The 72,089-nt window shown below is 40.0% G+C and overlaps 1 protein-coding gene across 1 annotated transcript; it reads left to right on the top strand.

The window, feature by feature from the left end:
- The first annotated feature begins 25,493 nt into the window (after positions 1 to 25,493).
- On the top strand, positions 25,494 to 60,115 carry coch (coagulation factor C homolog, cochlin (Limulus polyphemus)). Its single transcript, XM_063068298.1, has 12 exons — positions 25,494 to 25,589; positions 26,075 to 26,141; positions 26,778 to 26,819; positions 27,166 to 27,322; positions 44,996 to 45,129; positions 48,065 to 48,124; positions 50,061 to 50,123; positions 50,206 to 50,353; positions 50,489 to 50,592; positions 54,540 to 54,766; positions 55,330 to 55,843; positions 59,257 to 60,115. The coding sequence occupies exons 2-12, from the start codon at positions 26,108 to 26,110 to the stop codon at positions 59,430 to 59,432; spliced, it is 1,659 nt and encodes a 552-aa protein (XP_062924368.1). The 5' UTR covers positions 25,494 to 25,589; positions 26,075 to 26,107; the 3' UTR covers positions 59,433 to 60,115.
- Positions 60,116 to 72,089: the final 11,974 nt, after the last annotated feature.

Genomic DNA, 72,089 nt, shown 5'->3' with positions numbered 1-72,089 from the left:
TAGGGCAGTTGGTTGATACGGCCTGGTAAATATTTGAGTGTTGTCTGGTTTTCTCCTTCTTGTTCAGTTGGAAGAATTGTGACCTTAAGAAAACAGAAATCCAATACAACCCCAGGCTCGTACTGGATGAAGAACTAATGATTAAATTATTGCTGTGTTACTCATGCTCAGAATGTACTGTCATCAATTTTAACTGTTTCTTAAATGGCACTGAGTCACTTCAGATTCTAGGTCACCTTTTCACTTCTGGTTTCCCATTTCAGCTTATTGTAAATTAATAAATGTCTACAATCTATCTCTCACCCAGGGTGAAGGATTATCTTAATCATAAGACATAGGAGCAGTATTAGGCCATTTGGCCCATCAAGTCTGTTCTGCCATTTCATCATATCTGATCCATTTCCCTCTCAGTCCCAACCTCCTGCCTTCTCCTTGTATCCCTTCATGCCCTGACCAATCAAGAATCTATCAAACTCTGCCTTAAATATACCTAGTGACTTGGCCTTCACAGCTGCCTGTGGCAATGAATTCCACAGATTCACCACTCTCTGGCTAAAGAAATTCCTCCTTATCTCTGTTCTAAATGGACGTCCCTCTATTCTGAGGCTGTGTCCTCTGGTCTTAGACTCCCCACCATAGGGAACATCCTCTCCACATCCACTCTGTCGGACTTTCAACATTCAATAAATTTCAATGATCTCCCTCTCATTCTTCTGAATTCCAGTAAGAACAGGCCCAGAGCAATCAAACACTCCTCATATCATAAGCCTTTCAATCTCAGAATCATCTTTGTGAATCTCCTTTGAACACTCTCCAATGTCAGCACATCTTTTCTTAGATAAGGCCCAAAACTGCTCAAAATACTCTGAGAGGCCTCACCAGTGCCTTATAAACACTACATCCTTGTTCTCATATTCTAGTGCTTTCAAAATAAGTGCTAACATCCATTTGCCTTCCTCACTACTGACTTAACTTGAAAATTAACCTTAAGGGAATCCTGCACAAGGATTCCCAAGTCTGTTTCAACCTCATGTGTACACAACAGCCACTGATTCTCCTTTGTCTATCCTGCTTGTTATTTCTTAAAAGAATTCCAACAGATTTGTCAGGCAAGACATAGTTTCCTTGAGGAAACCATGCTGACTTCCACCTTTTTTATCATGTGCTTCCAAATATGCAAAACCACATCCTTAACAATTGACTTCAACATCTTCCCAACCACTGAGGTCAGTCTAACTGGCCCATAATTTCCTTCTGCCTCTCTCCCTTCTTGAAGAGAGAAATGACATTTGCAATTTTCCAGTCTTCAAGAACCATTCCAGAATCTAGTGGTTCTTGAAAGATCATTAATAATGCCTCCACAATCTCTTCAGCTGCCTCTTTCAGATCCCTGGGGTGTAGACCATCTGGTCCAGGGGACATATCTACCTTCAGACCATTCAGTTTACCTAAGAACCTTCTCCCTAGTAATGGCAACTTCACTCACTTCCGTCCCCTGCCACTCTTGAACTTCTGACTTACTGCTACTACCTTCCACAGTGAAGACTGATGCAAAATACTTATTCAGTTCATTGGCCGTTTCCTTGTCCCCCATTACTACCTCTCCTTTACACTTTATATATCTGAAGAAACTTTTGATATCCTCTTCAATAATATAGACAAGCTCGCCTTTGTATTCCATCTTTTCCTTCCTTATGACTTTTCAGTTGCCTTCCAAGTACGTGAAACCACATCCTTAACAATTGACTTCAACATCTTCCCAACCACTGAGGTCAGGCTAACTGGCCCATAATTTCCTTCTGAAAGCTTTCCAATCCTCTAACTTCCCACTAATTTTTGCTCTAGTATATGCTCTCTCTTTGGCTTTTATGTTGGTTTTGACTTCTCTTATCAGCCACGGTTGCTTCATCCTGCCTTTAGAATATTACTACTACTTTGGGATGTATATACCTTGTGCCTTCCGAATTGCTCCCAGAAACTCCAGACATTGCTGCTTTGCCATCATCCCTGCTAGTGTTCCCTTTCAATTAATTTTGGCCTCTGTAATTCCCTTTACTCCCACTGTAATACTGATATATCTGACTTCAGCCTCTCCTCAAATTTCAGGGTGAATTCCATCATATTGGCCCCTAAGGGTTCCCTTACTTCAAGCTCTTTAATCAATTCTGGTTCATTGCACAACACCTAATCCAGAACAGTTGATCATCTAGTGGCCTCAACCATGAGCTTCTCTAAAAAACCATCTTGTTAGTGTTCTACAAATTCCACGTCTTGGGATCCATCACCAACCTGATTTTCCCAATCTACCTGCATATTGAAATCCCCCATGACTATCATAACATCGCCATTTTGACATGCATTTTCTATCTGCTGTTGTAATTTGTAAAATACATATTTGCTACTGTTCAAAGGTCTGTATACAACTCCCATCTGCGTCTTTAATAGAATATTGTATCCCATTCTGCAATTTATTAATTTCCTAATGAAAGCATTAGGAAAGTGAATACATTTATGTAGTACCTTCCAGAAACTCAGTATACTCCTCTGCACAGACACTTTGCCGTGCATTATTATTTTCAGAATCTGGGCATTATAAGCACAGAATTTATTGCCAGTCCTTAATTGTCTGTGACTTAGAGCTGCCTTCTTATACTGTTACAATCCTTCCAGTTAAGTGCTATTGGGGAGGGAGTTCTAGCATTGAGACCAAGTTATGATGAAGGGATGGTAAGGTATTTCATGTCAACATGTCATTTAGTATGGAGCAGGAACATGATTTTCCCATTTGCCTGAGGCACCTGTACTTCTAGGTGGCAAAGACAGCAGGCTTGGAAAATGCTATTTGACTGACTTAGGTTAACAAACTCTGTGCATTTTGTAGATGGTATATGCTGCAGCCTCTGTTTGAAAGTGATGGAGGGATTAAATGTTTAGGGTCCTGGATGGTACCAAGTTTCTGAGTGTTGTTCGATTCTGCAGTCATCTGGGTTAGAAAGACCTTGGTTGAACAAGAGGTGAGTCACTCACCACTGAGTACTCAACCTCTGATCTGCCCTTGTGGCCATTGTGTCCAGTGAATTGAACTGAATTCAATTGACTTTATTTCTTACATCCTACCTATACATGAGGAGTAAAAATCTTTACATTGCATCTCTGTCCGAATGTGCAATGTGCAAATTAGTCATTAATAATAGTATGTACGGTAAGATATACAATAGGACAGTCAGTATAACATAGAAATACAATTGTATCAGCGTGAATTAATTAGTCTGATGGCCTAGTGGAAGAAGCTGTCCTGGAACCTGTTGGTCCTGGTTTTAATGCTGCAGTACCGTTTCCCAGATGATAGCAGCTGGAACAGTTTGTGGTTGGGGTGACTCAGGTCCCCAATGATCCTTCGGGCCCTTTTTACGCATCTGTCATTGTAAACTTCCTGAATAGTGTGAAGTTCACATCTACAGATGCGCTGGGCTGTCCGCACCACTCTCTGTGGAGTCCTGCGATTGAGGGAAGTACAGTTCCCATACCAGGCAGTGATGCAGCCAGTCAGGATGCTCTCAATTATGTCCCTGTAGGAAGTGCTTTGGTTTTGGAGACTCATGCCAAACCTCTTCAGCCTCTGGGGTGAAAGAGGTGCTGTTGTGCATTTTTCACCACACAGCCAGTATGTACAGACCAAGTGAGGTCCTCAGTGATGTGTATACTGAGGAACTTAAAGCTGTTCACCCTGTCAACCGCAGATCCATTGATGTCAATAGGGGTTAGCCTGTCTCCATTCCTCCTGAAGTCCACAGCCAGCTCCTATGTTTTTTTGACTTTGAGGGGGAGGTTGTTTTCTTGACACCACTGTGTCAGGGTGATGACTTCTTCTCTGTAGGCTGCCTCGTTATTAGTTGAGCTAAGGCCAATCAGTGTAGTATCATCAGCAAATTTAATTAGCAGATTGGAGCTGTGGGTATTGACAGAGTCATAGAGGTACAAAGTGTAAAGGAGGGGCCTTAGGACACAGCCCTGGGGGCTCCTGTGTTGAGGGTCAGAGGGGCAGAGGTGAGGGAGCTCACTCTTACAACCTGCTGGTGATCTGACAGGAAGTCCAGGATCCAGCTGCACAAGGCAGGGTGAAGACTGAGGTCTCTGAGCTTCTTGTCAAGCCTGGAGGGATTTAAGGTGTTGAATGCTGAACTGTAGTCCAAGAACAGTATTCTCACATAAACATCCATCTTCTCCATATGCGTAAGGACAGTGTGTAGAGCTGTGGCAATTGCATCATCTGTCGATCGGTTGTGTCGGCAGGTGAATTGTAGGGGGTCCAGTGTGGGTGGTAGCAAGCTGCAGATGTGGTCCTTGACCAGCCTCCCTAAGCATTTGCTTATTATTGAGGTCAGTGTGACAGGATGCCAGTCATTCAGACATGTTACCTTGGTCTTTTTAAGTACAGGGACTATGGTGGATGTTTTGAAGCAGGAGGGCACTCTAAGCTGGGAGAAGGAGAGATTAAAAATATCTGTAAACACACCTGCCATCTCCTTCTACCTTGGGCTATGAACTTATCAATCACCCCTGCTGGACACTTTCAGGAGGTCCAAGATCTGTATGCTCCATGACCGCTGGACAAAGTGTGCAAATGTAGGGGGGGGGACTATGTTGAAAAATAAATGTGCTAAGTTTTCTGAAATTGACTCCTCCTACCTTAGGCCACGAACTTATCAATCACCCCTTGTAAGTTTTTGTATTGCCCAGATGATGCAAGGCCGCGTGAAGAGCCAATGAGATTGCACCTGCAGTAGACCTATTGTGGTGATAGGAAAATTGCAGTGGATCCAGGTTCTTGCTGAGACAGTAGTTAATTCTAGCTATAGCCAACCTCTCAAAGCACTTCATCACCATAGATCACCCTGCTCTTCTTGGATACTGGTATGATTGTTCCCCTTTGAAGTAGATGGGAGAACTTCCGAATGTAGCAAAAAGAGTTGGAAATTGTCTTCGAACACACTGGCCATTTGGTTGGCACAGGTTTTCAGAGCCTGACCAGGTGCTCTATCGGGGCCTGTCTCTTGAAAGAGGGTTCACCATCTTGAAAGACAATCTGATGTCTGCCTCCAAGATGGAGATTACAGGGCTACTAGATGCTGCAAGGATTCTCATAACTGTAGCTTTATTCTCCCTTTCAAATTGTGTATAAAAGGTGTTGATGATAGGTTTCCCTTGTAGGAAGGAATGGCCTGCAAACCCTGCTAGCATTGACATACATCCAATTCTGCATCCAAACTTGTTTGGATTTGTTCCCTTGTTCTTGAGATGCCCTGCATAAGTTGTACCTGATCTTCTTGCCCAGTCCTGGGTCACCAGACTTGAATGTCACAGATAACAGGAGTTCTCCACCATCAACTCTGCTCTCAAACGCATCTCCCCCATTTCACGCACATCCGCTCTCACTCCATCCTCCCGCCACCCCACTAGGAATAGGGTTCCCCTGGTCCTCACCTACCACCCCACCAGCCTCCGGGTCCAACATATTATTCTCCGTAACTTCCGCCACCTCCAACAGAATCCCACCACTAAGCACATCTTTCCCTCCCCCCCCCCTCTGCTTTCCACAGGATCGCTCCCTACGCGACTCCCTCGTCCATTCGTCCCCCCCATCCCTCCCCACTGATCTCCCTCCTGGCACTTATCCTTGTAAGCGGAACAAGTGCTACACATGCCCTTACACTTCCTCCCTCACCACCATTCAGGGCCCCAGACAGTCCTTCCAGGTGAGGCAACACTTCACCTGTGAGTCGGCTGGGGTGATATACTGCGTCCGGTGCTCCCGATGTGGCCTTTTATATATTGGTGAGACCAGATGCAGACTGGGAGACCGCTTTGCTGAACACCTACGCTCTGTCCACCAGAGGAAACAGGATCTCCCAGTGGCCACACATTTTAATTCCACATCCCATTCCCATTCTGACATGTCTATCCACGGCCCCCTCTACTGTAAAGATGAAGCCACACTCAGGTTGGAGGAACAACACTTTATATTCCGTCTGGGTAGCCTCCAACCTGATGGCATGAACATTGACTTCTCTAACTTCCGCTTATGGCCCACCTCCCCCTCGTACCCCATCCGTTATTTATTTTTATACCCACATTCTTTCTCTCTCTCTCCTTTCTCTCCCTCTGTCCGTCTGATTATACCCCTTGCCCATCCTCTGGTTCCACCCCCCCCCATCTTTCTCCCCGGGCCTCCTGTCCCATGATCCTCTCATATCCCTTTTGCCTATCACCTATCCAGCTCTTGGCTCCATCCCTCCCCCTCCTGTCTTCTCCTATCATTTTGGATCTCCCCCTCCCCCTCCCCCTCCAACTTTCAAATCCCTTACTCACACTTCCTTCAGTTAGTCCTGACGAAGGGTCTCGGCCTGAAACGTCGACTGTACCTCTTCCTAGAGATGCTGTCTGGCCTGCTGCGTTCACCAGCAACTTTGATGTGTGTTGCTTGAATGTCACAGACCTAGCTCTCAGCAGACTACGAATCTCCTGATTCATCCATGCTTTTGATTAGGGTATGTCCAGTAAGTTCTCATAGGCACACACTCATCCACACAGGTTTTAATGAAGACAGATCCCTGAATACTGTCCAGTCCACCGACCCAAAGCAGTCCCGTAAATGTTCCCGTGCCTCCCTTATCCATACTTCCTTGGTCCTCACATTTACCTTAAAGTAAATGTTGAGTTGCTCTCAACTGATCTCTTGAATTCAGCTCTTTGGTCTACTTTTGAATGTTTCTAACAAAATTCATACCAAGAATTGGTGAGAACGTCATTGGTGAATAAATGCTGCTTGTATCTTCCATCACTTTGCTGCTGTTTCAGAATGGACTGGGCACTAATTAGATGGACTGAGTTGCCTTACACTTGATAACCAGGATATATCTGGATAGTTTTCCAAATTTTCAAGCAGAAGCCAGTGTTATGACTGCACTGGAACATCTTGGCAAGATGTGCTGAAAGCTCTGAAGCACAGGTCTTAAGTTACTGTGATTTTAATTTGAAGAAAACCTTGAGTTAGCAAGGTTCTGCCATTGCCAAGACATTCAAGTCATTCAGCAGCCTGACAGTGGTGTATATGAAATGCAAACAATAATATTTTTGTTCATAGGAAACATTGAATGCCCAATATCAATCCCATTCTTCACCTCAATATCAAGTGATATTGAGAAATGACATTTGATCCCCATTCATTCCATCATTATGTTGATGTAATACTTTGATTTTATGTTCTATCCACCGGGGGAACAAAGGAAGAGAATTTAAACAAAACAAGCAAGAAACAGCAGTAGGTTAGGCTCATCCAGACACTCAATCCTCAGCTGCATTTTATTATACTCATTGATAATGGGAGTTACTTTGCATCAGAATTCAAGGAGCTGTCATTGTAAATCCTGGTAGAATGCAGACGAGCAAATGTAGTGTCTTTGTTGAAGATAGAAAATAAGGGCAATCCAGGTAATTATAGGCCAGTGAGCCTCACGATAGTGATAGAGACGCTATTAGAGAGGATACTGAGGGATGGAATTTATGTATGTTTGGAAAGATGTGGCCTGCTTAGAGAGAGTCAGCATGGATTTGTCCAGGGCAGGTCATGCCTTAAAATCTTAACTGAATTTTTTGAGGAGGTGCCTTAGAATGGCCCGTTCTGCAGTTTGGAACAGGACGAAAAGACTTTTATTGTAAATAGGAAGGATAAACCTGAAGGTATTTCTGTAGATTACCTTAAACTGGCCCACCAGGACTTGGATGGTTCCATGACCATATCCCCTGCATCATGACATGACCATGGGAATGTTAGCACACCCGTGGACAAGCCAGAGGCCCCCGTTGTCACTCCAACCCTCGGACAAGCCAGAGGTACCCGCTGTCACTCCAACCCTCGGATGAGCCATAGGCGCCTGCTGTAACTCCAACCAAGGCACAGAGTACCCAAGCTGGGTGGTTCGTATGAGCTCCAGACACTCTCACCGCTGGTTTTGGTGAATTCTGGAGAGGCCTGTGTAGGATAATGTAATGGGTGACACATGGCACATATTGTTCGTAATAAAAACTGTTCTACATATTTCAAAAACACCATCATTGAGTTGTGTTCACTGTAAGGGACAGTATCTGATGTAACGATGTCAGAGCACAGCAATGTTCTCTCTAAGGTGTGTGTGCACGTACACACACACACACACACCTTTTGCTATGAGTGCACAAAGGAGTTCAAACTGCGCACAAAATGTTCTCAGCCTCGTTGGCATGTTAAGTATATTTCATGATCATGCACAGTCACATTTCCTTTTCTGGTTTCTGAAGTGGACAGTGTTGACAACTTGTCACGATGCAAAAGTTTCTGGAGTATTTGAAAGTGGGAAGAAATGGAGTGATATTTGGAAACTTGACTTTTTAAAGCGTCATTTAGCAAACTTATCACATATGGAATGTGTGCAAAAGCTCCAGCAAGAAAATCCTTTATTACCTGCTACAGGCCTGCTATGTATGTTTTGTGCAAGTGCAGATGAACAAGAGCGAAAATGATCAAACCCAGAAGAGATTAAAGTTCTTATTAACAGTGTTTTGCTAACTGTTAAAATGAATACATCTATATATACAACTCAGTGTGCACTTTGTTGTCACGAGGCAAAAAATTGCACAGCTCATGATTTTTGCACACACTGGTCATTACAAGTTAGAGGCAACATTGCTGTAAGGTGGCTGCTTTTGTTTTATTTGTATTGGAAGTAAAGGGCTGTGACTTTTGTTAAGCACATAGAATGAATCTCACATGTTTTATTCACTAAATCCTACACAAGCGCATGGCACTGGAGATCCTGTTCTTCAGCCCCTTCCCTAACTCCCTGTACTCACTCTGAAGGACCTCTTCCCTTTTTCATTGGTGCCAATGTGTACCATGACTTCTGACTGCTCACCCTGACCCTTGAGAATATTCTGCAGCCACTGTGAGATATCCCGGACCCTAGCACCTGGGAGATAACACATCATTCTGGTGTCTCTTTTCTCAGTCACAGAATCTCCTGTCTGTCTCCGTAACTGTTGAGTCACCTATCACTATTGCTCTGCCTGACTTTACACTTGTCGCTGTGGGATATGGCCACAAGGTTTATCCTGCACTGAGTTATCTACCCCCCTCCCTTACTTCTCCTGGTGGTCACCCATCTACTCTCTGAGCCTGCACTCTGTATGTGACCTGTGTCTGTCTAGGTACCATATCTGATGTGGACTTTGACCATGGTTTTCCATATAGATCTATCCTTCGTTTTTTGGATGACTTCCATTTCCTCGATGTGTAGCCACCTGGCTATGCTTTTGATGTACATAAGCCGAAGTCTTCCTCTAGGCTTACTCCCCTCAATCTTTCCAGAGTTTTACTAGTTCATCTTTCCGCATGATGTGTCCTAGGAATCTGAGTTGTCTTTCTCTTATTGTTGGTATGAGTGATTGAAATGCTTGGGCTCTTCTGAGAACTTCTTCATTTGATGTGTGTGTGGTCCATGATATTTTTAACATTCTCCTGTAGAACCATAATTCAGCTGCTTCTAGTCTCTCTTCTATTGCTGGAGAAATGGTCTAGCATTCACTTCCATAAGTCAGGATAGAATAAATGTAGCACTGCAGTATGCTGTTTTACTGACCACCTCAGTAAAAGTTTCATCTATGAAGTTTTCAGCCTCCTGGGTGGTTCTGAGTGCATCCAGATCCAGCTCTAGTTCCTTGACCTTGTCAGTCAGATGACATTGGATTCTCTTCCTGCAGATGTAGTCATCAGGGAGGTGTTAGATACCCTGATATCCCACATCTCACAGGAAGAATGTTCCACCACATTGACTATTCTGCCAATTCTGGACTAAGGATTTACAGAACAATTTTTTAAAACGCTTACCTGTTCTTACCTGTGCCTTCTCTCTGAAACCTTTGTGTTTCACATGTTTAGGGTAACATAATTGAGAGAAATTCACAACCACTGTCGTTGAGTTGGGGGTTTCAATTTAAGAGGCTGGTCTGGCGTGATGACGTTGTTATGTAAAGGTTTTTAGCGTGATTTTATTGTGTATGCTTTGGACTTCCATAAAATGTGTAATGGGTTTCATTATTTAGTCAAGAAGAAAAAGAATGTAAAGCTTAGAAAGCTAGGAACAAACAGAGCCCTTGAAGATTATAAACAAGCCAGAAAAAAAACTTAAGAAAGGAAATAGGAAAGCCAGAATCAGCCATGAGAAATCCTTGGCAAGTAGGATTGAAGAGAATCCAAAGGCATTCTATACATACATCAAGAACAAGAAGATAACTAAGGAAAGGGTAGGACAACTCAAGGATAAAGGAGAGAAAATTTGCTTGGTTGAGGAGAATGTTGGTGAGGTCTTTAACAAGTACTTTATATCATTATTTACTGAGGATAGGAAGATCTGTGCTGAGAGTATTAATATGCTAAGGTATTTGAAAGTAAAGGATGAGGTAGTGTTGGATCTCTTAAAGAACATTAAGGTGGATAGATCCCCAAGATCTGATAGGATATACCCCATGTTGTTGAGAGACAAGTGAAGAAATTCCTGGGGCCTTGACAAATACCTTTGTACCTAGCCACAGGCAAGGTCCTGGAGGACTGTCAGGTAGCTAATCTTCTTCCATTGTACAAGAACAGATTCAGGGATAACCCTGGAAACTATATACTTGTGAGCCTCAGTGGTAGAACTCTTAGGGATAGGATTTATGAACATTTGGAAAACCATGGCCTACTTAGGGAGAGCCAGCATGGCTTTGTGCAGGGCAAGTCGTGTCCTATTAACTTGGTTGAGCTTTTGACAAGGTGATAAGGATGATTGATGAGGGTAGAACTGTGGATGTTGTCTACATAGATCTTAGTAAGGTGTTTAACAAGGTCCCTCATGGGAGCTACATCCTGAAAATTAAGATGCAAGAGATCCATGGTGAACTGGCCAGTCTGGATACAGAACTGGCTTGCCCATAGAAGACAGAGTAGTTTTCAATGGGACTTACTCCATCTGGAGTTCAGTGATAAGTGGTGTTCCACAAGAATTTGTACTGGGAGCTCTGCTGCTTGTGATGTATATAAATAACCTGGATGAAAATGTAGATGGGTGTATGATGTTTGCGGATGATACAAAGATAGGTGCTGTTGTGGATAGCGTAAATGACTGGCACAGAATACAGTGGGAGATAGATCTGTTGCATGTATGGGTGGAGAAACGGCAGAGTTTAATCCGGCCAAATGTGAAGAGTTGCACCTTGGTAGATCAAACGTAAGACCTTAACAGTGTTGATGAGCAGAGGGACCTTGGGGTCCAAGTCCATAGTTCTCTGAAAGTGGCTACACAGGTTGATGTGGTGGTTAAGAAGGCTATGGAGTGCTTGCTTTTATTTGTCAAGGTATCGAGTTAAAAAGTCGGGAAATCATGGTGCAGTTTTTAAAAACTGGTTAGGCTGTGTCTTTGGTATTGCGTACAGTTCTGGTCACCCCATTATAGGTAGGATACCAAGGCTTTGGAGAGGGTGCAGAAGAGGTTTACCAGGACCCTACCTGGATTAGAGGACATGTGCTATCATGGGAGTTTAGACAAAATTGGCTTGTTTCTCTGGAGTGACAGAGGCTGAGGGGAGATTTGATATACAGAGTGGACACAGTATCTCTTTCCCAGGGGTGAAATGTCTAATACTAGAGAGCATGCACTTAAGATGAGAGGTAACTTTAAAGGTTTTCTGAGAGGCAAGTTTTTTTGCACAGAGAGTGGTGGGTGTCTGGAATGCACTGGCTGGAGTGGTAGGAGAGACAGTGACTTTTAACAAGCATTTAGATAGCCACATGAATGTGAGGAAAATAGAGGGATATTGAGATGAAAGACTAGTTTATCTGGCCATTTGATTATTTATTTATTTATTTGGTTTGACACAACATTGTGGGCTGTAGAGTTCTATGTTATAAAAGATGGAAAAATGTTCTCAACTTCTCCAATAGATCATAAGAGCTGTGTGGACCTGATGTATCTATATTATTGGTGCCAACTTGCCCTCAAATCCAGCTATGAATTGTATCAGTGAATTAGTATAAGGTACTCCTAGCAGCTTCTTTTCCAATATTTTTATTGATTTTTATATAGAAGAGTACAGAGTTCAAGAGAATATATATTATAAAACAAAAGAAAAAAAATAATAATACCAGATACAGTATATTGAATCACATTAACGAACTCCTTACTCTATATTCATATAGATTAGATTAATTTGTATATTAGAATTGTTACGAGAATACACATAAAATTAAGATGTTTGCTGGCCTGGGCTAGCATCAGTGGCATCAGCAGTTGGTCTGCCACCTGCCCTCAGGGGAAGGAGAGATAAGGAACAATGGAGCAGCGTCTGGAGATGTGTAATGAAGGGATGTGGGAGAGAGAGCTGTCTGGAGCGGCTCCCCCCTTTGTACCCTGAACTGTTTGAAGTGATGGACAGGCGATACCCCAGCAGGGGGATAAAAAGGGACAGGTTCGCGAAGACAGACACACACGCCACCCGAGGTAACAAGACCCTGGAAGCGGTGCGCCTCTCACGAGTGGGTGAGAAGTGCCAGACAACGACAAGGGTGGAAAGGTACGATCAGCGGGAACCCGGTGTGTGTCCGCCCTTGCCTGGGTGCCGGGTTCACTGCAGAGGATCGACCGCATCTGGAGGAGGGGTCACAGTCGGTGACCTCAGGTGACATCACCAAGGACCCGCCCAAAAGCTGTTTGTGAGCCATCTCGCTGGTCTGTGAGCCATCTTGCTGGTCTGTGAGTGAAGCCGTTCTGAATGATCAGTTGTTCCTATTCTATGTCTCTCTTCCCCCACCTTGTCCATCGCCATGGCAACGATTACTGCGAACTGAACTACTAACTGGACTGAACTTTGAGTCATTTTGAAATTGGTCATTTACCCCTAGACAACGATAGAGCTTGATTGATGCTGTTATCTTAATGCTGTGCACATGTGTGTTTATCATCACTGAACTGTTGCATTTATTATCCTTTCGATTACTGTGTTGCTTGTTTCTTTAATAAAACTTTCTTAGTTCTAGTACTCCAGACTCCAACTGAGTGATCCATTTCTGCTGGTTTGGCAACCCAGTTACGGGGTACGTAACAGAATATAAACAATTTTATTTTTTAAAAAAATCTACACCCACTACCAAAGTTGAAGCTGTTTGGGGAAATTTTGAGGAAAAAAAAGGGAAAAAAACACTTATCAGATAATAAAATATACTATTAACCAACTTCTGTACTTTAACAAGAAGTCAAAGATCATGAAAATAATTTAAAAACGGCCCCACAAATTTTGAAAATTGCGGTTAGATTCAGAAATTGAACAATGAATCTTTTCTAAATTTAGGCATGCCATAACATCCCATAACCACTGAGCATCGTTAGGTGGAACAGCATCTTTCCATTTAAACAAAAGTGCCCTCTTAGCCATAAGAGAGATAAAAGCCAGAATATGCAGATCAGATGTCTTCAAGGTGGTATCTTTCCTTCCAACAATACCAAATAGGGCAGTCAAAGGATTACTCTTTAAAGAGTACAGAAAAAATTTGGAATACTTCCTTCCAATATTTTCCAAGACTTGGACATGTCCAAAACATATTAATAAGTGAAGCTTCTCCATTGTTACACCTATCACAGTAGGGAGATATCTCTTTAAAAACGAGATAATTTATTCTTGGTCATATAAGCCCTATGAACCACTTTAAATTGTAGGAGGGAATGATGAACACATAACAATGAAGTATTAACCAATTTAAAAATCTCATTCCAAGTTTCTTCAGAAATTGAGGTCTGTAAATCTTGTTCCCAAAGATTTTTAATTTTGTCTAAAGAATCATTTCTCATTCCCAACAACATATCATAAATATTGGATATTGAACCATTATAGAATGGATTCATAGTAAGAATTACATCTAATATGTTCTTATCAGGACTATTAGGAAATGTATATAATTGAGATCGCAGAAAATCTCCAATTTGTAAGTACTGAAAAAAATGGGTTTTTGCTAAACTATATTTAGTTGACAATTGTTCAAACGAAGAAAGACTTCTTCCCACAAACAGATCCCAAAAACATGTAATGCCCATTCTTTCCTGTTGTTTAAAAACTACATCAGTTTCAGGGCTTAAAAAAATAATTTTAAAAAATGGAACTGGAAAGGGAGAATCTCAATAAATCAAAGTGTTCTCTACATTGTAACCAAATCCTCAAAGTATGTTTGACTACCACATTTTCAGTTATCTTACTTAAGGATAAAAGAAGTGAAGATCCCAAAAGGGAGATAATAGAAAACTTATTAACCGAGTTAGCTTCTAAAGAAACCCACCGGGGACAGTCCTCGTGATTAATGTAGTATAACCAAAACATGAGATTCCATATATTAGTTGCCCAGCAATAAAACCTAAAATTGGTAAAGCTAAACCTCCATTTTTTTTAACTTTCTGGAAATGGACTTTATTCAGTCGCGGACGATTATTTTTCCATATCTAGGAGGATAAAATAGAGTCCAGAGAGTCAAAAAAGGATTTAGGAATAAAAATGGGTAACACCTGAAAGAGATATATAAATTTAGGTAAAACATTCATTTTAATAAAATTAATTTGGCCAATTCTATTTTGAACTGAGGACACTGTGTCTGGATGCCAGAAGTAGAGTGCGCGGCTGGAGACATCAGACCTTGCATGTTTCTGTATTAAAGCCAGTCCTCCCCTGTTGGTCCCAGTGAATTCAGCAAGTGCAGCACATTAGCCATGCATGCCAAACTTGACCTTGGCAAAAGGAATAAAGCATCTCTCCCTCACTGTGAGCATTATTTAAAGTGGCCATTAGGAGGCTGCCAGGATCAAAGGAACTGCACTGTATGAACTAAAACTTCTGAGTGCAAGGTGGTAGATGAACTTACTGCGGCACAAAAAGGAGAGTGCATTATGTCACTTGCATAAAACATAGTGGACAGAAGAGTGTGAGGGTCTTTGTTCTTAGGTATAAGGGCCTAAATGGCTGCCTTCTGTTTCTATGTTTTGATGTAAGTCTTGCATGTTCTGACCAGTGTTACATAATACTCAAAAATCCTAAAAATTCAGAAGTTATTGCTGCTAAAATTAAAAACCTTCAAAATCTGAATTTCATAATAAATGCCCTGTGTATGATGGAAATTATCAGTATGGATACATATTGGTTTTTATTGATCATTATGCTCGACACTGACCTGTTACAGATCGCATGTACGGCACTTGTGAAATCGACTGGATTCAGACCACCTTCTCCCTTGCCTACAAATCGTATGTTATTGGCATATTCCTCTGCTGCTTCTTCCTGCCCGTTTCAATCATGATTTTTTCATACGTGTCCATAATAAAAATGGTCAGGCACAGTCACAAGTGTGCCAGAGGAGGTGACGTCAGCATGCGGCAACGCCAAGTGGAACGCGAAATAACACGAGTAAGAACTGATGTTGCGAAAGTAAGGGAATTATGATGACTATGTAACTGCTGATGAAGTCGAGTGGAGGAGAGCTTGATTAAAATTGCCTGGAAATGAACAGAATAGAGAATATCAGGATAGAATCTGACTGTGAGGTAAAGATCTAATAACAAGTAAAATTAGAACATCGCAGTACCAGCCTCTAGTGAAATTAAAAATAGTAGATATTAATACTCAGGTGTGATCAGAATAACATAATTATTGGTAGATTATAGTCACAGTTATCAATTTTCTGGCCAATTTATGAAAGCGAAATCTTACCTGATTTTGTTACTTCTCCCAGCCAGCGAGATTAATGTTAGTAGTAAATATGTCTCTTGATTGTACCATAAGACCATAAGACATAGGAGCAGAATTAGGCCATTCAGCCCATCGAGTCTGCTCCACCATTCCATCCTGTCTGATCCTGGATCCCACTCAACCCCATACATCTGCATTCCCGCCATCTCCTTTGATGCCCTAACCAATCAGGAAACGATCAACTTCCACCTTAACGGATGGCCTCCACCACAGTCTGTGGCAGAGCATTCTACTGATTTACTACTCTCTGGCTTTTAAAAAAAATCATCCTTACCTCTGTTCTAAAAGCTCACCCCCCTATTTTGAGACTGTGCCCTTTAGTTCTGGATACCCCACCACAGGAAACACCCTTTCCACATCCACCGTATCTAGTCCTTTCAACGTTTGGTAGGTTTCAATAAGATCCCAACGCATTCTTCTAAATTCCAGTGAACCTCCTCTGGACTCTCTCCAATGACAACACATCTTTTCTGAAATATGGGGCCCAAAACTGTTGACAATACTCCAAGTGTGGCCTGACTAGTGTCTTATAAAGGCTCAGCATTATCTCCTTGCTTTTATATTCTATTCCCCTTGAAATAAATGCCAACATTGCATTTGCCTTCTTTACACAGACTCAACCTGTAAATTAACCTTCTGGGAGTCTTGCACGAGGACTCCTAAGTTCTTCTGCACCTCTGATGTTTGAACCTTCTCCCCATTTAGATAATAGTCTACACTACTGCTCTTTTTACCAACATGCATTTTCATACATTTCCCAACACTGTATTCCATCTGCCACTTATTTGTCCATTCTTCCAATTTGTCTGAGTCCTGCTGCAAACACATTGCTTCCTCAGCACTACCTACCACTCCACCTATCTTGGTATCATCCACAGGCTTTGCCACAAAGCCATCAATTCCATTATCCAAATCACTGGCAAACAATGTGAAAAGTAGTGGTCCCAATACTGACCCCTGAGGAACACCACACGTCACCGGCAGTCAACCAGAAAAGTCCCCTTTTATTCCTACTCGCTGCCTCCTGCCTGTCAGCCATTCCACTATCCATGCCAGTATCTTTCCTGTAACACCATAGGATTTTATCTTGTTAAGCAGCCTCATGTGTGGCGCCTTATCAAAAGCCTTCTGAAAATTCAAATAATGACATCCACTGCCTCTCCTTTGTCCATCCAGCTTGTTACTTCTTCAAAGAACTAACAGATTTGTCAGGCAAGATTTCCCTTTGCAGAAACCATGCTGACTTTGACTTATTTTATCATTGGTCTCCAAGTACCTTGAAACTTCATCCTTAATAATAGGTTCCAACACTTTTCCAGCCACTGAGGTTAGGCTAACTGGCCTATAATTTCCTATCTTTTGCCTTCTTCCCTTCTTAAGGAGTGGAGTGACTTTTGCAATCTTCCAGTTCTCCGGTCCCACGCCGGAACCAAGTGATTCTTGGAAGTTACATGAATGCTGTTTTAAGCCATTGCACCCTACAAGCTAACAACCATCCTGATTCCGTAAGATCATGAGACATAGGAGTATAATTAGGCCATTTTACCCATTGAGTCTGCTCCGCCATTCAATCATGGCTGATTCTTTTAATCCCCTCCTCAGCCTCACTCCCTGGCCTTCTCCCTGTAACCTTTGGTATCCTGTCCAATCAAGAACTTATCATTCTCTGCCTTAAATACACCCAATGACTTGGCCTTCACAGCTGCCTGTAGTAAGAAATTCCACAAATTCACCATCCTCTGGCTAAAGAAATTTCTCTGCTTCTCTGTTTTAAATGGACACCCCTCTATCCTGAGGCTGTGCCCTCTTGACCTAGACTCTTCCATCATGGGAAACATCCTTTCCACACCTACACTATCTAAGCATTTCAACATTTGAAAAGTTTCAAAAAGATCCCTCCTCATCATTCTAAATTCTAGCAAGTGTAGATCCAAAGCCATCAAACATCCCTCGTATGATAACCCTTTCATCCTTGGAATCATCCTTGAGAACCTCCTCTGAGCCTTCTCCAATGCCAGCTCATTATTTCTTTGATGAGGAGCTCAATACTGTTCACAATGCTCAGGGTGAAGCCTCACCAATGCCTTATAAAGCCTCAACATCACATTCCTGCTCTTATATACTAGACCTCTTGAAATTAATGTTAGAATTGCATTTACCTTCCTCACCACCAACTCTACCTCTTTAGGCTGTTCTGCACAAGGAATCCCAAGTCCCTTTGCATCTCAGATTTTTGGACTTTATCCCCACGTAGAAAATAGCCTGCACATTTATTTCTACAACCCAAGTGCATGACCATGCATTTTCCAACATTGACACTTTCTTGCCCATTCTCCTAATCTAAGTCTTCTGCAGCCTTACCTGCTTCCTGAACACTACCTGCCCCTCCACTAATCTTTGTATCATCTGCATAACATGGCAACAAAGCCATTTATTTCATCATCTAAATTATTGATACACATCATTAAAAGAAGCAGTCCCAACACCGACCCCTGCAGAATACCACTAGTCACTTGCAGCCAACCAGAAAAGGATCCTTTTATTCCCACTCACTGCCTCCTACTAATCAGTCAATGCTCTAACTATGCCAGTAACTTTCCTGTAATACCGTGGGCTCTTAACTTGGTAAGCTACTTCATGTGTGGCATCTTGTCAATGGCCTTCTGAATCTCCAAAGTATACAACCTCCCTTTATCTATCCTACTTGTAATCTCTCAAAGAATTCCAACAGGTTTGTCAGGCAAGATTTTCCCTTAAGGAAGCCATGCTTACTTTGCCCAATCTTGTCCTGTGTCACCAAGTACTCCATAATCTCATCCTTACCAATTGACTCCAACATCTTCCCAACCACTGAGGTCAGGCTAACTGGTCTATAATTCCTTTCTGCTGCCTTCCTCCTTTCTTAAAGAGTGGAGTGACATTTGCAATTTCCCAGTCTCTGGCACCATGCCCAAGTCCAATGACTTTTGAAAGATCATTACTAATGCCTCCACAATCTCTACCACGACCTCCTTCAGAATACCAGGGTGAAGTTCATCTGGTCTAGATGACTTATTTACCCTTAGGACTTCCAGGTTTGAGCAACCTCTCCCTTGTAATAGTAACTGCACTCACTTCTCTTCCCTCACACCCTCCAACGTCTGGCACACTGTTAGTTTCTTCTGCAGTGAAGACTGATGCAAAATACTCATTTAGTTCATCTGCCATCTCTTTGCCCCCCAGTTATTTCTCTGGCATCATTTTCTACCACTCCTATATACACTCTCATCTCTCTTTTTTTTTTACATATATGAAAAAGCTTTTGATATCCACTTTGATATTGTTTGCTAACTTGCTTTCATATTTCATCTTTTCCCTCCAAATGATTCTTTTAATTGCTCTCTAAGATTTTAAAAAACTTCCCAATCCTCTATCTACCCACTAATTTTCGCTTTGTTGTATGCCCTCTCTTTTGCTTTGACTTCCTTTGTTAGTCACGGCTGTACTATTTTGCCATTGAGTACATCTTCATTTCTGGGATACATCTATCCTGCAACTTCCTCATTTTTCCTAGAAACTCATGCCATTGCTGTTCTGCTGTCATCCCTGCCAGCATCCCCTTCCAATTTACTTTGGCCAACTCCTCTCTCATATTGCTGTAATTTCCTTTACTCCACTAAAATATTGCTACATCAGACTTTACTTTCTCCCTATCAAATTGAACTCAATCATATGGTGATTACTGCCTCTTTAGGGTTATTTTACCTTAAGCTTCCTAATCATCTCTGGTTCATTACAGAACACCAATCCAGTATAGCTGATTCCCTAGTAGGCTCAATGACAAACTGCTCTAAAGAGCTATCACTCTCTTGAGATCCACTACCAGCCTGATTTTCCCAATCGACCTGCATGCTGTAATCTCCCATGACTATCATAACATTGCCCTTTTGACATCCCTTTTCTATTTCCCGTTGCAGTCTGTGGTCCACATCCCAACTACTGTTGGAAGGCCTGCATATAACTGCCATCAGGGTCTTTTTACCATTGCAATTTCTTAACATAACCCACAAGGATTCAACATTTTCCGATCCTATGTCACACCTTTCTGCTGACTTGATGCCATTCTTTACCAGCAGAGCCACACCACCCTCTGCCTTCCTTCCTGTCCCTCTGATACAACGTGTAACGCTGGACAATCAGCTCCAAACTACAATCATCCTTCAGCCATGATTCAGTGATGGCCACAGTATCATACCCGGCAATCTGTAATAGTGCAACAAGATCATCCACCTTATTTCTTATACTCCGTGCATTGAGGTGGAACACATTGAGTATTGCATTTGCTACCCTTTTTCATTCTGTATCCCAAATGCACTGTTACTCACCCTGCTGTCTGCAGTAATGTCCTATCATCTGCTTGCCCTTCCTGATAGTCTGATTGCACACCATCTTTGCTGTTTTACCATCCATCCTATCCTGAGCTCTTTCATTCCAGTTCCCACCGCCCCCCCCCGCCAAATTAGTTTAAACCCTCCCCTACAGACCTAATAACCTTCCTGTGAGAATATTGGTTCTCCTCAGGTTCAGGTGCAACCCATCACTTTTGAACAGGTCATACCTCCCCCAGAAGAGATCCCAATGATCCAAGAACCTGAAGCTCTGCCTCCTACACCAGCTTCTCAGCCACGCATTAATCTGATAAATCATCCTGTTTCTACCCTCAGTGGTGCGTGGCACAGGCAGCAATCCAGAAATTATTTCCCTGGAGGTCCTGCTTCTCAGCTTCCTGCCTAGCTCTCTAAATTCTCTTTCCAGGACCTCTTTGCTTTTCCTTCCTATGTCATAGGTACCAATATGTACCAAGACAGCTGGCTGCTCTCCCTCCCCTCCAAAATGCTGTGGATGCGATCTGAGATGACCCTGACCGTGGCACCTGGGAGGCAACATACCATTCGGGTGTCCCATTCACGTCTACAGAATCTCCTGCCTGTTCCCCTGACTATTGAGTCTCCTATCGCTACCACACCCCTCCTTTCCCTCTGCACCAATGATCCATGCTCAGCGCCAGTAACCCAGTCTCCGGATTCACTTACTACCTGGAAGGACGTTCATGTTCAATTCAAAAAAATTATCTGATTGAGTCACACAAATAATGTGGCAGCTGATACAGATCAGAAGGAGGGTATTCTCTGCAATGTGACTCATCTCCTTATGCCCAATAGCCTTTCCCCTATCTACAAATTACAGGTCAGCATTGTGATAAAGTACTCCTAATTGCTTGAAACAAGCTGTAATAATGCATGACTATTCAGGACAAAGCAGTCCCTTGAATGACACCAAGCCCATAGCCTGAGTATTTATTTCTGTAATACCTTCTACTAAATACATGACTGCGCCCTGCTCAAGCTCATTGGCAGCTTTGTTTGACAAGCACCTTCCAGTGTTTAATGAATTGACAGTGGATCTGTGGCTGAAGAGTTGACTTTGATTATTAAAATTCTTCCAGACCCATATTTCAACAAACAATTGACCCAGAAAAAATTAACATTTGCGAGTTTTAACCACCTTGTACATGCAGAAGCTTTTAACTCCTCTTTCTCAAAGTAGTTTCTTCTCCCAGCCAACAAAAATACTTTCTCTCCATCTTTCCTATCAGTTCCCTTCAAAGTTCGTTTGGGCGGCATGGTAGTGTAGTGGTTAACACTACGCTTTACAGTACCATTAACCTGGGTTCCGTTCCCGCTGCTGCCTGTTAGGAGTTTCTACATTCTCCCCCTGACCCATGGGTTTCCTCCTGGTGCTCTGGTTTCCTCCCACAGTCAAGAGACATACCGGTTGGTAGGTTGACTGGTCACTGTAAATTGTCCCATGACTAGGCTAGGATTAGAATGGGGGATTGCAGGGAGCTCGACTCAAAGGGCCAGAAGTGCCCACTCCGTGTTGTAACTCTACAAAAATAAACCTGGGCTTTGTGAAGATGTACGGAGGCTACAATATAGGAATTGTTATGAGCTAGGGTCAAAGATCAGCTGAAGCTGAAATGATGGTCTGAATTATGCTACCATGCTTTAGCAAACATACATCTGGAGCTTCATTTACTGTTATCTGCATTGATTCAATATTTAATTAGTGGCAGGTTAGCATCAGATTGTAGAATCCAAAATATATAGCAAAAAGTTGGCAATACAAAGCACAAGATGCAGTCAGGACTATATAGTCAGACTTTTTGTGGAAAGGGTGAAACAGAGGCAATGAAACTTCATGTAGAATACAACTGGGAAGTTGAGAAAATTGATTCTCTGTCTTAACCATTGTTGTAACAATTGATTTTTTTCTGCCTTACAGGTGTCCTTTGTAATTTGTACAGCCTTCATTCTGGCTTGGTCCCCTTATGCTGTCATCTCAATGTGGTCAGCATGTGGGTACAGCACACCAGCAATCACTAGCATACTGGCATGTCTTCTTGCCAAATCTGCCAGCTTCTATAACCCCATCATTTACTTTGGCATGAGCCCCAAGTTTCGCAAGGAGGTCCAAGCTCTGTTCCACTGCTTGAAGGAAAGGGATGATGCAGGCACCATGAAATCTGGTTATCTGTGTGTGGACAGGAAGGCACCAGAGCTTGGAAATAAAGCTGACAAGTACCTGGTACTTCAGATTCCTGCGTCTAAGAGATCAGACTTGAAAGCAGAACTAAAATCTGGTTTAGACACCAAACCAAATGTCAATGTGACTTCAAAGCTGAAAAATATGCAGAAACATGGGCTGGAAATTGAATCAGAACACCTTTAAGCTTTTAAGTTTCATGCCCAATTTCACTTCCAATCTGTGGAAGCAGGGGTTTCATAATGAAATATTCTATGGTATTTTAGGATTTATTAATGATGTTTTGTTTGTGTTTGTTATAGAACTAATTGTGAATACAAGTGTATGTGTTCTTAATCATTCCATCTGAGTTTATGATAATAATCAGAAATGTCAGTTGGTTCATCAGTACTTGTCCAGACTTTTAATAGTACAGAAACTGTTAATTCTTGGATGTAATCAGCTAGATTCTCAATTAATTTTCACAAATGAAAATGTGCAGTGCAAAAGAGAGCAGAGTTTTGTAAATAATTGGAGTTTATTTTAAAATATTTATTGCATCCGTTGGTTCCATAGAATATATTCTGGGGGTGCCCAAGTGCCATTTGGTTTCAAAATGAGGGCCAATTTGCCCTTGCATATTTGAGGAAAGGATGATTCAAAAGACAATGTGAGAAGTGTGCAGTCCAAGAACATGGTGACATCAATTAGCAAATGAGGTGGGTTTGACACCAATGCTGCCATTTTAAACCCACATTCTTGATAATGGCTTTTCTTAATTTTACCCATCTAACCATGCCTCGAGCAAAGTAATGGCCCAACTCTCCATCTCACTCCACCAGAGCTATTTAAGGAAGCATTTCTGGTCAGTTGCTGATTTATTTCTACAGACAGTTCATAATTTTTAATTGCTTGCTGCTTTTCAAGTTTCTGAAAATCCACAGGAGGTGCTGTGGCCCAGTGCTGAAGGATATTCGGCTGACTTTAAGCTTCTACAATTACATGTACTCATTAGCACCACACTTGATTACTGTATGGCTGGGAGAGTGTACAGTTGAACAACGGCCAAGCCTCTAAGGCAAAGCCTCCCAACTGTTCTTTATGACATGGACCAATACCATTAAGCAAGGAGTTTGTGGACGTTGGGTTGGGAACCCCTGCTCTAAGGTCTAATTTTCCTCTGATAACCACTTTCATATTGTTCATATTTCATAGTAGATAGCAAGTGGAGATGAAAGCTGACCGTGCTACCATTTTGTATTTGAGAAATTTCATTTAACTGTTTCGTTAAAGAAAGTAAATGCAACAGAGAAACGATGTTGCAAAAAAAATGAGAACATTACAGACTGGACGAGAACCATCTCAACATTTTCTTTTCCAAGAGAATCACTGAAGAAGATGCAGGGATGTTCTCTGTTGGAATAGGAAACTGGTTTATAACCAAGTGTACAATCCCAACTCGCTCTTGCAAATCATATGGGAAGGACTTTAGTTTGGACGTACTGTAAAAGGTTTGCGATCAATATGACATATTAGCTACCCCCTTCCCCCCACCAGCTGATTTGCAAATGAACTTATTTAAATATACTTGTAAAATATCTGTGTTGCTCCGATGTCACATTCCTCCCTGTTCACAGCTCTAATGAGATATTTATAGTATTGTGCTTTCACAGCAACATATTCTGATTAATGATATATTTCAAGAATTACAGTTTAGTTTGTGATACTCAGAGTGTTCTTTGCTTTCCACACTCAGGTTTGTTTCTGTGAAGAGTCACAGGATATCCTCCCATGTTAGAGGTACAATATAAATGCAGATTTTTAATATACCTAATTGTGAAATATATTGTTATTATGTAAAATAGAAATTTAGGCATTTTCATTATCTATTACTAAAGATACAGTGTAAAGTGTGGAAATATATTCCAATTTTCTTATGAATGTATTTGTGATGTATTCTGGTTTTAATGATTTCCAGTTTGGGGACGACTAACTGGTCTTGGTGATTTCCAGTTCTTTGGTTATTTTCGGTTCTTGTTTGTATGCTTGGTCAATTCTGGTTCTGACTTTTGTTTAGCTTAGGCAATTTCCAGTCGTGTTCATGATCACTTATGATTTTCTTTACCGTTAATTTCCATTCTGAGTAAAAGGCTTTCAGGTTTGTTGATTTCCATTTCTGTCAACTTTCAGGTGTGATATTTTTGAGTTTTCATGAATTTCTGGGTCTGGTATCTTTCTGTTCCAGTGATTTGGTGCTACTGACTTTGATTCTGATATCTGGTTGTGTTGAAATCTTAGGGTTTTTAGATCTGACACAGTTCTGGCAAATTCCATTTCTAATTAATTACTATTCTGGTTACTTTAGAATTGAAGGGAACTGTATTTGTGGTTACTGGTTTCCTGGCTTTGATGAGTTTGCAGTCTGATGATTTCTGATTATTATTAATATAAATTTAATTTCGGTGATCTGCACTTCTGAGTAATTCTCGTTCCGGTCTATTTTTTTCCCCTTCTAATTAATTTCCATTCCAGGCTATTTCTTTCTCTAGAGAATCTATAGTCCTGATGATAACCTAAAGCAATACACTTGACGTGGTGGAAATCTGAAACAACACAAAAATGTTGGAAATACTTATCTATGAAGAAAGAAATAAAAGCTACTTTTCAGGTTACGCAAATTCACCTGAATCGGAGACAAACATAACTGACAGGTTATGGAGTTTTTTTGTTTGATTTTTCACGCCTGTGTTTTTCCACAGACGCTACCTGAGCTACTAATAGTTTCAATTCTTGATTTTTCCCTTTCGATCAATTTCCCAGTCCTGGTGAATTGTCCCCGTTCCGGCGATGCTGCCACAACGGGTCCCCGTGATCTGTGGCTGGATCGTCGACCGATTCCTTCTCTCTTCCTTGTAGATCACCCCCTTCTAATTTACGGTCAGTCGGTGCCAATCCAGATTTGAAAACTCGTTCTGCCGCCAGAGTGCCAGATATAAATACGAAATATACAGTGATCCGCAAAATTGCGCATCTGGAACGCCTCGGCGTGACGCAACCAGGCGTATTTAGGTGAATTGGAGAAGTTGAGATTCAGGGTGAGATTTGAGCCTTTCGCTGGCGGCACAGAAAACTACCGAGTGAAGCATAAGATCGTCTCGTTTCCTCAGCGAACGGTAGGTGAAGTGAGTGGAAATCTGGACGAGGTATGAAGGGACAGTGGGGAAGAAAAGGGTCGAACCTCTTATTAACATTGGATTGGCAGTAAATAAACGACAGGACATGGAGATATTCGTTAATGTTGATCCAATACCGGATACTTAAGATATCTGGAGCGGTTGTTACTGAAGTTTGGACAATAAGATCACAAAACATGGGCTGAAGTAAAGCCCTGATTAAGCGCATCTTCCCCACTCTTCCGAGAGTTTAGGCGAAAGGGTTAGAGATGCCACCGGGGGTACATCTTCAGCTTGTATCGTTGAAAAGGGGCTTTGACCTGTTCATTTTGAGCAGTACATTGTTAACGCGGCTTAAACCAAGCTGCTTGTTTTGCAGTTGGTTTTGTTTCAAGTATTCGGCCGTAAGCGGATTGTCGGTCGCCTTGTGGTTACAGCCTGACGCCCGTGATATTCATCTTGTGTGCTTTTATCATTGACTGTAGCTCTTGGATCGGAATACTCTGGATGCTGTTACCATGTTTGTTCTAACTAGGGCAATCGTCTTTTTCGGTAAGTGCCTCATTCCCAATGGAAACTCGGCAATTAGTCAGTGGCGGCGAACTCCATCAGGTTGGGAGAGGAGATTCAAATGCTCAAAATGACCCGAGACAGCAAAGCTCACCTGCAGCCTAGCTGGGGTGGGTGTGGGGGGCGGGGGCACCAAATAGCGCGTTACAGGCACAGACTGGGGAACTGGGGAACGCTTTGGGCGAATACTAAAATCCAACCCAACGGTGCACCTTGCTTTCCCGAGCTCTGCGTCCATTTGATGTAAATACGGTACTTTTAGAATGGAACAGAGCAGAAGTCTCCGCTGAATTGCGCTTGCGGATGAGTAAAAGACACAAATATCTCCAGAAAACCTGGAATTTACAAGGATTTGCACAAAGGAGATCCTGATATCTAGTAGCTGAAAATTAAAAGTTATTAACTCACATCGTTCGTTCTTTTCATTAAGCTCCCAATATGTTCACGTTAAGGTTGTTGGAGTGTGTTGTAAATTTAATTATTGGGGCTGGACTGCCATTTATTTGACTTCTTATGCAAGCCAACATTTCCATTTTCTCCAACTAATGTGACTGATTCTTAAATTTATGTCAGGAATTAACCTGGAGTTACAAAGGATTCTTCTTTTCTTGCATACAGGAACGTTAACATTTACCTCAGCAGCACCAGATCAAGGATCAGGTATGATTGTAAAAGCTACATCTATTGGACAAGAACCAAGTCTTAAATAAAATTTATAAAATTCTGTACTAGAAGTTAATAGATTTATTGAAACAAGATTAAGTGTATTTGTACAGATCCCATGCAACAGATGTGTAATGGCTTCCTTAAATCCTACCATATTTACTTTTTATTGTCTATTTTTCTCTCAGTGTTAATATGAAACACTGTAGATTGTTGATATCATTTTGTGACTCTATTAAGATTTAGTTACTAAAGCATTCTGATGGGGTAGCATTGATGGTTCTGTTAATGGCACATTAACATTCTTCCGAGGTGTATTACAGAGTGTGCTTTGTTCTTCAAGTGCCAGTTTCAGTCGTGTGTTCCAGCAGAGGTAGTTCCTTCAGGGAGAGCCAGGTGGATGTGCTGTGCCCACCAAATTGTGATTTTTCCCGGAATGAAGTCTGGGGAACTGGAGTGTATGCCTCTGTCTCCAGTATCTGCTCAGCTGCTGCTCACAGGTGAGATTTTCCCAATGAAGCTTACACTTTAAAAGGAAATCAAAGTTCTCAAAAGAAATTCACATGGGGGTGATGAATATTCAGTATTAAGAAATGTCCAAGGCTTTTGGAACCTCAGCTGATGAACACTCTAGTCGCAAGCAATCACTTGGCAGTATAGATGGCATCATGCAAATAACAAGTCATTTTCCTGCATCCAAAGAAATGTTGGGCAAGTTGTTGCAGTTACAATGATTGTGAAAATATGAGAATAATTCTACATATCTAAGTTTTAACAGAAACCATTTAATGTTTTTTATTTCCCTACCACATCATAAACAGGAGGAAGCAATTGAATCAAATAATATCTCAGATAATTACTTGCTGTGAAGCACCCTGGAGTTGTGTTGTTGCATAATGTCCAAATGAGTTCTAACTTAATACTAAGGCATACTTACCATCCATGCACTCTCTGGGCCATAACCAAAGTTCGGGTATTTGGATTATAATATCTCCCCACCTTGATATTTATAAAATCATATTGTTTCTTATTCTTCAATTTCCACCATAGGATCAAATCTTTATGTGATACCTTGTTTAAAAAAAACTCATGAGGTAAAAGTCATTCTTCTTTGTTTGCTGTAACGTAAATAGCTTCTCAGCCAACTTGATAATAACTGCCGGGTGTCAGAGATCCCATTAAAGTGGCAGCCAACTCCAACCAACATTGAAAAGGGAACAGCTCTCACTGTTGAAATGGCTTAATCTGTACAGAGGGCTCTCTTTAAGCACTGTTGTTTCACCAAATTCAGCAAGATCTAAAACTTAGTGTTCATGAACATTGGCACCAGCTCAAAAACAGTCAACTAATCTTTGTGTGACGTTTGAAACTGAAAGGGTCACTACAAATTATACAAGCTCAAAATGAAGTTCAGGGGTCAATGCTTCCTCATATTGGCTTAGGAAAGAATGCAAAAGAAAATCTCGAGTCTGAGTTGATAAGACACTTAGTGTCCACACTATATAAATCAAGTAGAATATTAAATTGCTCAGCCAAAATGCTACAATGCAAAGTAGGTGAATTTATAATCAGTACTTGCACTGGGAGTTGTCTATGTTTCTGGCCACCAGGACACAGCCAAGTGCTGAAGCTGGTGCAGAAATGACTAGTAGGATTTGTACTTGGTGTTATGGGTCTGATCAGAAGAGAAAGATGAGCTTTTAAATTGAAGATATATATCATTTTAGAAATCCTTAGATTAAAGAAAGACTTAATTTCTTGAAGGATACCCATAGTTCCTATAACCATATAACAATTACAGCACAGAAACAGGCCATCTCGGCCCTTCTAGTCCGTGCCGCATGCTTACTCTCACCTAGTCCCACCGACCTGCACTCAGCCTATAACCCTCCATTCCTTTCCTGTCCATATAGCTATCCAATTTAACTTTAAATGACAACATCGAACCTGCCTCAGCCACTTCTGCTGGAAGCTCGTTCCACACAGCTACCACTCTCTGAGTAAAGAAGTTCCCCCTCATGTTACCCCTAAACTTCTGCCCTTTAACTCTTAACTCATGTCCTCTTGTTTGAATCTCCTCCACTCTCAATGGAAAAAGCCTATCCACGTCAACTCTATCTATCCCCCTCATAATTTTAAATACCTCTATCAAGTCCCTCCTCAACCTTCTACGCTCCAAAGAATAAAGAAGTAACTTGTTCAACCTTTCTCTGTAACTTAGGTGATTGAAAACCAGGTAACATTCTAGTAAATCTTCTCTGTACTCTCTCGATTTTGTAGACATCTTTCCTACAATTCGGTGACCAGAACTGTACACAATACTCCAAATTTGGCCTTACCAATGCCTTGTACAATTTCAACATTACATCCCAACTCCTATACTCAATGCTCTGATTTATAAAGGCCAGCATACCAAAAGCTTTCTTCACCACCCTATCCACATAACATTCCAACTTCAGGGAACTATGCACCATTATTCCTAGATCCCTCTGTTCTACTGCATTCTTCAATGCCCTACCATTTGCCATGTATGTCCTATTTTGATTAGTCCTACCAAAATGTAGCACCTCACATTTATCAGCATTAAACTCCATCTGCCATCTTTCAGCCCACTCTTCTAACTGGCCTAAATCTCTCTGCAAGCTTTGAAAACCTACTTCATCATCCACAACTCCACCTATCTTAGTATCATCTGCATACTTACTCATCCAATTTACCACCCCATCATCCAGATCATTAATATATATGACAAACAACATTGGACCTGGTTCAGATCCCCAAGGCACACCACTAGTCACCGGCCTCCAATCTGACAAACAGTTATCCACCACTACTCTCTGGCGTCTCCCATCCAGCCACTGCTGAATCCATTTTACTACTTCAATATTAATACCTAACGATTGAACCTTCCTAACTAACCTTCCGTGTGGAACATTGTTAAAGGCCTTACTGAAGTCCATATAGACAACATCTACCACTTTACCCTCGTCAGCTTTCCTAGTAACCTCTTCAAAAAATTCAGTAAGATTTGTCAAACATGACCTTCCACGCACAAATCCATGTTGACTGTTCCTAATCAGACCGTGTCTATCCAGATAATTATATATACCATCTCTAAGAATACTTTCCATCAATTTACCCACCACTGACATCAAACTCACAGGCCGATAATTGCTAGGTTTACTCTTAGAACCCTTTTTAAACAATGGAACAACATGAGCAATATGCCAATCCTCCGGCATCATCCCCGTTTCTAATGAAATATTTCTGTCAGAGCCCCTGCTATAACTTCCCTCAAGGTCCTAGGGAATATCATGTCAGGACCCGGAGACTTATCCACTTTTATATTCCTTAAAAGCGCCAGTACTCCCTCTTCTTTAATCATCATAGTTTCCATATCTTCCCTACCTGTTTCCCTTACCTTACACAATTCAATATCTTTCTCCTTAGTGAACACTGAAGAAAAGAAATTGTTCAGAATCTCCCCCATCTCTTTTGGCTCCACACATAGCTGTCCACTCTGATTCTCTAAGGGACAAATTTTATCCCTCACTATCCTTTTGCTATTAATATAACTGTAGAAACCCTTTGGATTTATTTTCACCTTACTTGCCAAAGCAACCTCATATCTTCTAGCTTTTCTAATTTCTTTCTTAAGATTCTTTTTACATTCTTTATATTCCTCGAGCACCTCATTTACTCCATGCTGCCTATATTTATTGTAGATATCTCTCTTTTTCCGAACCAAGTTTCCAATATCCCTTGGAAACCATGGCTCTCTCAAACTTTTAATCTTTCCTTTCAACCTAACAGGAACATAAAGATTCTGTACCCCCAAAATTTCACCTTTAAATGACCTCCATTTCTCTATTACATCCTCCCATAAAACAAATTGTCCCAATCCACTCCTTCTAAATCCTTTTGCATCTCCTTAAAGTTAGCCTTTCTCCAATCAAAAATCTCAACCCTGGGTCCAGACCTATCCTTCTCCATAATTATATTGAAACTAATGGCATTGTGATCACTGAACCTGAAGAGCTCCCCAACACATACCTCTGTCACCTGACCTATCTCATTCCCTGACAGGAGATCCAAAACTGCCCCTTTTCTATTTGGTACCTCTATGTATCGCTGCAAAAACTATCCTGCACACATTTTACAAACTCCAAACCATCCAGCTCTTTTACAGTATGGGATTCCCAGTCTATGTGTGGAACATTAAAATCTCCCACTATCACAACCTTGTACTTACTACAAATATCTGCTATCTCCTTACAAATTTGCTCCTCCAATTCTTGCTCCCCATTTGGTGGTCTATAATACACCCCTATAAGTGTTACTACACTTTTCCCATTCCACAATTCCACCCAAATAGCCTCCCTAGACGAGCCCTCTAATCTATCCTGCCAGAGCACCGCTGTAATATTTTCTCTGTCAAGCAATGCAACACCTCCCACTCTTGTCCCTCTGATTCTATCACACCTGAAGCAATGAAATCCACGAATATTTAGTTGCCAATCACACCCCTCCTGTAACCATGTTTCACTAATAGCTACCACATTATACTTTCAGGTATCAATCCATGCTTTAAGCTCATCCACCTTTCTTATAATGTTCCTATCATTAAAATAAATGCATTTAAGAAAATTTTCCACCTCTTACTCTGTTTATCACTAACGGTGCAAACAACTTTACTATTTTCTTTTTCTTCCTTCTCCCCTACATTTGTTCCTACACTCTGGTTCCCTTCCCCCCTTGTATCTAGTTTAAATCCACTGGAGCCTCTCTAGCAAACCTCCCTGCAAGAATATTTGTCCCCCTCCAGTTCAGATGTAAACCGTCCTGCCGGAACAGGTCCCACCTTCCCTGGAAAACTGCCGAATTATCTGTAAATCTGAAGCCCTCCCTCCTGCACCATGTCTTCAGCCATGTGTTGATCTGTGCTATCTTACTATTTCTAAACCCGCCTGCACGTGGCACTGGTAGCAATCCTGAGATTGCTATCCTGGAGGTCCTGTCCTTTAACTTGGCGCCTAACTCCCTAAACTCACCTTTCAGGACCTCCTCACTCTTCCTAGCCACGTCATTGGTCCCTACATGGACCACGACATCCGGCTGCTCACCTTCCCTCTTGAGAATACTGAGAACTCGATCCAAGATTGCACGGACCTTGGCACCAGGGAGACAACAGACCATCCAAGATTCTCGATCTCTTCCACAGAACCTCTTATCTGTCCCCCTAACTATTGAATCCCCTATCACTACTGCTCTCCTCTTTTCCCTCCTTCCCTTCTGAGCTGAGGGTCCCGTCTTGGTGCCAGAGACGTAACCACTGCAACTTGTCCCTGGTAGGTCATTCCCATCAACAGTATCCAAAACGATATACTTATTATTGGTGGGAATGGCCACAGGGGTGCTCTACTCATTCTGTCTGTTCCCTTTCCCTCTCCTGACAGTCACCCAGCTACCTGTCTCCTGACTCTTAGGGGTGACTATCTCCCTGTAACTCCTGTTTATTCCTGCCTCTGCCTCCCGAATAATCCGAAGTTCATCCAGCTCCAGTTCCTTAACTCGGTTTGTCAGGAGCTGCAGCTGGATACGCCTTTTACTGGTGTAGTCATCAGGGATGATTGTGCTCGCCCTGACATCCCACATACTGCAAACGGAGCACTCAACTGCCCTAACTGCGCCTCCATTACCTGCTCTTAAGGTAATTAGATTTATTAAAGGAAATTACCCAGCATTACCTCACTTGGAGTGAAGCTCTTCCTCAGCCTCTGCTCGCCAAAGCCTCAGGAGCCAAAGCCTTCCTACTCTGTCTCCCACTACACTAATTTTCTCTCTTTTAAACACTCCCGCTGCCTCACAGTCCGACTTACACGCACTTGCGCAGTTGTGCCCCATTCAACTGCCAAAGAAATGACCGACCTTCACAATCTTCTCTCTTTTAAGCACTCCCGCTGCCTCACAGTCCTAGGTTACAACAGGGCTCCATTCCTGATAAGTGTTAGCAACAAACAATTCACAGGTTGTAACTGAACAACATTGTAGGGGAGAGGACCACAGAAACGGCTATGATGGGAGATTGATCAGGTGTAGAAATAATGGCTGTCAGTTGGCCTTACAGAATCAGCGAGTAAGCTAGACTCATCAGTGCTTTCATCTTGGATCAGAGAATAGGATGGGGGTTAGGAGGGTGGGGTGCAGGCATTGGGGAGAGGGCATGGAAATTCTGCATTCCCACCTGGCCAGAGATACTTGTAGACCTGCAGCAGCTGGGAAGTCCATCCCTATCCATCCAACTGGTTTCCCGAATGCTCATTCATATACATGGGCTGTCCATAAGTCAGGTATTTGTAATGTGGGGAGGACCTGTACTGAATATATATCTTGATTACAAATGCTCTATAGATCCAGTGTCAATTAGGCAAAAATATTTTACTTCATTTAAAATGTGCTAATTAGATAGCACATAAAGAAACACCAGTGATCCATGAATTAACAATGGTTTGTTAAGATTTTAATTTTTTAGTTTCTGAAACGAAATCATATGGCTCATGCATGGTAACACCTTACAATAGGTTTGAAATTAACTGTTGCAAAATCTCTGCTCTCCCAGTTGTTCTCTCTAAACTCTTACTTCTGCATGTTCTGCTTTTAAAATTTTAAATCTTATATGCTTGTTTTTTTTTAAACTAATTACAGTCCATGAAACCTTTCAGCTGTGTTCTGTTGATGGTAGAAATGGCCACTTCCTTGATCTGACTTTCTAATTGATTGACAATATGGCTGTCAAATTTGTTTTTAATAATGAAAAATAAATCTCTAAACTGGTTCCTCTTCTCTCAAAGTGAATGTTTAAATCAAGAGGACAACAAAGTAATGCCAGTAATGACTTTAAGCTCTGCTTTAGAGAAAAGCCAACAAAATACAGTGCAGGCTGATTAATGGGGTGGGGGGAATTAATTGACATTATGCAATTAATATATAGCATGTAGGGAATAATGAGAGTGAGTATTTTATTAAATATTCACTTTAGTTCCACAGAGTTAAAAACAAAATTGTTAACTAATACTGCAGTATTTTTATTAATGATGTTATCACAACTATTCCTCAGTATAACAAAAATCTTGTGTCCTGCAGAACATTCGATGTGAAGTTAGACCTTGATACAATAGGAATCTTCACCCTTTTAAGCTCTTTGGAATAATCTGTTAAAAATAATTTTAAAACAGGGTGATATATATTCTGACTCTATTTATCAGAGTCTGGAGATAAAATCCAAATATTTGTTTTGTCTCCTTACCTAACATGGAGGAGAATAGATGAATGAATTTTAGGAGTTGAGAAAAGGCAATATGGCATCTGGAATAATTTTTTTCATGGATTGTCCATTTACAGTATGTCAAAATGATAGCATATGAGCTGAAAAATTCATATCCAGTGAGTAGTTTTCCTTATTCTCAGCAGTCTGCAAATAACATACTCAATCTAACCTTTATATTCCAGTTTCAATGACCTACACGCCTGTATTTATCTGCCTTTCACATTCTTCTATTTGAGAATTTTGAGCGCCTCAATCAAATAATTTACCACTGATTCCAGTTACCATTGTTCAGTTGATTGCAAGAATGGATATCATCTCATATTGCCTCCACTAATTAAAGGAGTTGCCCATTTATGTTATTACAGTGCAAGCAGTCAAGATTCAGAAGGCCAAATAAGTCTACAATCCAACAAATTGGAATTGTTTTGGTTTTAAATCATCAAATAGGAATGTTCAAAATATAACACAACATTTCAACCAAAACAAATATGAACAATAGTGGTTGGAACAGATACCAGCTCACAGCCCAAAAACAATAATCTTAATTATAATCAGATACAGATCCATAATCCCTTGAAAGTGGCATCACAGGTAGATAGGGTCATAAAGAGAGCTTTTGGCATGTTGGCCTTCATAAATCAAAGCATTGAGTACATGAGTTGGGATGTTCTGTTAAAGCTGTATAAGATGCTGGTGAGGCCGAATTTGGAGCTTTGTGTGCAGTTTGAAAGAGTAGAGAGAAAACTTACAAGGATATTGCTGGGACTTGAGGACCCAAGTAAGAGTGAGAGGTTGAATAGGTTAGAACTGTATTCCTTAGAACATAGAAGGTTGAGAGGGATTTGATAGAGGTATACAAAATTATGAGCAGAAAAGATTAGGTAAATGCAAGCAGGCTTTTTCCACTGAGGTTGGGTGAGACTAGAACCAGACCTCATGGTTTAAGAGTAAAATATGAAATGATTGAGAGGAACATTAGGAGGTATCAAGAGTGGTAAGAGTGTAGAACGAACTGTCAACAAACGTGGCAGGTAGAGATTCAATTTCAACATTTAAGAGAAGTTTGTATAAGTACATGGATGAGAGGGGGATGGAGGGCCATTGTCCAAATTCCAGTTGATGGGACTAAGCAGAATTTTGGTTCGGAATGGACTAGTTGGGCTAAAGGCCTGTTTCTGTGTACTCTATGACTTAATTTATTTGTAACATTATTCTAGTGCAGTAATTTTTGTCTATTTCTCAAAATATGGACAAGTTTAAGCAAACAAGTCATTTGTTGTTGCAGATTTTCTGCCCATGGTGAACTGAGAATGATTGCACTAAGAAGTTATTTTGTAAATCAGATGAAAAGATTATTTGAAATTGAAGGACATTTAACTTGCTCTTACTTGGGATGACCATAAGCTACACAAGCGGAGTTGAACCATTTGACACATAGAGTCTGCTCTGTCATTCAATCGTGGCTGATTGAATATTCAGTTCTGATGAATGGGCTCAGCCTGAAACATTTTATTCCTCTCCACTTATGCTGTGTCAACTGCTGAGTTCCTTCAGCATTGTATGTGTGTTACTATTCTATCATGGCTGATTTTTTTCTCTCAACCCAATTCTCCTACCTTATCTCTGTAACCCTTAACCCCTATACCAATCAAGTATGGAGGAATTAACTAATAAGTTATACGACAACACATTTCCCAACACTGCAGCGACACAGATTTGCATTTGACATCCTGATTCACATCTCAGCATCGTTTGGATATAATAGAAACTGAGAAAGGGAAGAGAATGAGCGTATTGTTTGATTATTGCAAAGCAGGATTTACATTTTGCTGTTCTGATTTCCATATCTTGGTTGATTTGAAACCACTGGACAATCGGCCATTTTGAATGTACATTTACAGCAACAGCTATCAAATTAAAGAGTGAATTAATACAAAATGTAAGATTTTTACTCCTTTCAAAATACACTGCCTTTTGATTTCTGTAGGAACTTAATCGACCAGCAATATGTTTGTGCCCCACATTTGAATGGCATTCACATTCAATACTTGCATCAGGGGAGATTTGCCAATTCCTAGAAAGGTCAATGAATGGATCACTGTAAGGAAAGAGAGTGCTGCATTTCAGATAGGATAATAAAATACACAATCCTTGCTGCCTTGCAGATGTTTGGATTTTATCAGCTGACCTTAAACCTCTCAAGTCCAAAGAATAAATAAAACATAACTCTTCTCATAACTTTGCTCAGGTATAACCTCAGATGCAGATAACATACAATGCTGAATTTACTTGAACCACAGTAAGCCATCAGTGCTGGAAACAAATTCCCTCTTTCACTTCCCCTGGTACCTGACGCAGTCATTGAAATAATCGTATTCTTGCAGTAATATCTATGCGCTTTTTAAAGATTAACAGGCAGCAAAAATGGAAAATGGCAATTATTATTTCAAGTTCTGATGCTGCTGTTGATTCTAATTTTATTTACTGGATGAAACAACTATCTTCTGTTAACAGTGGAGTGCTATACCTGGTGTTCGATGATTCTATCGAGCTAGTGAATGTTGAGTTAGCTGAACTCATTCGAGACTGCAAATTAGATAGCATCTGTGGGGGAAAACAGAGTTATGTTACACCTGAAGCATTAACTGTTTATCTCTCCACAGATGCTGCCTGACTTCCTAAGCTTCTAAAATTTTCATTTTTATTTCTAATTTCTATCTTTTCCAGTTTTCTAGATTTTCAGTTATGACAGGGTATGTACAGTTACTAGAAAAAAGTTTGCAAACCCTTTGCAATTACCTGGTTTTCAGCATTAATTACTCATAAAGTGTGGTCTGATCTTCATTTAAGTCACAATAATAGACAAATACAATACTAATAACACACAAACATTTGTACTTTTCATGTCTTTATTGAACACATTGTTTAATCATTCACAGTCCAGACTGGAAAAAGTATGTGAACCCTTGTATTTAATAATTGGTAGAACCTCCTTTAGTAGCAATAACCTCCACCAAACACTTCCTGTAGCTGCTGACCAGACTTGCACGACAATGAGGAGGAATTTTAGACCATTGCTTCATACAAAACTGTTTCAGTTCATCAATATTTCTGGGATACCTTACAAGAACAGCCCTCTTCAGGTCACGCCACAGCATTTCAATTGGGTTAAGGTCTGGACTCTGACTTAGTCATTCCAAAACACAACTTTTTTTTCTTTTTAAATCATTCTGTTATTGATTTACTCTTGTGTTTCAGATCATTGTCCTGTTGCATCACCCAACTTCTATTAAGCTTCAGGTGATGGACCACTATTCTGACATTCTCCATGAATTCATTGTTCCCTCAACAATTGCAAGCTGTCCAGGCCCTGAGGTATTAGAGCAGCCCCAAACCATGATGCTCCTTCCAACATGCTTGACAGTTGGGATGAGGATTTGGTGTTGGTGTGCAGCGCCCTTTTCCCCCCATAGTAAGGTGCATTTCTGCCAAAAAGTCCAATGTTTGTCTCATCTGTCCACAGAATATTGTCTGAGAAACAGTGTGGAACATTTAGGTAGTCTTTTGCAAACTTGAGCCATGCAGTATTTTTTTTTTGAAGAGCAGTGGTTTTCTCCATGGTGTCCTACCATGAACACCATTCTTGTTCAGTTGTTTTCTTATAGTGGTCACATGAACAGAGACGTCAGCAAGTTCTAGAGATATCACAAATCTTTTGCTGTTACCCTTAGGTTCTCTTTCATGTCCTTCAGCATTGCACATTGTACTCTTGGCGTGATCTTTGCAGGACACCCACTCCTATCAGAGTAGCAACAGTACTGAGTTTCCTCCATCTGTAGGCAATTTCTCTCACTGTGGACTGATGAACACTCAGTTCTTTAGAAATGCTTTTATTGCTTTTTCCAGCTGCAATTTTTCTTTTAAGGTCCTCTGAAAGTTGTTTTGATCAAGATATGGTGACATAAACAGATCTTTCTTGAGAAGAGCAGGCTTTGTCAGTAAACCTGACTGTGTGTGTCTTTCATATAGGGCAGGGCACCTCTACAACTCACACCTCCACCTCATCTCATTGATTAGAACACCTGACTCCAAATAGCTTTTGTAGAAGGTTCACATACACTTTTGAACCTAGACTGTGATTGTTTAAATGGTGTACTCATTATTGATGAGAATAAGTACAATTGTTATTAGTTTAGGTAGATTGTGTTTGTCTATTATTGCGACTTAGATGAAGATTAGACCACACTTTATGAGTAATTAATGCAGAAAAGGGTTCACAAACTTCAGAACAAACTACAGACAGTTGTAAAATTAGCCAGCTCCATCTTGTGTATGAGCCTTCATAGCATCCAAGATATCTTCAAGGAGCAGGGCCTGAAAAAGGCGATGTCCATTATTAAGCACCCCCATCACCCAGGATGTGCCTGCTTCTCACTGTTACTGTCAGGAAGGAGGTACAGAAGCCTGAAGGCACATGCTCAGTGATTAAGGAACAGCTTCTTCCCCTCTGCCATCCAATTCCTGAATGGACATTGAACCCATGAACACTACCTCACCTATTTTTTAAAATATTATTTCTGTTTCTGCCCTATTTTTAATTTAATTATTTAATATACATATATATACTTGCTGTAATTGATTTATTTTTCTATATTATCATGTATTGCATTGTACTGCTGCCACAAAGTTGATAATCTCATGACATATGCTGCTGATCTTAAATCTAGTTCTAATTCCGTACTTTTTGTTGCAGCTTCAATTTACTAATTTAGAGAAGAGAATTCCACACAGTTTCTACTCCCTGAAGCTGCCACTTAGTACGCATGCAACATTTTAAAAGGAATTGTGGAGGACAGCCTGCAAGTTAGTTAGCCACTTGAGAAAATTGATTATGTTCAAATTATTAAAGGTTGCACAAGGAGAAAGAGAAAATAGATAAAGGAATGGCAAAAAGCGTATATTCATTGTTATTGTTACGTAGCCAAACACTACAAATGCTCGAAATATGAATTAAAATAGTTGTATGTTCTTTCCATGTGTGCATGGGTACAGTCCAAAGACGTACAGGTTAGTAGGTCATTGTAAATTCTCCCGTGATTAGGCTAGGGTTAAATTGGTGGGTTGCTGGATGGAGTGACTTGAAAAGCCAGGCATTGTATATGTATCTAAAAATAAATTAAAATGCTGGAAATACTCAGCAAGTGATGCAGTTATTTTTCTTTCCATAGATGTTGACTGAGAGATAAGAGTAATTCCAACTTTTTCTGTTTTATTCCACAATGCTTACATTATATTTCACTGACATGTCAGATTTTTTTTCAATAGCAACAAAGCTAGCAATGTTGCAGTTTTAGCATCAACAATTTATGAACAAAAACAAAAACAGATGAAAGATACCCAGTTAAAACATCTTAAAATTTCTGACTGGCCTGTTCGCTTCCAACTTTTCCTATGTTATTTCAGGAAGCAGAATTGACTGGGTTAGAAGTATGATAGTTTCCTAGAGCACAGAGGAGGCCATTCAGCCCAATTCACCAGAGCAAAGAAGCTAAACCATAGCTTTGTTTTGTAAGTAAATAATAAAAAAGCAAAATAAATAGAGGGAAAGCCACTTAAAATTAACAGCAGTATGAGTAAAGCTTTCTATGTTAACTTCTGCAAATGTAGTCCAAAGTGCTTACCTGATGTGACAGGTCACATCAATAACTGTAAGAAATGGGAATAATTTAAATTTTTATTTGACCATAGCTTTGTTTTGTAAGTAAATAATAAAAAAACAAAATAAATAGAGGGAAAGCCACTTAAAATTAACAGCAGTATGAGTAAAGCTTTCTATGTTAACTTCTGCAAGTGTAGTCCAAAGTGCTTACCTGATGTGACAGGTCACATCAATAACTGTAAGAAATGGGAATAATTTAAATTTTTATTTGAAAAATCTCTTCTATTCAGAAATGCTCATCTGCATCAGATCTATCGTTTGAAGTCTACCTTTGCAGAACTGCTTTTTTTTTAACGAATGAATTGATTGAAATCCCAGGTGTTCCAATGTCATTGATTATAATTTTAAATATTGAAAATACTCAATAGTAAAAATTATGTTAGCACTCTAGTGCATGGACAAGATCTACAGGGCAGTCTTTTCAATTAATTGCCATGTACAATTCTGGTTTTCTCATTATAGGATATGAGAGCAAAGATTATTCACCAGGATTTTGCCTAGATTGGAGGATCTTGGTTATTGTGGGAGATTGGATAGGCTCAGTTGTTTTCTCCCAGAGAGAAAGAGGTATATAAGACTATGAGAAGCACAGAATTTTTCCCCATGGGACAGCATCAAAAATGAGAGGGCATAGATTTAAGATGAGTGGAAGAATTTCTAAAGGGGATATGAGGAATAAGCTTTTTAACGTAGGGGTTGAAATCTGAGATGCATTGCGAGAGGAAATCATGAAATTGAATACAATTACTAATTTAAGAAGCATTAAGGCAGACACTTATAAATAGAGGGCGAAGCACAAAAGGATACAGTCCTAATGTGGTCAAATGGGATTAGCACAAATGGACAAAAAAGTGAATATGGATATGAAAGGACAACTCTAAAACATTGTAAGAAAAAAGTCTCATTTTCAAAATACATGGTGAGATCTATTTGTGCTTACTGTGCAATATTACTCACTCTGAAGGGGATTTTGTAAATTAAAATTCATTAGAAGTTCAATTGTATTTCTTTTTTTCATTTTATGCCATTTACATTTCTCTCATTTGGATGAGAAATCTGCTTATCATCTAACTCAAGTTTTCTGCATGTTTTATATAAGGATGTCACTGACTACATTGCACAATTTTAAAAGTAAATGCCTTAACAAAGTATTTATGCTTGTGTTCTTCTTTCTAGCAATAGTCAGTAATACTACTGAAGTGAATTGAGTTCACTTTGAATACGTTTAATAGTAACTTTAAAAATGCTGCGTTTGTCCTCTAAGCTCTGGATTTATATGTATGTTTAGAAAAGAAACATACAAATCCTCCAGAAATGAAACAGGAAATGTAATTCACAATTCCTTTGTTTGAATCCCTACTACTAAGCATAACCAAATTAAATGTTAAACAAAATCCACTAAATAAATTTCAATTTGTTAAATTGTACTTATTGTAAATGGATAATTTTCAGACACAGTAGAAAGCAACATGTTAGCCAGCCGTGTGATTATGTCACCAAAAATTAGTTGGTTGTGTTCTGATTCTACTCAATTACTTTAAATACCAGTTTTCAGTCACAGGTAGGCCAAGTAATTGAGCTGTGGGATTACCTAGTACAAATTTAAAGGACGAAGAGCATTTTAGTGTTCCAATTTCATCCACTTGGAAATGTTATTTTGAATTGGTGTAACTTGTACCATCATGTCAAAGGCTATGTTTAATAGCACAGTTATGGAGATGATAGTAGACACAGTGCTAACTTGAGACCAGTAGCAAGCTTGGTCAGGAGGTCAACAGCCTGACTAAGACAACAAAGTAGTTTTCCTCTGTCTGTATTTTTCTGTACTATACCTTCTCCCCACAACACCCAAGTTCTCCTCACCTTAATTCTCAATCATGTCAGATCATTGTGACATCAAACAGTACCTTCTCCTTACTCATTCAACCAGACATCGGCTCACAACAAGATGGTTTTTCACCCCTCCAATTTCACATTTGTTATTTTGTACAGTACAGCCGTGACATACAGCTTCGTGCTCACCACATGGAGTTATCATGCAACACTTCCTACAAATTGTAATTGCTGCATAGGAGATGTTGCCTCATGAGCCAAGGCCAGAATAATGAGGGGAGGATGAATGTTTGGGTCGCTGAACTGAGGAACAGTCTCCATCCAGATTCTGACACAGGTGGGAGTGAAGAAATGCTCATTACTGGTGAATAGAAGGTGGGAGTTTCAGCAATGGTGAGGCTGGAACCAATGCCAAAGAAATCTTGAATACCTGGTTTAATATTTCACCACCATTAAACATGAAATCAATGTGCAACAAGACATATTTCTTCTCATGTGCTGACCCTTGTCTTTCTCTCTCTCTCTCCCATTCATATGGATTTCTTTCATGACTTAGACCCTGCAAAAGAGGTTATGGAGGAGATTACTCTCCTCACTCGTAACCTGTTTGCCAACAGAAGTAGATATACTGAGAACTGGAGATAACTAGAAAAGATAGTTGGAGAAAGATGCAGAGAGCATGACTGAACATTACGGGACCAACAAAGGAGTGGCCTCCGGTATTCTGGGTGAGAGGAGTGACAGCACAGTTCAAAAATAAAACGGTTTCTTTGTGCACTATTAATCACTGGAGATTTGAGTCGTCTCTCTCTCAGTTGCCGCAGTCTGAACACTCAAATGCCACATCGTCAACATTCTGGCCAGTGTTGTTAGAAAGGAGACTGCGGTCAGTTCTGTGAATACCACAAATAACCTTCTCCACAGAAATCCTGTTAGATGCTTATACATCTTTGATCAAAATTTAAGCTGGTGCCATTCAGACGCTGGGCTCCAGCATTTTTGCCAGCTTCAAAATATCCTGTAATTGGAACTTCACTCATTATCAGATCTCTTCCTCAAAGAGTGAAAGAGATGAAGAGTAGTTTGGATGTGATGTAGAGTGCCCTCTCACAAGGTTTCCTCCTTCATCTCAGCCTTACCTATTGCCTGCCAGTGCACAGGAAGGAAGACTGGCTGGGACTTTCCCATCACTAGTCCAGACAGTGAAATCCATATATATACACCCTCAGGAGACTGAACCCCTGGTTTTGCCAACCACAGAAGCCTCAGGCATCCTTGTCAAACTTACACCACTCATTTTCAGGCCGCAAGAAGAGCTTGTAGGGTCAATTGAATGAACAATTAATCCCTTGAGAAAAACACTGTGGACTAAAACTTGCACATCTTGTGATGTGACCGGGGCAGCATGTTACGGAAGCAAGTGAGGCAATGCCTCAGCTTTAATTACAATGGAGGGCTGGTGGGAATTCCACATCAGTTTCCCTTTGGTTATGTAGTTCTTGCCATTGTGTTATTTTCTATTTACCTGATGCATTCCATAACATGTATTATTCCTTTTGGGAACATGGTCTTTTCATTGTAAAGCTTTTTCAGCTCTTTGCCTCAAAGAAAGAGTGAAGAAAATGTGTTAGTTATCGTGATGACTGACATTTCCTCTCATCTTCAATTAATTTCTCTGTACTCTTTTCATGTTCTATTTTACCTGCAGCATAAAAATGCTGTTTTTAAAAAATGTAAAAAAGTAACTAGTGCCTAAACACTAGTTTTAGAAAGGCATCTTGTGGCTTCCATGTCCTGATGAGGCAATGGACTAAAATTCTGATGGGTTGAATTGCAGTTATCACATCCCTGGCCTCCAGGTGTGACTTATTTTCATTGTTTCCTCCCAAAAAAAGCAATAATTCACAATTTTGAGTTTGATTTTACCATGATTGACCAATTTGCAAAATGGTGATTTATTTGCTGACAAGCATGAAGCTTTAACTTGATTGCTTCAACTAAAATGCACCAATAGTGACAACCGGTAAGACCATTTTTCAAGTTTTTTCTGTAAATTGTATAATGTTTTATTTGGCTTTGCGATTTCTCTGGCTATACATCCATAAAGTGCACAATCATTTCATTCTGACAATTTGACCATTGCTGGAATAATATTTCTTCTGCATCTTAATACTTCAGATAAAACACACACAACTGAGAAAGGCTAAACCAGAATAAAATTAATGTACACGAGATTTCTGCAGCTGCTGGAAATGCAAAGTAACACACACAATTTTACTTTATAAATCATGTCACAACTAGTGTGATATTGGGCCAAAGTTAATTTATATTTTTTCTTCTGTTTTTGCTTTCTTGTTAATCGCAAGTTAACTGGCATAAGAAAAATTTAGGACTTGCAGTAGTGCAATGTTCGTGACATTTTGTAGTATTTAAGTGACTGCTCTATAATGAGAGAATTGCAGGAAATCCTGGAAGGGATGATTGAGTTTGAATGAATGGTTTCTTTCATTCTCAATTATTTTAAAGTCTTATATTATTTACAACTATCATAAGCTTTAAATCCCATTCTGACTTGGAGTGGAAAGATGGATTACTCTCAGAAATAAGATCATTGATGCAAAGGGATAACTAGCTTTCTCTCTCCACAGGACCTTCTGAATACTTTCAATATCTACATTATTTTGCTTTTAGAATAACTCTTTCTCCAAGCTTGTAATATGCTGTAACCAATCCCTGGGAGACGTTTAAGCTCTTTAATTATTTTGCCTCACCCTACTGAAGAAACAACCTCTTCAATGGATCAATCTCTACTAATTTTAGAAAACTAAAATCATGCATGGAGAAGTGATCTAATAATAAAAGTTAATCAGCTTTCCATAAACAAAAAATGTCAAATCGCTTCACTGGAGATCTACTTGGAGGCTGTACAAAATTATAATACCATTTGTAATTTTATCATGGTTGGTGAGGTTTCTATAAAACTCTTAATGGTATTGCACTTGTACCTTTGGCAGCATTAAAAATAGTTGTGAAATATTACTAATAATGCTCTTACAATAACTAACCACTGCTATAAGTGATATTATTCAGACTCAAGGCATGTATTGTTAAGTAACTGTTAGTTGAAATTTCATGTTTTCTTTCATTGTTGTTCAATTAAAGAAAACATATTCAATGATTTAATCAGTTAAAGAAACACTCTCTACTCATTATTATAATGTTGCCAACAATCATCCCAAACACACATGTAAATGGCATTTCCTCACTGCTGTCTTTCATTGTGATGTATTGCAGTGGTGTAATTGACAGCAACGGAGGACCGGTTCATCTTAAGTTTCTACCAGGACAGATTGGTTATCAACCTTCCTTTACAAATGGGATATGGTCTTTATCACTTCGTCAATGGAAGAACTCTTTTACAGTCTCCAGTGAGTAGTGCTTTATTCTTTTCAAGAATTTCAAATAATAAATGAATGATTACTGACGAAATTCCCATTGTATGCAAAAATAACAAGAGAAAATCTGCAGAGGCTGGAAATCTGAACAACACACACAAAATGCTGGAGGAACTCAGCAGGCCAGGCAGCATCTATGGAAAAAAAGTACAGTCGACGCTTCAGGCTGAAGCCCTTTGGCAGGACTGGAGAAAAAAAGCTGGAGTAGCTTTAAAAGGTGGGGGAAGGGAGAGAGAACCACCAGGTGATAGGTGAAACCTCGAGGGGAGAGGGATAAAGAGCTGGGAAGTTGATTGGTGAAAGGGACAGAATGTCATGGAAGAAAGAAAAAGGTGGAAGGAACACCAGAGGGAAGCGCTGGATGGGCAAGGAGATGAGGTGAGAGATGGAAAAGGGGATGGGAAATGGAGAGGGAGGGGTTAGGGGGCATTACTGGAAGTTTAATGTGTTCGGTTCTCCCAGTGTGGCCTCCTGGAAATGGACCAGATGAATTTGAGGGCATGGTGGAAGTTGGCGGCAAAGTAGATGAAGTCGACAAGTTCAGCATGGGTGAAGAAAGCAGCACCAATGCAGTTGTCAATGTAGCATAGGATAAGTGCAGGACAGCCACCAGTGTAGGCTTCAGACATAGACTGCTCCAGGTAGCCAACAAACAGCCAAGCATAGCTGGGACCCATACGAATGCCCATGGCTGCATCTTTTGTTTGAAGGAAGTGGGAGGACCCAAAGAAGAAATTATTTAGAGTGAGGACAAGTTCCACTTGGCAGAGGAGCGTGGTGGTGGAGGGTAAATGGTTAGGTCTGGTGTCCAGAAAAAAGACAGGGAGCTTTGAGGCCTTCTTGGTAGGGGACAGAGGTGTATACAGACTGGACAACCATGGTAAAATAAGATGATGGGGGCCAGGGAACTTGAAATCCTTGAGAAGAGCAAGAGCGTGTGTGGTGTCATGGATGTAGGTGGTAAGGGGCTGAACCAGGGGGGATAAAACAAAGTCGAGGTATGCAGATATGAGTTCAGTGAGGCAGGAGTAAGCTGAAACAATGGGTCTACTTGAATGGGTTTGTGGATCTTGGGTAGGAGGTAGATAAGGGAGGTGCGGGGTGTGGGAACTATGAGGTTTTTCCCCGCCCTACCTCCTTCCTCACTACCATCCCAGGCCTGAAACAGTCCCTCCAGGTGAGCCAATATTTCACCAGTGAGTCTGTTGGAGTCAATCACTGCGTTTGGTGCTCCTGGTGTGGCTCCTGTATCAGTGAAACCCGATGTAAATTGGGAGATCGCTTCGCCAAGCATGTAACTCTGTCCGCCAGAACAAGCAGGATCTCCCAATGGCCACCCATTTTAATTCCACTTCCCATTCCCATTCTGATATGTCCATCCATGGCCTCCTTCACTGTCGTGATGAGGCCACACTTGGGTTGAAGGAACAACACCTTATATTCCGTTTGGGTAGCCTCCAACCCCATGGCATGAACATCTATTTCTCAAACTTCTGGTAATACCCCCCAAACTGCCCCCCTCTCCATTTCCCATCCCCCTTCTCATCTCCTTGCCCACCCATCACCTCGCTCTGGTGCTCCTTCCCCCTTTTTCTTTCTTCCATGGCCTTCTGTCTCTTACACCAATCAATTTCCTAGCTCTTACTTCATCCCTCCCCCTCCAAGTTTCACCTATCACCTGGTGGTTCTCTCTCCCCTCCCCCACCTTTTAAATCTACTCCTCAGCCTTTTTTCCTCCAGCCTGCTGAAGGGTTTCAGCCCAAAATGTCAACTGTTTTTTTCCATAGATGCTGCCTGACCTGCTGAGTTCCTCCAGCATTTTGTGTGTGTTTACAAAAGTTAATATATGAAGAGTCAATCATGAAACAAAAGCAAAACTGTGGATGTTGAATACCTGAACTTAAAAAATAACAAAATACCAGAAAATACTCAGCAGTTCGGAAAGTATCAGTGGAGAGAGAAAAACAGATAAAATATTTCAGATCAGTAACATTTCATCACCATAGATGGTGACTGGCCTGCTGTTTTCAATAATATTTCATTTTATTTAAGAAAAGTGAATGTTTCACCATTATTATCAATCTACCTATTAAGTCTCATTCCACACAGGAGTTTCTTCAAATTTGTTTATCAACGTGTGCTTAAATGTGAAGACCATATTTTTTTAAAATAAGCTTTAATATTTGTTTATAAAACCTTGGAAAGTTTAAACCAGAGCAATGTACCATCACCAATGGAAAATATATCAAAATAATTAACATATATATAAATAGATTTGGTTAAAGTTTAATGGAATATTCCTTTTGTATGCATTTTATAAAAGTTGTATTAAATTCCAATACTTAACAATATTAATCACCAAATTTGTCAACTTGTAGATTATTAAATATTCAATCGTTCCTTTTGCTTTCATAAATCACCAGCAATATTGCAATGACAATATTCACCGAAATAATTTCCAAAATAAAACATAGAAGTGATTTGCTTCAAAGTGACCTTGCTTTCAAATTGAGAAAAAGGTTTAACCAGACACCATAGTTTGCTTTGACCTGCATGAAACTTCAATGTGACTAAACTTTTAAAGATGTCATTTTAAATATTTGAAGTTCTTTCACCTTATTTCACATTTTGGTGGTTGTGAAAATCTCATGCCCGCTTTCTCTATTTAAAATCTGAATAGGCCTTGCAAATCGCATAACCAGCATGCGGTTTACACTGTTTTCTCTCAGTTTACAAAATTAAACATGTGGCGTGCATAAAAACATCAAAAGGCAATAAATCTCGACTTGCATTCAGGCCAAAGATGTAAACGCAGTGTTGTAAATAAGATGGTCTTATTCCACACAAATAGAAAGCTGTTTCTCAAAGTTGTACAAAGTCTGAAATATTAACTTAATTTCTTCTGCAGGAGGGAATACGACAAGTCTTGAAGTATCTGGACAGCCAAAGGCAACAGTAGTTCCAACTGGTTTGTATTGCCTACTATACATCTCATAATATTGTGTGGGTAGTGGGTAGTGGCTCCATATGTCACTACTACAGGGCGTGACGACCCTGCCTTACACGAGTCCCGGGCTCAGCTGGCTCTGGCTGACAGTACCCGGTATGGGCCCCTATCCAGGGTTATGGATCCCACTGCCTTGTGGGTATCTTCAGGAGAAGAGAAGGCTAAGGAGTAAACCCTACACAAATCCGGAGTGGAGCCCCTAAGGCAGTTGGATGATGTATCACGTCACCTGCCGGCAGCTCCTGCACCCAAGCTGATGCCAAATGTACTGCTTCGCATTCCTTTGGACCACATCTGCGAGGCCGAGAGGGGGATCTTGATGTCTGGGCAGCCCAGGATCTCCATATTCATCGCCAGGTCTGCGCCCCGGAACCGGGCGCATCCATTGTCTACTTAGACAGACGGAGCCATTAAGATTAATACTGTGTGATGTCTAATCAGACTGAAAATCGTTACAACAAAACCTGTTGCAGAATTTTAGAACTATTAAAGCTGAAAAAGAGGCTATTCTGTCCAGCGGTTACATTCCCAGGATTTGTACATCAATTCATTTAGTCCCATTCACTTGCTTTTTCCTTGGGCAGTAAGTAAATTTCCTTAACTGCCTGTTCAATTATCTTTTGAAAGCCTCAATTAACTCTGTTTTGATCATCGTACCATCAGTTGCATATCATTGGCACTGTGGTTTTTTTTCCTAAAAAGAAAAGAGCTTTCCCTCATTCCTCCCCATACCCTTTGTCTCTCACTTTTAATAGGAAAGTTTATCCCAGCTAAACCAGTAATGAAATTAGACCATAAGACATAGGAACAGAATTAGGCTATTTGGTCCATTGTGTCTGCTCCACATGTTGTAAACATCTACCAATTTTCTTCTCAATTATATTTCCTCCAAAGAAAACAACTCCTTACTGAACACCCGTAACCTCAAGATGGTACCTCCACATCCAGAACTGTAGCTACCAGACAGAACCAGACCCAATTCTCCAGTTGCACAGATTAAGTGGTTCAGCATTGACTAGATGGGCTGAAGGGCCTGGTTCTGTGTTATACTTTTCTATGACTCTATAGAATATAGTTACTTATTGTTATTGAAACATGTTTTCTGGATAATTTTACAACATATTGGATATTATAACAATTGTTTTGGTCAGTGTTCTTTTTCCAAGTGCCTGATATATATGATTGAATTTCAGCCATGACAAACCTGCACTGTCCTACAGTTATTATTTAATTTTGATCTACCTAATCCTTCTCATCCAATACTATTTAGTTAAGAATATAGGATTTTACAGATTTCAGCCAGACACTTATTCAAGGTCGATGGAGAAGTTTGTGAGCAGTTAATTTGTTTTTCATGTCAGCACTTTCACGATAGTAAAGCTATTTAAAAGAATTAGGAAAGATACATCTGATAATACATGGTTCAACTTTATTGTATATTGTTGATAAACGTTGTTAATATTATGACAAACAAATATTTTGGAAAGTAAATGAATATTGATGTTTGTGAAAATCATGAGACTGTAGATAATAGAAATCAGATATAAAAACAGAAAATGCTGGAAATACCCAAGTAGTCAGGTGGTATCTGTGAAAAGATGAGCACAATTGACTTCAGGCAAATGACCCTTATTCAGAACTGATCTGGAAACTGATAAAGGACTTGAAATGTCATTTCTATTTTCCCTCTTAAGAATGCATTCTGAATGACTGAATATTTCCAGCACTTTCTGTTCCTAAGAAATGTTCCTATTTTAATGGATTGTGGATGTTTTAAGAAAAAAACTCTTCATTTAACATGGTATTATTTGCTCATTTGCAAACTTCACTAAGATCTGTAAAAGAAAACATATAAGAACTGTATTTCACCTAAAAGGTTCCATTATTCATATTTTAGCAAGAACTATAAAGAAAAAACCTGCAAAAAATGCGAAAAGGAATTCAAAACCAGTAATCAAAGGTAAGGACCCTCCCCCACACACAGTTCTTTTTAGTAAAATTTTACCTACTGATTGAACGGCCGTATGTTCTTTATCCCACAGACTGCAAAGCTGATATCGCTTTTTTAATCGATGGGAGCTGGAACCTAGGTAAACGCAGATTTAATCTACAGAAGAATTTTGTCATCAGAGTTACCAATTTGCTTGGTATTGGGCCAGAAGGGCCACTTGTTGGCATTGTACAAGTCAGGTAAAATAGGAAAAAACTGTATCAAATTGCTCTCTTAAACTTTTCCAATTAAGGCTAAACTATCATTTGCACCTGTGAAAATGTGAGTGTCTGCATCGGTGTAAAATGAGTCACAATGTCCTTCATGTATTACAGTGACAATCCTAAAATTGAGTTCATGTTGAAGGATAACACTAATTCAAGAGATCTTAATTCTGCGATCAAAAATGTGACGTATAAGGGAGGCGAGACCAATGTTGGTGAGTGGAATGTTTTTTTTTGTAATTTATTTTTTACTGAGTTTCATCATCAAACATTTCCACAGGATGTATTTCAGATACTGTACATATATCATATTTGTCACAATTCTCCACATAATATTTATCTGAAGTATACTCTTATAGAAAGAGGAGGAAAGAAAGAACAATCACAAGAAGAAAACTATGTTCAGAGCAGGGAGTGATTTTTTTTAAACAACATATTCATTGATTGTGAGAATAAAATCAGGCCTATGAGATGTTATGTAGTTAAACCATTTTTCCAGTATGAATAAAATTGTTCCAACTTATGATTAACAGATGTTGTTATCTTCTCCATTTTGTAAATGTCCATTGTAATTTCCATCCATACATTTAAAGTTGGGCTCTCCTGAGATAACCACTTTCTGGTAAGGGTCTTTTTACCAGCCACCAGCAGTACATTCATTAAATATTTATATTTATCTCTTTTCAACCATTCTTGAGGTATATACCCAAAATATATGGTCTTACTAAGTGTATTTATCTGTTAGTATATCATTGAAATTTGCAGAATATAACTTAATCGATCTACTCCCTCAACAAATAAGAACCAAGAAAAGTGAATAATAAAAAGAAAGGTAAGGAAGGTGTGGTTCCAAGACTGGTGTCTCTAGCTGACCCTGGGTTGGGCTAGAAGAAAAGTTTAGCTGTGGGGGATAGCCCCTCCTACCTGTAGGTTGAGGGCCCCCACTGCAGTACCTATAAAAGTAAAAAAAAACTATGTCCATTACACAGAAATGATTTCCCTGTGTATTCCTCCCATGTATATATTCTCATTTAGGTGGGGAAAAAGGAATGAATAAATGATTTTTTTTTAATTCAGTAATGTAAAATTCACATTATAACATGTATTTCTCGAGATAGGTATATCACCATCTATTTTTGCTTCCATTTAGTTTATCAGCACTTTTAAAGTTAGCCAAACCTTATGGCTGTTCTGGAGGAGGTGAGGGCTGCCCTCGGAGAACTGACAGTCTCTTCCTAAATTCCTTCTCTTGTCCTGTTCCCGTCTCCTGCTTTCTAGGTTCTCTATTTCCCAAGCAGCTCAGGACAACTGCTCAGCCAGAGTTTGGAATGTTTTTTTATTACAATATACACATTAACATTATTCTCGCTTCTGCATTTTTAATTTGGACTTTCAACATTGTTCTCCAATCAAGCTGGCAACTTGAAAATATGCATTTTGTTATTGATATGGAATGATATCCTGATTCTTAAACTTTTTGGCCTCTTTACTGTAGTTTGTACATATTGTTCCCTGAATAAGATGGCATGTATTTTTCACAGCACCATTACTGCAAATGATACTTACCAGGTTTTGTTTTCTCTTAATATCCCATCTCTGAGAGTGAACATAACACATCAATGACTCCAAATGTAACTATGGTGTATCCCTGCTCGATTCAATGCATTGTTAACTATAACACAGCAACTTTTGATCTGTGCATTCATTTAATATCTGAGGCTTAAAAGGTTATGTCTGTCATATTTTCATCATTTTATGGTATAGATTCTCTATCCTATAGTTTGTTCCAGAACACAAGTACCTAATTTCTTGGTTAGTAATAGAGAGCAAGAGATTTTCATTAATATCATTAAATCTGCAATTTTTCCAGACTGTTTCCGTACAGACTCACTGATAGCAACTTTCAAAGTAGAGGTACAGTAAATTAAGAATGATGTATATATTTAAAAAAGAGCTTAGTTTTAATCTAAAACTCATTCTGTCAAATTGTCAATGAAACTGAGACTGGTGGTAGATGAACAGCTAGTTTGTTTTTGCTGACTGTTGATCCAGCCATATCCCTCTCTTTCATACCACCCTGCACTTATCCACTGCAGTTTCTCTTTGGGGCCTGCTGGAGACTTGACCTGTACACACCCTTTCATCAAGGCATTGTGATGAGCGGGCAGCAATTGGGCCTCAGACAGTGGACCCTGAAGCCTCATCTCCAAATCTCTCTGATGGCCTTCTGTCAGCATGCCAAAGCTGTTGAATATCTTTGAATGCCTCTGATAATCTTAGGAACTTACAGACATTTCAAGTACACTTAACTAATCAAAAATGAAGAATTAAGTTGGGAACACACAACTTTTCAAACAGTTAGTGACTCCATCATTTGAAGGTGTTCAAGGTACATATGCCAGCCATCATTGGGATAAAACTAAGAGGGTAGATATGAAGTGCATGATGTTCTGCACCAAATCTGGTCACTGTTGAGTGTTGGGCAGAGAATGAGAACAAATGCATTTCACCTCCAGTTCATTTCTAACATCTAACAGCATGGTACCATACTGGTGAACTGATCCACAGGCAAAATATTGCCAGCAGCTCTCAGTGTAGCAAAAGGTTGCGCATGGTGTGAATAATATCCTGAGCTGTGCATAAGGGTATTGTAGGAAAGGCAGATGAACTTGGGGCAAGAATCAACACCTGGAATTATGATATTGTAGTCATTAGTGAGACTTGTTTGCAGGAGGGGCAGTTCTGGCAGCTCAGTATACCAGGATTCCGTTGCTTTAGATGCAACAGCGCCGGAGGGATTGAAGGAAGAGGGGTGGGCGATAATAGTCCCTGAAATCAATAAAATGAATATCAGACACAGAGTAAAAAATTCTGTCAGTTCACTGTGATTAACAACCAGAGATTAATTTCAAGGCAACCATCCTATTCTATAGGGAAAGAGATATGGAAGAGCTGAGAAAACAAATTAATTAATGGTAAATAAATGTAAACATTTAAATCAAATTTGGTGAGCACACTTCAATCAAAGTTCTGTGATTTGTATAACAGTTCTCCATCACTGCCTTTAATAGGGGAAATTTCCCAATCTTTTATTGGGAAGATGCTGCTGTTTTATTTCTCCCCTTTCTAAATACATCTTATTTGAGAGAGACAAAAAACTGAAATAACTCAGGAAGTTGACTTTGGTGCAAAACAGACTGCTGGGAGTCAAAAGCATCATTGGTTGCCCCCCTTTTTTTTTAAAAAATAAAGACATATATTGACAGCAATCTATCAGATTCTCTAACAACCAATCACAGTTTCTTCTAGAAGTACAATAAGATCAGTCATCTTCCATTGATGCCTGCATTTGAGGGTTATGACATAAATACCCTCAGTGACTTATTGCAGGTTGTGGACATTATGTTTTGGGTATTGTACCAACTATCCAATCAAAACCTCAATCATCAGCACTTTTACTTGAATATTGATTGACAGTACTGGTTTTACACATGATCTCCAAAATTTACTCAGAAGAAAGTAGAAAGCTTTGCTTTTTCGTTCATCCCAGTGGGAATAAGTGTGGTGCTGTTCCAAAGGACTTTACAGGAGTTGGTCTGAAACTCTTTCTTGCAAATAAGGAAATTCATATGTTAAACTAAAACTTCCAAGAGGCCACTTTTAGTTTCTTTCCCAAAATTAACTAGTTGCATATATGTCTACAACCATTACAAAATGTATCCAACCATTTGCATTTTACACATTTATTAAAATAAATAAGATAAAGGAGCCCCAGTTTATAGCTTCTCAATGTTAACAAAAATCACAGATTTCTTAGAGATCCAGGACAGTCATGAAAGCATTAATGTTTCTCATTCCTTGTGCTGGTTTCTTCAGGTCAGTACAAAAAAAGTATCATGAAATGAGTTGTTCAGAAGTTTTCTTTTCATTTAATGGCGAACTTCTGGGAGATGGATGTGTTGTTTTGCAGTAAGGATGGGATGGGGGTGGGGGGGCTGCTGTGCAAGAAAGATGTCTTATGTTCCCTACCAACTAGGCTAAAAACAGATGCTTGTATTTCCTACTGGCATCCATATGATTGTACTAACTGGACCAGCTCAAGTTATGTAGAAATTTTCTAAATAATTACTTCTTTACTTAAAATGTTCATTGTATATACCAGGTAAAGCACTGATGCACACAACAGAGGGCTTTTTCACTCCTAACAAGGGTGCACGGACTGGATATCCAAAAGTTGTAGTTGTCCTTGTGGATGGATGGCCTTCAGATGAAATTGAAAACGCTGCACATCGGGCGAGAGAATCAGGCATTAATGTTTTTATTGTCTCTGTTGCAAAAGCCCTTCCTGAAGAGAGAAAAATGGTGCGAGACCAGAATTATGCAGAAAAGGTAAGATCACTGCAGCAATTAAGAGTATAATAATGTAATCATTTGTTTTCTATTTACAAAAATAGAAGTGTTAAAGGTATTTATTATTTCCAATCCATTGCATCACCAGCATTTTGATTATGTCCTGTTCTTCCCCCATCAATCACTTTGTTAGCTGTGAATTTTGCTCAGGCGGTGGCTTCATATTTTGCTTTCTATCTGGTAATATTTTAAAACCCTTTTAGATAATTTTGTAACCAATGGGATATCATGTAGCTTTTTAGATTTTAACATTTGCTAATGAATCTTCCACAATTAACTACTCTGTCAAATTATTCCATTTTATGGAATAAATAAAGACACAGATGTTGATGGAAGCCAATTCCAAAAGCAGAGTAGAATGTGCAATATTGTTCTAGGCAAAAGATAACCAGCATTATAAAACTTAACCACCAAATTCAAATAAGTAATATATTTTATTGCATTGTTCTGGTACAAAATATCAGGGTGAACTTAATTTGCTAGCGCATCCAAAATTTCTTGTGTCACTATAATAATGCTTCATTGTTTTTCTTCAATTCCAGATTGTTTGCAGAAACAATGGATTATTTTCTTATGCCATCCAAAACTGGTTTGGTATGTACAAGTTTATAAAACCTATAGCACAAAGGCTGTGCTCTCACAGCCAGATGATATGCAGTAGAACATGTCACAATTCAGTCAACCTTGGCTTCTTAATTGATGGATCAAGCAGTGTTGGTGATAGCAACTTCCGCACCGTTTTGAATTTCATCAGTGAAATTTTGAAACCCTTTGACATTCATCAGATCGGTTCAAGAGTTGGTGCTGTACAGTTCACATATGATCAAAGAACTGAATTTGATTTTGATGACCATTTAACAAAGGATGATGTGCTAAATGCCATCAGTAGCATCCGTTACTGGAGTGGTGGCACAGCTACAGGAGAAGCACTCACTTACACCTTAAAGAACCTCTTTGGAAAAATCAAGAACAACAACGTTAATGTGCTGATTGTCATCACTGATGGTCAATCTTATGATGATGTTCAGAGTCCAGCAACTCTGGCACATCAAGCAGGTGGGTGGATGATAAAATAATATCACTTCAATCTTAGCTATAATGTAGAATATATTGTCTTTTTTTTACAACATATACAGGGCATATAAAGTGCCCTTTAATATATACTGCATCTTATGTCATTTCCCACTCGAGGAGACTGCAAATCCATAACCAGCCAGTAGAAGACCTGTGAGTTTAATTAACTCTTTCTATCCATTTTTTCTAAAGTGTCCATTTATTCCTTTGATGGCAAGGCTAAATTTTGGAATGCAATGATGACCACAATCATAAATTATTTAAAAACCTAATGCATAATGACGAACCAAAATGTCACTACCCATTTGCCTCTGTAGATGGTGTTTGACCCACTAAGCTTCTTCAGCAATTGTTTTCTGCTCCAGATCCTGGCACCTGTACTCCCTTGTGTCATCATAAATGCAAATGCTATTTTGATACTTAAAACTTTTATGTTGAGACAATAAACCACATGACTGTCATATCTTCACGGTACACTCCACACGGCACAATAGGTCAGAATAATACAGCACAGGCCCTTTGAACTAACTGGTATGTGCGCAGCACTGTGTGCTCCCTGCTAGGCCCAGTTGCCAGTGTTTGGTTCATAACCTTCCAGGTCCTTTCCCTCCACGTTCTAATGAAAATCCCTCTTTTATATAGCATTTGTACCTGCCTCAACCACATTCTCTGGCAGCTCATGATAAAGATGCAGCGTAGCCAACTTCTCCCTAGAACATAGGCCTTCTAGTCTAGCATCCTTGTAAATCTCTTCAGCTTGACAGTGTCTTTCCTACACAGGGTGACCAAAACTGTACACAATACTCGTAGTGCAGGCTTAGGAATGACATAATGTCTCTACCTCCCAACTCAGTGCCCTGACTGATGAAGGCCAGCATACTAAATGCCTTCTGTTTCTACTGCACCTTTCCTACTTGTGCAGCCACTTTCAGTGAACTATGCGCTTATACTCCATAAGACATGGAGTGCAGAATCAGGCCAATTAGATTATGGAGGCTGCTCTACCATTCTGTTATGGCTGATCTATTATCCCTTTCAAACCCATTCTCCTGCCTTCTCCCTGTAACTTTAACTGCCAGGTCCCTCTATATTGCAACACTCGTCAGTGCCTTGCCATTCAATGTATAGGTCCTACCTTGGTTTGACTGTTCAAGATGCATCTCCTCACCTTCATCCAAGTTGAAACCCATTTGCCACTCCTCAGCCCATCTCCATAACCGATCAAGATCTCTTTGGAATTCATTGTAATCTGCTCTACTATCAACAAGACCCCTTAATTTATTATCATCAGCAAACTTGCCAATCATGCCTTGGTACATTCAAAAGTGAAACTTTAATTAAGAATACAATCCTACCTTTTGTGATCCTCTTGGCAGGAAAATGCTTACGGAATTCTGCATCGTTAAAGATGACTGCATTAAAGAAGCACCACTTGAATTGGTCAATATTTGATCTGTCCACAAATAAAAAACAAATTCCCTAAGTTATTTAACTTATTCAATTTGTTATATAACTTTACTTAAATCTTTCACAAAAGTTTTTAAAACTGGTTATTTTTTAAATTTAAGGACTTAAAAGTTGAAAACCAATATACACTGCCTTGACAAAGTACTCAGCCCCCACAACTATTTTCACATTTTACCGTCTCATTTTCTAAATTTAAAATATATTGAAGTAGGATATTTTTGAGTTAATCTGTAAACTGTTATGCATCATATCAAATCAAAAGAAAAATTTCAAAAGCTGTTGACAATTTACTAAAAGTTAAAAACCAGAATTGTAAGGCTGAAAAGGTATTTATCCCATTTGCAATTACTACACTAACTTTCCTCGGGTGCAATAATCTATATTATCTTCCAACACAACCAATTTGTTGATGCAGAAGATAGAAGGATCACCTTTTTTTCAATGAATTCATAAGAATACCCCCTCTCTCTGTTAGGTCTAACACTATAGTAGGTTTTCAACAGACCAAACCAAAATGAACACAAAAGTACATTAAATATACTCAGGGAAATGATAATAGAGAAGCACAAATCTGGGGAGGCTATAAGACCATCTCAAAGGCACTGAACATATCTCGGAGCTCAGTGCAGTCCATTGTGAAAAACTGGAAAAAAAAACATGAAACCACAGCCACTTTAATTCTGGTAATTTAAAAATGCATTTGAAATGGATTATTAAATTACTGGGAACAGGGGATGCTTTTCAGCAGGAGGGACTGGAATTCTGGTCATGATTGATGGGAAGATGAATGCTGCTAAATACAGAGATCCTGGATTAAAAAACCTGCTGGCCTCTGCCAGAAAGCTCAAACTGGGGAGGAGGTTAGTCTTTCATCAGGACAATGACCCAAAACACACTGCCAAAGCAACCGCAGAGTGGCTTTAAATGAAGAAAAATTATCCCTTGAGTGGCCCAGAGTCCTGACCTTAACTCAATCAAACATCTGATTGTTGTCCACTGGCACAGTTTGAGCAAATTTGCAAGGAGGAATGGACAAAACTTGCTCCACCACTTTGTGCAAAGCTAATAGAGACTAATCCAAAAAGACTACTGTCTGTAATAGCTGCGAGAGATGGTTTAACTGAGTATTGAGCACAGGGAATAAATATTTTTCAACTGTTTTTAGTTTCTCATGCTTTACAATTTCCCCCTTTTTTTGGAATCTACAATGAAAAAAGGAGCATGTGATTCACAAATAAAAATTCTCAGTGAAATTGATCAAAATCCCTGGTTGTAATACTGATTTATGTGAACAAAGGGTTGGCAGCTAAATACTTTTAAAAGGAACTGTATTTTAGAGATATAGAAAAGACAAAGGAGGAGCTTTAACCTAGTAATCCATTTCTAGCACCAGAATTAAAGCTAATATTTATAAAATTATGAGGAAGCCAAAAAGAGAAAATGGAATTAACCAATTTCAAGATCAAAATACATAAAGTAATTGTTAGAAGGATAGAGGGATAATGAAAATCTGCTTTATCAGAGTAAAGGTTTAGAACTCAATTTGCTGTCATTAGTCTTAAACCTTTAAAAAAATAGTGGCAGTGTAACAACAACCATCTTAGACAAAAGAAATTTACAACCCCAACTGATATTTTAATAGCTTAGTACTTGTGGTGATTTGATGTTTGTACGATAAAAAAAATTCTATTTGAAAATTGAGGAGCCATATTCATTAAATCTTGCTGCAATGCTTTAAAAGGTTGCCCACTAAAACCATCATGTTATGTCTCTGGCAATCAAACTTTGGCTAAAAACTCGAGTAATTTAAGAGGCAGAATCCTACAAAATAATATACTATACCCCAAGGAAGCTTAGGTGATATTGGTTTGGATTTCAACAATGAAATATTTCTCCCAAGTATTCATGTACTTTTTTTCCCCTTTCAGGTGTCATAGTTTATTCAGTTGGAATTTCATGGGCAATGCCAAATGAACTCAGAGCGATGGCTTCAGAACCTAAAGATTCACATAATTTCTTTGCGAAAGATTTCCCAATGGTGAACAAATTGGTGCCTGATATTCTTAAAGGAATTTGCAACGACTATTCAGCAAAAGCAATGTGATCCAGCACCTGCTTTGATATTCAAAGGGAATCTTTTATCAACAACATATTAGATCTCTTATGACAATACTAACAAATGTGATAGTGCAATATTTTGTAGAAATCTAGGCCTGATTATTAACAAACAGTCCTGCATGTGCCATTACTCCTACAAACTATCCAAACTGACAGCAGCACTGGAAAAGCTTAATTACATTTATGTACAAAGATGCATTTATAAACTGCTTGTATTGTGCAAGAGACAATTGCATGTTTGAGGAAAATGTTGTTGTAGGTTCAGTGAGAGTGTTGGAAAAACATTGATGGCCATTTGATTTCACTGACACGTAACCTCAGTTAAATATTTAAATGCAAATTACATTTAATGTGTCTTCTATGTGCCTGAATGTTATGCAAGCCACTTTGCAAAATATCTCATTGTTTGCAATAAATCTCACAATCTATTATTACATTTGAGTTGGGAAATTGGTATCATATGACATAATTATACTCAAGATTAATTTAGCAACTCTCCAAAAATGTTACTATTCATTAATAAATAATCCTCTTCAAAATGAGATTGATCCTAAGCACTGAGTCTCCCTAAAATGTTTTACATCTAAAGAACATCATACAATCTTTCTGTGAAATACAAAATATCTTCTAAAACAAATTTATGGTGGCATGAATCATTTAGCAATGAAATTTTCTATTATGTAATTTTTAAACTGTTTTATTACAAACTATAAATGTAATGAACTATTCACAATAATCTTATTGGATGGATTCCATGATCTATCAGAAATAAATCGATTATGGTAGTCTGAAAGTAGAGCCTTCCCTTTTTTTGTAAAACAACATTCTGTATTTAGACTGTTAACTTATCAAATGGCTAATTGCATTCTGCATTTTAATGTGGATTGAATTTAAAGATACCAGTTACTTGGGAAAGCTTTTATAATCTTACTTTTAATTCCCAGTACTTCAATATTTCCTCTGCTGCAGCCAATAATGGAAGTCTGAAGTGAGCCAATCTAATTACATATTATGACTATAGATACATTTATTGAAAAGACACAAGTAGAAACTTCTCTGGAATTCTGCTGAAGGACACAGTACCAGTTAAACAAAACTTCTCTGGAATTCTGCTGAAGGACACAGTACCAGTTAAACAAACTAACTAACTAATCTTAACAAACTTTTCAATGCTGCTGAAGAAAGCTGGTTGAAAACAAACCAGAGTCCTTTTTATTGATTATCAGCTTGTAATTCTTGCTGGAAATATGGGTTAGAATAGAGTTACCCTTTCTGGTAGAAAAGCTTTTGATCAGTTTCAAATGTATCTTATTAAAAAATTGCCACTTAGACAAAATATACGAAGGTTCACGTGAATTAGCATACATACCAGTAAATTGTTGTTGACTGTCTGTCATATCCAGTAATGACAGGAGAGCTATGCAGGAGTTTTTAAAGTGTGAAAGCCATTGCTCTGGGGCAGTTCCATTCTTGACCTCAGAAGACTGGTTCCAGTGGTACAAAGTAATCATCATAAACTGGGGATAACCTTGGTTGCAGTAGATGACCATGGCTTCTTTTGTCATGCCCTTCACTCTTCACGAAGCACTGCAGAACCGCCTTCCCGGTCGTTGGATCTCACTGTTGATCTCGTCTGCCCAGTCTACCAGAGCTGACTTCACATGTTAGGACATGTTGGCTGTGAGGCCCCCTGGCTATCCTGTTCTGGTTTAGCCCACCTGTCGAAGCAGTGTACAAGTAAATTAGAAGCCAGGATAATGCCACTGGGCTTCAAGTCTGCTCTGTCATTACATTCAGATTAACCATCATTTTATTTAACCTCAATCAAATTAACATTCCCATATACCTACCTCTGCCTTAAGAATATTTCAATTCTGCTTCCACCATTCTTTGAGGAAGAGAATCAATGGGGCAAAAAAGATTAGCCTCACCAGTACTTTAAATGGCAAATCTTACTTTTAAAAAGTGGTCCGTTTCTTAAATTCTCCCATAACAGGAACCATCCTCTTCCCATTGATTCTGTATATCACAATCAAATCCTTTGTTCTCTTCTAAATTCCACATGATTCAAGCCTAACCTATCTAATCTCTCCTCAAAACAACCCACTTTTCCCCAATTACTAATCTAGCAAAGTTTCTCAGTATTGCTCCCAATTCATTAATATTCTTCCTCACTCGTGAAAGAGACACCCAAATGGTAAGTTACTTCCCAGATGCCAAGGTCATGGATGTCTCGGATCGGGTCCATGGCATTCAGAAGGGTGAGGATGAGCAGACAAAAGTCTTGGTGCACATTGGTATCACCAACGCAAGTAGGAAAAGGGAGGAGATCCTGAAGAGAGAATTTAGGAAGTTGGGTAGAAAGCTGAAAAGCAGGATCTCCAAGGTAGTCATCTCTGGATTGCTGCCTGTGCCACATGCCAGTGCAAGTGAGAATAGATGATTTGGCACATGAATGCATGGCCAAAGAACTGGAGCCAGAGGCAGGTCTTCAGATTTCTGGATCTTTGGGATCCCTTCCAGGGTATGTATGAACTGTACAAAAGGAACAGGTTACACCTGAACCTGAAGGGGACCAATATCCTTGTGAGCAGGGTTGCTTGAGCTGCAGGGGAGGCTTTAAACTAATTTGGCAAGGGGATGGGAACTAGAGTGATAGGGCTGAGGATTAGGCAGTTGGTACACAACTAGATGCACTGTGCAGTGGGACTGTCACAAAGGACAGATAGATGATGGGGCAAAATTGTAGTCAGCGGGATGAGTTGCAGTGTAACATGGGGGCAAAATATAAAAGCCTCATGAATACAGGATTGAAGTTGTTATATTTGAATGTATGCAGTATATAGAATAAGGTCTTGTCTGAAAGAAAATCATAGTTGGGAGCTTAACTTCCAAGGATACATATTGTATTGAAAGGACAGACAGGTAGGCAGAAGGGTTGGGCTCTGTAGAAATCAAATCCTTACAAAGAGGTGACATAGGATTGGAAGATGTAGAATCCTTCTCGGTGAAGTTAACCCCTCATGGATAATCATGGGGGATTTCAATACACAGGTAGATTGGAAAAATCAGGCTGGTGCTGGATCCCAAGATAGAGAATTTGTAGAATGCCTATGTGGTGGCTTTTTACAGCAGTTCATGTTTGAGCGCACTAGGGGAACAGCTACTTCTGGATTGGGTGTCGTGCAATGAACTGGAATTCATAAGAGAGCTTAAGGTAAAGGAACCCTTAGAGGCCAGTAATAATAATATGATAGAATTTACCTTGCAGTTTGAGAGGGAGAAGCTAAATTCAGATGAATCAGTATTACTGTGCAGTAAAGGGTTTATAGAGGAATGAGAGAGGAGCTGACCGAAGTTGATTTGAAGAGGACATTAGCAGAATTGCAGTGATTGGAGTTTCTGGGAGCAATTCAGAAAGCTTAAGATAGATATATCCCAAAGAAAAAGTATTTTAAAGACAGACTGATAAGGAATGTCATAAACAACATAAAAGCAAAAGGGAGGGCCTACAGTAAAGCAAAAATTAGTGGGAAGTTAAGAGGATTGGGAAGCCTTTAAAAACCAACAGAAGGCAACTAAGAAAACTATAAGCAAAAGATGGAATATGAAGATAAGCTGGTCAATAATATCGAAAAGGATATCAAAAGCTTTTTTCCCCCCGATAAATAGAGTTTAAAAAAAAGAGGCGAGAGAAGATGTCAGATCGCTGGATAGGTACTTATGGAGGACAAGGGAATGGCGGACAAACCAAATAAGTATTTTGTATCCGCCCTCACAGTGGAAGACCCGAACAGTATGGCGGAAGCTTGAGAGTGTCAGAGGGCAGAAGTGAGTGCATTAACTATTACTAGGGAGAAGATGCTTGGTAAGGTAGATCAGATGGACTATACCCCAGGGTTCTGAATATGGTAGCTGAAGAGACTGTGGAGGCATTACTACTGATCTTTCAAGAATCACTAGATTCTAGCATGGTTCCGGAGTCCTGGAAAATTCCACTCTTCAAGAAGGGAGGGAAGCAGAACAAAGGAAATTATAGGCCAGTTACTCTGACTTCAATAATTGGGAGGATTGTAAAAGGATGAAGTCTCAGGGTACTTGGATGCACATGATAAAATAGGCCAAACTCAACATGGTTTCCTTAAGGGAAAATCTTGCCTGACAAATCAGTCCAAATTCTTTGAAGAAATAACAAGCAGAATAGAATCAGTGGGCATTATGTACTTGGATTTTCAGAAGGCCTTTGTCAAGGTGCTGCACATGAGACTGCTTAACAAGAGAGCATGGTATTACAGAAAAGACACCAGCATGGATAGAGGATATACTGATTGGCAGAAGGCAAACAGTGGAAATAAAGGAAGCCTTTTCTGGTCGGCTGCAGGTGACTAGCAGTGTTCTACAGAGGTTGTTGGGACCACTTCTTTTCACATCATATGCCAGCAATTTGGATGATGGAATTGATAGCTTTGTGGATGATATCAAGATAGGTGCAGGGGCAGGTAGTATTGCAGAAGCAGGGAGGTAGTATAAAGACTTAGATTAGGAGAATTGGCAAAGAATTGACAGATGGAATAGTTACAGAAAGTGTATGGTCGTGCACTTTGTAGAATGAAAATAGCATAGCCTATTTTCTAAATGGGCAGAAAATCAAAAATTCAAATAACTTGGGAGCTTTTGTGCAGGATTCCCTGAATGTTAACTTGCAGGTTAAGTCAATTGTGAGAAAGCAAATGGAATGTTAACATTTATTTTGAGAGTACTAGGATATAAAAGGAAGGACATAATGCTGAGGCTTTACAAGGCACAAGTGAGGCCTCATTTGGAGTATTGTAAGCAGTGTGTGCCCCTTGTCTAAGAAAGGATGTACTGACATTGGAGAGGGTTCAGAGGAGATTCCCAAGAATGATTCCTGGAATGAAAAGGAATGAGGATAAGGAGCACTTGATGGCTTTAGGCCTGTACTCGCTGGAATTTAGAAGAATGAGGGGCTATATCATTGAAACCTATCGAATGTTGAAAGGCCTAGATAGAAACATAGAAAATAGGTGCAGGAGTAGGCCATTCGGCCCTTCGAGCCTGCACCGCCATTTATTATGATCATGGCTGATCATCCAACTCAGAACCCCGCCCCAGCCTTCCCTCCATACCCCCTGATCCCCGTAGCCACAAGGGCCATATCTAACTCCCTCTTAAATATAGCCAATGAACTGGCCTCAACTGTTTCCTGTGGCAGAGAATTCCACAGATTCACCACTCTCTGTGTGAAGAAGTTTTTCCTAATCTCAGTCCTAAAAGGCTTCCCCTTTATCCTCAAACTGTGACCCCTTGTTCTGGACTTCCCCAACATCGGGAACAATCTTCCTGCATCTAGCCTGTCCAATCCCTTTAGGATTTTATACGTTTCAATCAGATCCCCCCTCAAATCTTCTAAATTCCAACGAGTACAAGCCCAGTTCATCCAGTCTTTCTTCATATGAAAGTCCTGCCATCCCAGGAATCAATCTGGTGAACCTTCTTTGTACTCCCTCTATGGCAAGGATGTCTTTCCTCAGATTAGGGGACCAAAACTGCACACAATACTCCAGGTGTGGTCTCACCAAGGCCTTGTACAACTGCAGTAGTACCTCCCTGCTCCTGTACTTGAATCCTCTCGCTATAAATGCCAGCATACCATTCGCCTTTTTCACCGCCTGCTGTACCTGCATGCCCACTTTCAATGACTGGTGTATAATGACACCCAGGTCTCGTTGCACCTCCCCTTTTCCTAATCGGCCACCATTCAGATAATAATCTGTTTTCCTATTTTTGCCACCAAAGTGGATAACTTCACATTTATCCACATTAAATTGCATCTGCCATGAATTTGCCCACTCACCCAACCTATCCAAGTCACTCTGCATCCTCTTAGCATCCTTCTCACAGCTAACACTGCCACCCAGCTTCGTGTCATCCGCAAACTTGGAGATGCTGCATTTAATTCCCTCATCCAAGTCATTAATATATATTGTAAACAACTGGGGTCCCAGCACTGAGCCTTGCGGTACCCCACTAGTCACCGCCTGCCATTCTGAAAAGGTCCCGTTTATTCCCACTCTTTGCTTCCTGTCTGCTAACCAATTCTCTATCCACATCAATACCTTACTCCCAATACCTTGTGCTTTAAGTTTGCACACTAATCTCCTGTGTGGGACCTTGTCAAAAGCCTTTTGAAAATCCAAATATACCACATCCACTGGTTCTCCCCTATCAACTCTACTGGTTACATCCTCAAAAAATTCTATGAGATTCGTCAGACATGATTTTCCTTTCACAAATCCATATTGACTTTGTCCGATGATCTCACTGCTTTCCAAATGTGCTGTTATCACATCTTTGATAACTGACTCTAGCAGTTTCCCCACCACCGACGTTAGGCTAACCGGTCTATAATTCCCCGGTTTCTCTCTCCCTCCTTTTTTAAAAAGTGGGGTTACATTAGCCACCCTCCAATCCTCAGGAACTAGTCCAGAATCTAACGAGTTTTGAAAAATTATCACTAATGCATCCACTATTTCTTGGGCTACTTCCTTAAGCACTCTAGGATGCAGACCATCTGGCCCTGGGGATTTATCTGCCTTCAATCCCTTCAATTTACCTAACACCACTTCCCTACTAACAAGTATTTCGCTCAGTTCCTCCATCTCACTGGACCCTCTGTCCCCTACTATTTCTGGAAGATTATTTATGTCCTCCTTAGTGAAGACGGAACCAAAGTAATTATTCAATTGGTCTGCCATGCCCTTGCTCCCCATAATCAATTCACCCGTTTCTGTCTGTAGGGGACCTACATTTGTCTTTACCAGTCTTTTCCTTTTTACATATCTACAAAAGCTTTTACAGGCAGTTTTTATGTTCCCTGCCAGTTTTCTCTCATAATCTTTTTTCCCCTTCCTAATTAAGCCCTTTGTTCTCCTCTGCTGAACTCTGAATTTCTCCCAGTCCTCAAGTGAGCCACTTTCTCTGGCTAATTTGTATGCTTCTTCTTTGGAATTGATACTATCCCTAATTTCTCTTGTCAGCCATGGGTGCACTACCTTCCTTGATTTATTCTTTTGCCAAACATAGAGCAGATGCAGTGAGGATACTTTCTATAGTAGGGGAGTCTAGGACCAGAGCGAACACCCTCAGAATAGAGGGACATACAGAATGGAGGAGGAGGAATTTATTTAGCAAGAGGGTGGTGAATTTGTGGAATTCATTGCCATTGGCCAGGTCATTTGACTGTATTTAGGGAGATTGATAGGTTCTTGATTAGTCAAGGCATGAAAAGTTATGGGGAGAAGGCAGAAGAATGGGATTGAAATGGAAAATAGATCAGCCATAATGAAATGAGAGCACTTGATAGGCTGAATGGCCTACTTCTGCTCCTATCTCTTATAGTCTATGGTCTCTTCAGGAGATCAGTGTTGTCCACAATAGTCCATGTGTGATCTCATAAAGGTCATATATAATTGAAGTTGAACTCCTTACTTTTATTCAATATCCTGAGAAATAAAACATTCTGCAAGCATTTAAAATTGCTGTAGGTACAAACCTTTTGCAAATCATTCAGTAATCAGAATCTCAATTGCATCCCTCAAGATTTCAGAGCTCTACAACCTCTCACCATATAGATAATATGCTTCATTTATTTTCCTGTCAAAATGAAAGCTTTCACATTTTCTCACATTATACTGTGATCTTTGCACATTTACTTTTCCCATCTATATTCCCTTTATGGCCTCAGATATTCTTTATTACTTCCTACTATCTATGCATCATCAAAAAACCTGTTGACAGCCACACCATTGGCGCCCTCATCTTACTCATTTAGAAAAATTACAAATTGTTGATCCCCTGCCTCTCCATCGTATACCACTCTTTATATCTAGGCTGCAAGATATAACCTACACAAAATGCTGGAGGAACTCAGTAGGAAGTATTTTTTTCTGCAATTCACTGAATACCAATGCTAAAACTAAGAAAACAAATTAGTTTGTAAATGGCCAGGTCTGATTATTTAGAAGCACCAATAATCCTATGGGAAAAAATATATTTTCTACCCTTAATTATTTACAGATATCAGGACCTTCCGGCCCAAAGAGCCCATACCACTCTATTACATTCTTGTGACCAAATTAACCTATGAACCTCTACATCTTTAGAACTTGGGAGGAAAGGGGAGCAGCTGCAGGAAGCCCACACGGTCATGGAGAAAACTCCTTATAGATAGGGGCAGAATTGTACCCAAAATGCTAGTGCTGTAATTGTGTTACGCTTACATCTACACTATTCTGAAATTGGACTGTAAAATTTGTGTTTGTTATCTGCTCAAGTTCCACGACTAAGCCAAATGATATCCGTCAGAACAACTTGCGTTCGGGAAGCAAAAGAACAATCTTGTACAGGATGAGGATTTGGATTAGTTGCCACTTATCCAAATGCTTCAGATTTTTGAAACCCAGAACCCAGAAAACCTACAGCACACTACAGACCCTTCAGCCCACAATGCTGTGCCCAACATGTACTGACTTAAGAAATTACCTAGGGTCACCCATAGCCCTCTATTTTTCTGAGCTCCACGTACCTATTCAGGAGACTCTTAAAAGACCCTAAGGTATCTGCCTCCACCACCATCGCTGGCAGCCCATTCCATGCACTCAGCACTCTCTGCATAAAAAAACTTACCCCTGACATCTCCTCTGTACCTACTTCCAAGCATCTTGAGACTCTGCTAGCCACTCTTGTGTTAGCCATTTCAGTCCTGGGAAAAAGCCTCTCACTATCCACACCATCAATGCCTCTCATCATCTTATACACTGGCAAATTGGCAAAAGATTTTTGGCAAATCTTTAAAAAACATACTATGCTCAAATTGTTGGTGGCAGATCAACAAGCTCTTATTCGATTGCCAATGGCTTGTTATTTTAGTAGCATAGGCCACAAGGCATTTGGATACAGTGTGTATCAAAAAGCTTTTAGGTCCAGATCAAGGTTCCAGGAATTAGTTGGTGAGTAACCTCGGAGTGGAGAGGGTTAAGAATTGAGCACAATTCATGGGATGGAAACAAGGGCTGGCTGCCTGGGGATCATAATCAGTGAACTTTATTTGGAGAGTGGGGATCATTAGATTGCTAGTCAAGAGTCAAGTTGCCTTGGTTGTTAGTGAGCCTGTAGAATGATTGGTAGTTGGGGAGCGGGGAGCAGAGATGCATCCTATGGTTGAGGGATTTGGACTGGCAGTCTGGTACAGAGTGGGTGAAGTGGGGGGGGGGGGGTCAAAAAACCTAGTCCTAGCAGGATTGAGAATCAAGCTGTGAGTGGAGTTTACTGTCTCTGGGTGAGGATGAAAATTGAGTGCCAGCTCCATATGCTTCTCACCATGCATACTGTCAGACCCACTCAAAGATACTTCAAAGTAGACTCCACACATTCTTCAGTATGAACAGCTACATGTGCAACCTTCAAAATTACAGCAATGCCACATAAGCCTGCACTGCTTGCTAGCATCCCAAGAGCGACCCACAAAAATTCATGGACTTAGACTGAAACCAATTTTCAAAGGTTTCATTTATTTTTAAATTAAAATGATCTGTGAGGTATACAAAAAAAATGTAGTAATACATCGCCCCCATCCACCCATCTTCCTCCTCACCTAGTGTCATCAACTACCTGCCAGCTTGTACTCCCTCCCCCCACCCCATCTTATTATTCTGGCTCTCCCTTTCTTTCCAGTCCTGATGAAGGGTCGCGGCCTAATATGTTAACTGCATATTTTCCTCCATAGGTGCTGCCTGACTTGCGGAGTTCCTCCGGCTTTGTGTGTGTTACTTAAGATTTCCATTATCTGCAGAATCTCTTGTGTTTATAGTAATACAAGATCTAGTTTCCAGGCCAATATGTTTTCAAGATTTGCTGCAATCAAAGATCTTAGCAAATGAGCACAAAAAGATGAAATGACTATGAATAAGTAATTAGATGGATGAGTATTAGGTACTAATGAAGATAAGAAAATTAATCTAGACAAATGTTGATTTTCAGAAGAGCATTAGGTCTGAGATTCTTTACTCTTTCCCGTCCTAATGCTTTGTAGACATCATTATCTGCCTTTACAATCTCCTCTGGCTACTTGTTTCAGCTACCATCATCATTCTAAGTGAGAAACTTACCTGCCAAATTATTCCCCTCACCTTAAATATATTCACTCTAGCTCTGGAACTCACTGACCGAGGAAAAGTTCAAAGTAAATTTATTTTATATATATATGACACCATATACTTACGCTGAGATTCATTATCTTGCGGGAATTCACAATATACAATATACTAAACAAAACACAGGATAAAAAAATAAAAGCCTCCTCACATTACCCCATGTCAAATTTGCTTGAAAAGTCGTTACGGAAAGCTGCAAAGCAAACTGATATAGAATGCATGAATATACCTGATTGTTTATTAGGAGAATTGGAAAAATCTCCCATTATAATTCTAACATACACAGGATAGCACTTCCTAAAGACTTTGATATATATTGAAAAGCTGATTTGGAAATTGATTATGGTCATAACTGCAGCTGAACTAAATGATAACTTAAAACTTATGCCAACCCATTTTAACCTAGAGTCCAAGATAAGATAATAATAATTAATACGTAGGTCAATGTGATGCACATGCAAGGAAGAGACCACTGAAAGATGATACAGTACTTCACTGTTTTGTAATGTGATAACCTAATACAAGCAGTTTCTACTTCTAAGTGTACTCAAGTTCAATTTACCAAATATGCATTTGACTTCCTCCCTTAATGATTGAAGGAATTTATAAATACCATTATTTTCTTCTTGACTGGTAATGATTCATTTATATAGATTCACAAAGTTTTCTTAGGTCTATTCATATGTCAATAGCAAGCCTGCCTCTTTTCAGAACAATACTTGAATCTTTGGAACAAGCCTTTTGAGCCCCCTGTATCCACCAACAATGACTCAGTTAAAAACAGCTCCCTCCAACTAACTGATGAGGGCTCAAGTTCCCATTCCAGATAAATAAGTATAAAAATTTTAGCTGTCATTCAGTGAGGGAGTGCTGCATAATCAAAGATGCTCTCTCAGAGATCTTGGCCTACCTGCTTTTTCTGAAAGGTACAACAGTTCTCACCAAACTATTAAAAAAAAACAAGGGATACATACACAAAATGCTGGAGGAGCTCAGCAGGTCAGGCGACATCTATGGAAGAAAACAAAGAGTTGACATTTTGGACCAGGGGCCTTAATTGGGACTGGAAAGGAAGGAGAAAGATGCCAGAATGAGGTGGTGGAAGAAGGACAAGCTAGAAGGTGAAAGGTGAAAGGTGAGAGGTAAAGTCAGGTGGGTGGGGGGGGGTTGAAGCAAGAAGCTGGGAGGTGATAGGTGGAAAAGGTAAAGGGCTGCAAAAGAAGGAATCTGTTAAGAGAGTGGACCATGGGAGAAAGGGAAGGAGAAGCACCAGGAGGTGATAAGCAGGTGTGGAGAAGAGGTAAGAAGCCAGAGTAAGGAACTGAAGAGGGAAGGGGTTGGGAAAAATTTATTGGACATTGGAGAAATCGATGTTCATATCATCAGGTTGGAGGTGATCTAGACAGAATATGAGGAATTCCAACCTGAGAGTGGTCTCATCATGGCAGAAAAGAAGACCATGTTGGAATGGGAATGGGAATGGGGATAGGAATTAAAATGGTTGGCAACCAGGAAATTCTGCTTTTTATGGAGAGAAAGAAGTGCAGAGATCTCAACAAAGCAGTTTCCCAACTTACATCAGGTCTCACAAATGAAGAGGAGTCTGCATCAGGAGCAGTGGACACAATAGACAACCCCAGCAGTTTCACTGGTGAAGTTTGCCGCACCTGGAAAAACTGTTTAGGACCTTAAATGGTGGTGAAGGAGGTGGTGAATGGGCAAGTGAAATACTTTTACCTTGTGCAAGAATAAGTGCCAGGAGGGAGATTAGTTGGGAGGTACGAATGGACAAGGAAAACAAATAAAGTGTGATCCCTGTGGAAAGTGGAAGGTCAGTGGGGAGGGAGGGGGAAGAGGAGGAGGTAAAGATGTGCTTGATGGTCCTGTTGAAGATGGCAGAAGTTGTGGCAGTGAGGACGAGGAACATGGAGTGAGCAGATATACAGTATCTGGGAAATAGAGATGTGGGTGAGAGCTCCATCGATGGTGGAAGGAGGAGAACCCCGTTCTTTGAAGGAGGGGACACCCTTGATGTCCAGGAAAAGGAAAGCCTCATACCTGGAACTGATACAGTGGAGACAAAGGAACTGAGAAAAGAGAATGGCATTCTTACAGGGAAGAGTAAACGGTAAGAATGGTCAAGATAGCAAAGAGAATTGGTAGGTTTAGAAAAAAACATCCATGGACAATTTGTCTCCAGAGATGGAGACAGAAAGAGATTGAGAAAGAAGATAGTGGTTTCAGTAAAGGACCAAGTGAATTTAAGGGCTGGGTGAAAGATGGAGGAAAAGTTGATGCAATTGACAACTTCAGCATGTGTGTATGAAGCAGAACCAATGCAGTCGTCAATGTAGCGTAGGAAGAGTTGGAGAGCATTGCCTGGGAAGGCTTGGAACATGGACTGTTCCACA

This window comes from Mobula hypostoma, chromosome 1 (assembly GCF_963921235.1).
Source record: "Mobula hypostoma chromosome 1, sMobHyp1.1, whole genome shotgun sequence".
In the NCBI taxonomy this organism is placed as follows: domain Eukaryota; kingdom Metazoa; phylum Chordata; class Chondrichthyes; order Myliobatiformes; family Myliobatidae; genus Mobula; species Mobula hypostoma.
Note: the sequence above shows the minus strand (reverse complement) of the source record. Positions and strands in the feature narration are given on the sequence as shown.

Bases quoted from the DNA above. Each gene is read 5' to 3' on its own strand.
- coch (XM_063068298.1), top strand. From the start codon at position 26,108: ATGTTTGTTCTAACTAGGGCAATCGTCTTTTTCG. The intron at 26,142-26,777 runs GTAAGTGCCTCA...TCTTGCATACAG, and splicing joins TAGGGCAATCGTCTTTTTCG to GAACGTTAACATTTACCTCA. The intron at 27,323-44,995 runs GTGAGATTTTCC...GATGTATTGCAG, and splicing joins TGCTCAGCTGCTGCTCACAG to TGGTGTAATTGACAGCAACG.